The sequence below is a fragment of the Accipiter gentilis genome, chromosome 1, assembly GCF_929443795.1.
Source record: "Accipiter gentilis chromosome 1, bAccGen1.1, whole genome shotgun sequence".
Lineage (NCBI taxonomy): Eukaryota > Metazoa > Chordata > Aves > Accipitriformes > Accipitridae > Astur > Astur gentilis.
The window spans coordinates 3072373-3133320 of NC_064880.1; the positions used below are offsets into that span (position 1 = coordinate 3072373).

The window sequence follows — 60948 nt, forward strand, 5'->3', positions numbered from 1 at the left end:
GATCCGCATTGCCTGTTGCTCCCGAGCCCTTTTGTCACCTGGAGCAGCGAGGAGTCCCTGTAAACAAGGGCTGTGGTCTCTGCTCAGCTGGCATTTTGCCATGCTGCAGCTCTTTGTGGCCACTGAGAGTGGTGACCCTGTAAGGAGGGTTGAAGTCACCACGCTGCCGTCTGTCTTCTTGGGGAGAGGGAGCTCCTGAGAGGCCCGAGCCTTAGGACCACCCAGTAAATGGGGTCCCGGTCTCTGCACTGGTGGCACTATGCCACGCAATGCCAGCCTGCGTAGCGTGGGTCCCCTCTCACCAGGGTCGAAGCCGCGAGCTGCCTATTTGTAGGCCCTCAGTACCCTGAAGGCAAGAGCCTGCTCAGTAATTGGGGTCGAGGCATCTGTCTGCGGGACTTAAGGCCCTTGTGGCAGTTAAATTTCAGCAGGGTTCCCCTGTAAGTCCGGTGCGTGGCCCGTGGCCCGGCTGCCTGTAGCTCTGTGGCCTCAGTGGTACCTTGGGCCAAGTGCCCACTCCATAATCGGCGTCGAGGTGCCAGCCCGTGGGGCCTCATGCCTGGGTGGGAGTTATTTCCACAGGGCCTGCCTGTACCTCAGGTATGTGGCCTGAGGCTTCACAGCCTCAGTGTATGCCATGTGCTGCACCTGGAGAGGAGCTGTGAAGACCTCTAGGGTCAAAGTATCGACCACCTCGCGGTAGGCTGGATGTAGTTTTCTGCCTCTCTCCCTTTGGGAGGCATTAGTGTTTGAGATTGGCTGGAGCTGGTGCTGCAATGAGGTCTTCTTTCTCTTCTGGACCACACACGTCTTATGTGTGTGTTAGTATGTATGGGAGTGACCCAAGTGTGGTGGATTGCATTTTTGCATGTTTTTGTTTCAAATTGTTGCAGTATTAGCTTTTGATGCTTCACAGAAGCAGAGAACAAGAAATGTTGTGCACATGAACCAAAGGATTCTCCTGTGTTCCCCCCAAAGGGCATTTCTGTGGGTACAGACCACATCCCCTTGCTGCTGGGGAGAAGGCAGGCTCTTTATGAACCCCCTTGGCAGATACTGAGGTGTGACCCGCCAGTAACCCAGGAGCAGGTCAGCCCGCTTTGCGTACTGCAGCCAATTGACATTACACTTGGTGTGCCACCGCTGTAAGGAGCATGCGTGGCACGAGCCTTACCTTTAAGGGTTGTATGCGCATGCAAGACTTATGTTTTTGAGCTGACTGACCTCCCCGTAATCGGGGCTGAGGTCTCTGCCCACTAGGCTTCATGCCCAGGTGGCTATTTGCCAGTCAGTGAGACGGATAAGAAACAAGATCAGGACATCAAAGAAAAAGCTCCATTCCGCTGCCCAGCTGAACTTCACCTACAGAAGCAGGGCTTTCCTCACCCAGCCAGTGTATGGCCCAGAGCTCGAGCTCTAAGGCCCCCCCAACACTCTCCCCTTTCTGCTTCTCGGTGGGTCTTTGGGCTCCCCTTAAGGCCCCCCGCTGGATGACAGACCCACCGAGGAACTGGCCTGGCAGAAGCTCAGCTCCACACGCAGCCTGGGCACCTGCTCCACGGTGCCCTTCAGAAAGTGTCCGGGGCTAAAAAGGAGGCCGCTGGTGGGCAGGCAACATTCACCCAGGCCTGCTCCATAGACCGTGGGCTGGAGGAGATCCCGCCAGGGCCTTCCCTCCGGCCTGCCAGATGATGCCCTTATCAGCCTGTACTGCGGAAGCAGCATCGTCCTCCAACAGCATGAGAGGCTTGACGCTGGCCAGGAGACACGCAGGTGGGTCGGAGGCCAGTGTGTGAGGGCTGGACCTCTGGGCACTGAAGGCTGGGGAGGGGCCGGGCAACGCATGCGGGAGAGCCTCAACCCTCTCTTACACAGGGGGCTTACTTTGCAAGAGGGCTTGGAAAAGTAGCCTCTCCGCAAGAGAGGCTTCTGGGAAGACGTTTTTTATTCTCGTGTTTAATATCTCTTTTTGCATCTTTATTTCCTACCTCCTTCTATAGATTTTATGTATGCTTTGTAGACATCAAAAATGATAAAACACTTTTTCACCAAGAATAAAATTTTTTTCTTGGTCTCTGCACCAGTTTTGTTCTTTTAAGATGGTATTCTCCTTTTGTCTCCTTCGTGTTCCTTTTTTGGTGTGATTTTATCTGTCATTAGTCTTTGTCTTATTTTCTGTATTTCCCATATTTCCTTTTATTCTATGACGTAGCTGCAAGATCTGTGTGAAAATGTGCGTGTAGACGGTTTATCTTTCGTAGCTGTCTCTAGTTATCTATGAGAAAAGTTCCTGAGATATATTCAGCTAGTTATTTTTTCTTATGGCCTGTTATATTCTCCTTCCTTTAACCACTGTATTCATGCTGTCTCTGAATTTTCAGGTTATGAATTTTGTCATTTTTTCATTTCCCCACGTATCCTTTGTTGGACCTTGTTTCTCTAGGGGTACTTTTTAAGAGCAAGCAAAGGCATGTGAGTACTGGGACCAATGTGTAATTATCTTAGGTCTTTGTGTCCCAGATTCTGCTCTATTGCAATAAAAAATTTCCTGGGATAAACGCAGCAGGAGATGGTTATTTTGGTTCTTGCTTTTGGCATATATATGTCCTAAATTCTTCTGCCCTCGGTAATCTCACGTTTGCAAGCTTTGTGTTTCGAGTTGTTAATTCCAGCATACAATAATATTAGAGGTATATCTGGAGCTCTTGTCTTTGGAGCAAGGTTTCTGGAAATTATTTTGTAAAATAATTGTGGGCATCTTAAGGAAAAGCTCATTTGTCAATGTCCTATCAGATATTCTTTTGTTATAAAGATTTTTCATTTTTGTAGAAAAAGCAGGGATTTTTCCAATTTAATTTTTGCTCTTTAATCTTAATCACTTGGATAGTATTGTTTAGGAATTTGATTTTTATTTGCAGGCAGTATTGATCTGTATTATCCTCTCTATCTCATAAAAATTCTTTATTGCTATTCTCTTTAGAGGCCTAAGTCCTGCATAGTTACTTCAGCTCTCATTCTTCTATTGCCTTCCTGAAATGGAGCTGGAGTCATATTCAGTTAAGCTTCCCAAGTACTTTCAGAGTTTCGTCTCTCTGCTGACCAGTTTCTAGTGATCTATTTTACTTAATAAAGCTTACAAGGGTAGGACTCTCATTTCTGTCTGAGACCAAATAAATGGCAAACAAACAAATACTGAAAATTAATGAAAATTAAATAACAGTTAACTGTACTATCTTCTTTAACAGTCCTTGTATATAACGCATTATATTACAAGTTTCCTATCATCACAGGAATACATGGCAAATAGCTTGACCTGCTGTGTGCAGTCTTGATGGCAATTTGTCTGGCCTGCTAGAATCATGACACTAATTTGGTAGAGTGTAACCAAACGTGTTTCGCTTGTCAGCAACTCCATTGTAATTGCTCCAGACAGGACTGAGATGGCACTTTTAAACTCAAAGGGTATGGTTGACACAGGAGTGGAAGAAGAGGGCTAGTGCATATGGTGCTCTGCCCATAGGCAGCCGTAGCGGTAGACACATCATCTGTCTTAGGCTGCTTTTGGAATCTAATTTGGATGATGATTCAGAAGATCGCAGTTAGGTGCAAAAGTTTCGTATGAAATGGCGGTCAGAGGAAATTTTTTGTGAGAGAGGAGAATTCAGAATACCTGAAGTTAAACACTTAAAATGAGTATTCCCCTGAAGTTTAAACTTACATTTACAGAATAATAAAAACTTTCCCTTTCTGATATTGTGCAGTGCCACAAAAAGGGTAACCCCAGAGGCCACACCACCTGCAACCTGATATTGATGAATCTAAATCTTCATTGCCTTCCCCACCCTATGAAATGTGCATTCCTGATATGAATCATATCAGAGCTAAAGGGAAACTGATCCAACTTCATGGGCAGAGCTCTTGGAGTTTCTGAGGTCTGTGTGGAGTGATGACATAAACAACTATCTTAGGAACAGACTGGGGATGTAGGCAGCTGTTCCCACATGGTAATCAAAAATTTTTTATTTACACCACTAGTTGTTTCATCTTGTATTCAGTGCGAGGTAGAAAGAAGATGAGGCCCCAGCTGCCATTTTAATATAGTTCCAAATTTCGTAAGTAGTTTTTAAGACCCCGTCCTGTAAAATACTCATTGTCCAATGGCTATATTGAATTCAACAAGAACGTAAGATGCTTGTTCCCTTGGCAGGAAGCACTTATCATCTTGATGGATCCATTTAACTTGCACCCATTTTAATATCAAATTGATTTTGTCACAGAGTTGCTCTCAGATCACAGTTCATAGTAGGCAGTTGATAAGAAATTCATTCTAGCTGTCTGAGACCAGATAAATAGAGCTAGAGGGCTATGAGAAAAAGTAATTTCCAAGCACTTATCCTGGCTGTGATGCAGCTCGGGGCCTATGCAGCCACATCTGGCACAAAGTAGCATCAATGGGAGATTTTTAGTAATGAGCATTCTTTCACTTTCAACATTTTAGAATTGTCAGGAGCTGGGGAGCAAGTGTCTGCTTAATACAATCTCTCTTGTTACGACTATTCACTTCCCTTCAATTATGTTAATCATAGTGGCACCAAACAGCTTCTCAGCTCCACTCTCAGCAGTGGAACCACTAGGGTAGGACCTGTGACAAGATGGACGAGACTTGTGCTTAGAGCATGTGGCCATTGTCTTGGTGTCCAATTTTAACAGACAACTTTTGTACTGGGAGTCTATGCACATTCAAATTGGAGTTGGTTTCCTTTGTATTCCGCACTGACAGCAAAAATGTCCTTGTATACTCCAAGAGATAAGCTTCCACCTCACCAATCTGCTAACGTCCTCTCAGTGTTCTAAAAGGACCTTTTTTTTTGGAATGAAGAAAACATCCTGCTGAGGTCTTGGTTTCTCATCTCTCCTAGCTGTCCCATTGCTCAAGCACTGAAGAGTACTGGAGTCAGCTGAAATAGTGCAGGTAAACCCAGGCAGGAAAGCACAATGACATGGAAGAGGGAAAAGATGATGAAAGTCTCAGAGGAAAATGGAATTGGTCTGGGCTGAGCAAGGAGCGCCATGATCATTTTGACCTGTATGGGAGCAAAACAATCCTGAAATCAGTGCATTTTACCAGTCAGTGGGTACATAAATAACTCCTAGTTTTGGCCATTCTTATTTGAACAGTTTTCAGTAAAAGCCTGAGATTTTACTCCTAAAATGCAGAATCCCACGATTAAGCATAACAGAAAGTATATGTCTCCTTATCTTCACTACAGAGTCCTCAGCACAGTGTTCTGCGCACAGACATGGAGATGGGATTGATCCAGGGTGCCAGACCCAATTTACTTCTTAGGGGTGATTCAGCTCTCCAAACGCTTCTCCGGATCTTTCGTCCGTTGTCCAGCTCAGTGGACTCACTGCAACATTTGGCTGCCACCTAGTGCTGAGAAAGAAAACTAGCCAGAAAACTCTGCTTTTCAGGAAAAAAAGCGATTGCTTGAATCCCATTCTTCTGAAAACAAAGTAACGGAGTATGTAGCTTACATTGCCAGGCAAATGGGAATTATATGGGTGTGAAGTATGGAAATAGGGCATATTTGGGAAGACCCAAGACCTTACATTGCAAATTTGGAGTAATTTCTTTCTGGATGTTGGAAAATTGCCTGTATATTAAATAAGACAGGGTTGTGTAGCAGCTGTCAGGGGACTTGGAGCTGGGGGTGATGAGAACGTCTCACCTGTTGTGGTCACAGCGAAGTGTTACTCTCTGTTTGGCATGCGTAGATGAAAACTAACGGCACGCGCGTATGTGTACGCGTGCCTGAGACTCTTCAGAACTATAGCTGTACTAAATAGGGAAGCTGCTGTTGTCTCTGCTGGGATCTTTTAGCTGTTGTATTCTACTCCGAAAGAGCCACTTGCTCATACAGTAACAGTACGAGGCCACGGTTAGTTGTGAAAGCGCTAACCCAGATGGGTATGTCATCGGGCATTTTCTACATCCCTACGTTTATGTTTAATTCACACGAGGGGTGTGGATGTTTAGCCAGGAAAATATTGTATACGCGTCCTTGTTTACAGTAAAGGAGAGCAGCACAAATCCACAGCATGTGATGGTGATTAACAGCGAAGCTGGACGTTTTCTCACAGCTACTCCCTGTTTTGCATTAGCCTTCCCTCCGGCAGTTTCATTCGAGCGCCTTTCCCTGACTCACGGTTGCCCCTAACGTTGGAACTGCACCAGTGGAAAACATCTGGTAGCTGAATAGTCCATCAGCACAAAAGTTTTATCATTTAGGAATAAGAGGCTGTGTGCTGATAGCGGGCCGTCCTGTGGGAAACCAGAAATGGGGTCAGAAACAAACCGTTCGCGCAGCGCCGTTTCCAGCCACTCGCTCCTCTTGGAAAACTGGGAAAGGCAGTTGGACGGGAGGAAATAAAATCGTGCCGGGCTTGGCTCCGAGTCCCCAGGGGAGCATCCATGACTCTTCGGTGGCTTTTCTCTCTCAGTAAGCGGCTGACAAGTTAGGTGGCATTTGTAGTTTGACAGCCCGAGCAATCAGCAAGATTCACGAATTCATGCTAAACGACCTGTTTCTTGTGTAAACGCTCGAGCCCTGCCTTGCGGGCTGGGCCCGCCGGTGCTGCCCGGGAAGCCCCGGGAGAAGCGGTTGTTGATTGAGAACAACCCGGGCCGGCGTATGCAGAGGCCCGACACACAGAGGAGCCGCCAGAGGCGCGGCAGAGAGCACCAGGGGCGCTCCGCTCCGGGGGACCGGCCTCTCGCCGGGCGAGAGCCGCCGGGGCCCAGGACCGGCACCGGCGAGCTGCGCGCCTCAGCCCCCGGCGCGCCCGCCCTCCGGCTCTATGGCTGGCGACGCGCTATCGCCGCCGCCGCCGCCCCGCCTCTCTCTCTCGATGGTAGGCGGCGGCCTCCGCCTCCTGACGCCCGCTCCGCGGTTGGCCGCGGCGGGGCGGCGCGGCCCTGGTGACACGTCCCGGCACCGCCCGCCGCCGGGCTCCCGCCGCCATTTTGTGCGAGCCGCGGCCGGGGCCGAGAGGGTTTCGGAGCCGCGGGGAGGGAGCTGGGCTCTTCCCTGCGCCGCCATGCCTTCCTCGCCGCTCCGCGTGGCCGTGGTGTGCTCCAGCAACCAGAACCGCAGCATGGAGGCGCACAACATCCTCAGGTAACCAGGGCCTGCCCGACCCCCCTCTTCCTTCCTTCCTCCGCCCGGCGGCGGCGGCGGCGCGGCCTGGCCCAAGGCTGCCGGGCCCCGCGAGTGCGTCCTAGGCCCTGGCGGCCGCCTTCCTTACCGCATCGGGGCCCCCTTCCTTGGCCGCTGTGAGTGCGGACGCTGGCTGCCTTGCCTGCCCCGGAGCTGAGCTCGAGTGGGCTGTCGGCGCAGCGGGGCGCCGCGCCGGCTGCGGTCGGAGGCCGTGCTGGGGGCCCGCACCTGACCCAGCTAGGCCCGGAGGCTTGGGGACCTCATCCTGTTGGCATCCTGTCTCCTCCGGAGCCTGGCCCAGGCTGGGTGCGCCGGAGCGGCCGGGGCGGTGGGGTCTGCTCCACCATCGTTGGCGGACCTCCGGATCCAGTGCTGCAAAACACGAGCTGGCGAATTCGACAGGCGCAGAACAGCTCCCGTGTCTCGGCATCTGAAAACCTAAATGCTCCTTTTCTCTTTTTGTTTGTTTTTTGTTTTTTTCTCCCTCCTCTTTTTTTGTTTCGTTTTGTTTCTTTAATGCATCCGAAGACTGGAGCCGCTCTGTGCACTGAAAGGGAGCCTTTTCCTGTTGCAGGAAAACTGGACAAAGTGTTTGGCTCAGAATGTTAAATGTCTTTGAGACTGTGAGGGTTTATCTATTTAGCACTGCGAGTATTTTCAGCTTGGCTGAATTCAAAAGGGGAGGTGGGAGACTGGGGATGGACTGATGAACGGGGGAGACCTGATCTGCCTAAAGTCATGTTCCTAAATGTTCCCTATGCACTGCAGTGACACGACGAAGGTTTTGGGGGTTTTTGTTAAAAGTTATGCAAAGTAACATTCACGCTAAAATACACATATTGCTAGCATAATAAACCAAACAACTACGTGTAAATTGTATGCTACATTTAAATAATAAACAACCACCTTCAAATGAATAAATAATCGAAGCATCTGGTCTGGCAGCCATCTTACTGTGAGCAGCATATGATGCTGTTAATGCTTAAACCTGGCATCAGATGTTACCTGTGGCAGTTCTATGAAGACATGATGTTACCAATAGCTGCTTTGGGGGGATGCTATTCTGTTGTTTTTTCTGCTAATAATACTGGAACTAAGGAACTAAGGACAAAGTTAGATTTACTTCTAATGTCTAGCCTTCCTCTCTGTTTTTGCAGAAGAAATAAATCACTTCTGGTGTGACTGATGTTCTTGTGGCAAATGTGGCAGGGAAATGTTATTTGGAAGTCTCTTCTCCCTTAAGATTTTAATTAAAAATTAACAAAATACGTGTATTCAGAAAATGTTCAGCAACAGCCTACATAATTATAGCAACAATAGCATAAATGGCAAAATAGAGATGAACTGCTGATGCTGTTCTGAAGAAGTAACTAGCCCATGCAATGAGAACGGTCATTTGCCAGTAAACTTCACGAAAATGTCTGCTTTGGCTCAAAGCCAGTCTGATTTACCAATGCAGGGTAATGTCTTCCTCTATGTTGCACTGCAGTTTGAAAGAACACATGATTAAGAGAGGAAGAAGAGTTAGGGAGAAATTTAGGTATTATGAAACTTAAAGGTATTTTGTTAAGGGATTAGAAGGCTTTAAAGGATACAAATTCTATAGAACTGCAGGTGACTATTTGAAAACAAAGCCTGGAGTCCAGTCTTCAATGTTGAACACCTTAATGAACATACATAAACAGTGCTTTGTAACGTGTAGCCTGAAATCTTGCTCTAAGTGTTTTATACAGGCTTTTTTGAAAATATTTATGCTAGGAAATACATAGAAATTAATTTTTTTGTTGAAGTGTTTGTCTTGTATTTGAGTCTTTTAGATTTTTGTAATGCTGTAAGTCAGGGTTCAGAATTAACTTTTCTAGTCTATTCAGTGTTTTAATGAATTACAGGGTTTAGTTAATTCAAATTTTTTGTGTAGAATTTTTATCAGTAAGTGTGCTTTTTCCATTCTTCAGTTTGCAGAGAAAAATATCTATCAGTAAGGCAAGCTTATTTTACTTTCCAAATGTTAGGCCTACATAGTGCCTACTGAAAATTGAACTTAATAGTATACTACTTCCTTGTAAAGCAAATTTTAACTTCTGATGCATTTGCAAAACATAAAATTTAGCCCTCTACTTATAACATCTAGGTGAAATGTTCCATTTACCTGGTATGCTTTTCTTGGAAGCACCTGCAGTCCATCACTTTTTGCTTTTATGTTTCTTCTTGGTGGTTTATCCTTTAACGCATGAAATTTTGAAGTGGTTTAAACAGGCTTGATTTAACATCTTAATGTACTTACTTTTTGTAACATTCTGGCATTCTCTCTCTTTTGGACTCAGAAAAGCAAGATTGTAATACATACTTTCTTTGCACACTTCAACAGTTTGGGGGGGGGGTGGTGGTGGTGGTGTTTGTTTGGGTTTATTTTTCGTACCAGATAATAAGAGTTACCTTTTTTGGACACTTAAAAACTTTTTTCCTTTTAAATTGCAGTGGTTCATTCCAAAAGTGTTTGCAATGAGTCTCACTTGCCAACCTGAATTTCTCATTCATCCTTACTGTAATTTCTCTGTGCAGCCACTTGTGCTTCTGGGAAGCAAATGCATGCATTAGATCTTTTTTATATCTGAATAATCAATCTATCAGTTTCTACTGTTATTTTGGTTCAGTATCCGTTTGCTTTGTAGTGTGCATGCATATTTTCTAATTAACCAGGTTTGAAACATTTTGTTCTAATCTTCCAACAGAAGTCAGACTGAAGGTCTTTTGAAGTTTGTTGATAGAATAGTTACCATCACCATAGGGGTATGCTGAGACACTAAAGCAAAGGGGAAGGAGGAAAAGCAATAAAGACTATGCAGAAAGACATAATCTTTCCTTAAAAGCTGTCAAACTGGATATCTGTCTGTAACCAGTCCCTAGGTCAAATCTTACTCATCTTAAATTTCTTACTTTTACAAATATAATTTGTATGTAGGTCATGGTTTGGGTTTTTAGTTTTTTATTTTTTTAGCCATAGAGTGTGCAGACTTAGGCCATGGTTCTCCTTCAAACATAGAAGAGGAAGGTGGAAGGGTAACACTTCTCTTGCTACCAGACTTTATTATACAGCAACTTCAACATTTCTGTTTGGGTATATTTATTTGGCAGTACCCTGATGGCCTTTAAAAGGAAGTTATAGTTTCAAACTCTGCCAGTGTGTAGGAGGTGCTTCAGTGACTTTGTATTTTCAGGCTCTTATGGTAGAGACACCTTATCTCAGTCTCCTGAATTCAAGGTCTCAGTGTTACTCCTGATAATGAAAACTTGTAGAATACCGATATGTGCTTAAGGTACATATATGTTCCTTTGTTTTAGGAAACTAAATGTGTTAAGAAATTAGGATTGTGATTATGAGATAGTCTTAGTGGCAGTGAACAGATTTAAATATTGAAACCTTAGTAGCTGAAACTTAAATTTCATATTGATATTATGATTTGTAGTTCAACGTTGACCATGTAAGAGAACTGAAGTTGCACCCTTGCAGTTTACATAAGTCACCAGTCATAGCTTCTGTCAGCAGCTAAATGCAGTGAGGTATTGAAATTTGTAGTGCTTAATTTAAGAAATCTTAAATTGTATTGATAAACCATCAAGAAGAAGGAAATGTTTAACATTTTTATATTAAAACACTTTCATTTGACAGCTTATCAGTGATTACAAAAAGTTGTTAATGTTTTAATCAAAGTTAGTTAACAGTGCTTGTGTTCCTGCTGCTCCACCTGTGGGGTGGGATTTTGGAGGGTTTGGGTTGTGTTTTTTTTTTTTTAAATATTGGATAGCATAAGATGTTTTTGAAGTGGTCTAGGAGGAGAGCACTGTTGCTAGTTATTTTCCTGCTACGTGTTGTGGAAGGGGATGTATTAAAAGTAGTGATTTGTCCCCTGAAAATATTTACCACTGTGAGTGGTAATGCAGGATTTATTGCGTTTGCTGTAATGTTTAGCGAAACTTATTACTGGCCATTGGAAGAAGAGAAGCTGTACTGTTACGACATTACAGTAAGCTGAAAAATACCTTAATGTAATAAGCACGTGTGAGATCCCAAAATAACAATGAAATGGAAGAAAGGTGTGGATGAAAGTTCATGTCAATCTGCATGGATTAATGTTACTTCTCCTCTCGGTGCCTGAAACTGAGTGTTAACAACTCTGTCATGTGTTAGTGCTTTGTTAGTCTAGTCCAATGTTGATCTCTGCTTTCAGCAGCAGTTGTATCCCAGATGAGGAGTATTTGCAGTGAGCTCTGAGATTCTTCAGAGGCAAATGGAATGACTGTTTTCAGGTTCTTCAGTTAAAAGTCTATAAACTCATGGGCACGAGTGGTGCATGTGATCTCATTGTAATGAGCTTTGGACTTAAACTGAGGTGAGCATACTTGCCAAAACTGAGATCTGTACACTGGCTTATATTTGTACTTAGTATATTGATAGTTTAGATACCCTGGTCTTAATAGTATTAATAGAAACAGCTTCCTGAAATTTCGTAACATTCACAGGCCTGCTAATGTTTAAGCTTCACGTTTTCAGAAATCAGTGCTAGGATAGTATATTAGTATATCTTACCCTTCACTGTTTATGGTAAACTTGAAGCTCATTATTTTCCATCTTCTGGGTAGTTTTATTAGGCCAAGTACCAATACTAGATATATTTCTTGTAGAAAATGTTCATTGTTAAAAGGCTGTGCTACATTACAACAGATACTTGATGACTCGCTAAACTAGATCTGTCCAGCTGCTTAATAAAAGCAGGCTCTGTTAAATAATGGTTCTGTTCTGTGCAGGCGTTCTTCCCTCTCCCCCGCCCTTCAATTGTTGCAAGAAATGTGTTGAAACATTTTCAGAATATTTCATAATAGTACACCTGGTGCATTGTTGTGGTTTAACCCCAGCCAGCAACCAAGCATTATGCAGCTGCTTGCTTACTCCCCCTTGGTGGGTTGGGGGAGAGAATCGGAATGGTAAAAGTGAGAAAACTTGTGGGTTGAGGTAAAGACAGTTTAATAGGTAAAGCTAAAGCCGAGCATGCAAGCAAAGCAAAACGAGGAATTCATTCACTATTTCCCATGGGCAGGCAGGTGTTCCGCCATCTCCAGGAAAGCAGGGCTCCTTCATGCCTAACGGTTACTTGGAAAGACAAATACCATAAGTCTGAACATCCCCACCCTTCCTCCTTCTTCCCCCAGCTTTATATACTGAGCATGACATCATATGGTCTGGAATATCCCTTGGGTCAGTTTGGGTCAGCTGTCCCGGCTGTGTCCCCTCCAAACTCCTTGTGCTCCCCCAGCCTACTTGCTGGTGGGGTGGTGAGAGGAGCAGAAAAGGCCTTGACTGTGGGCTCAGCAATAACTAAAACATCCCTGTGTTATCAACACTGTTTTTCACACAAATCCAAAACACAGCGCCATACTAGCTACTAGGAAGAAAATTAACCCTAGCCCAGCCAAAACCAGTACATGCATAAGTAGTGTAAAAACTGTACCCTCTAGTCTCAAAGTATGAAATTCCATGTGAGAAATGCATATTCTGGCTGTTCAAGGAGGTAATTTTCAATGGGTTCTGTGTATTAAAAGCACAAATTTTTGATGTGTGGAACTTCAAATGAAGATTTCTGTTTTGCTTTATATGAGATCATGTGAACTTGAAGGACATTTCTTACAGTTGGAGATGGGCTTCTTTAATGTATGTGACCAAGTAGACCTATTTCAAAGAATAACATTAAAGGAAAAATTAAAAGTTAGAAGGAAAGCATAGAAGAAAATACTTATCCATCATAATGTTACTGCTTTGCAGTAATGTGGGAGAGAAGGAAAGAAGGCAGAAAGTGCAAGGTGCCAAAGCACTATTTCTCACTTAGTTGATACTAAAATTCTTAGCAAAATAGCTTCAAGTGGTAGATATAGAAAGGAAAGAAGAAGGGTGAGACACCTGGAAAACCATCAATTTGAAACACTAACATTTTGGGACTGCAGTTTGTTCTGTACATGTTATGGCTCTCTTCATGTCCAGCAGAAGAATAAAAACTTGGGTCTGGAAGTGTTGCAGGGAAAATAAACTAAATGTAACTGGTGCAGTTATGAGTCACCGTTAATGTGATGGAGGGCTGGGAGGGGGAAAGAATTGCACTTTTTTCTACTCGTATCCGTTTTCAGTCATTAGTCCTTCAGAAAGAAGCAAAAAATCATCATGTATCCTGTCTGTTTACAGAAATAGGAACCTATAAATAGTTGCTGGAAGAAAAAGTGTAGTGAAGCAAGAAGAGAGAAAGGAGGGGCTGTGTTCCAATAGGACAGATTAAGGGAAATAACACTTGATAGTTGCACAGCAGTGTTTGAGCTTGGGGCAAAGCTTGATCACAGTATCTCCATAGAAGCTTTTTGGATCACTTCAAAGACACCGTTTGAAGGCAAGCATGCACTTTGAATTGGTGTCTTCTGTTGAATTTCCTTGCAATCTTGTATGTGAAGACCAAGGAGTCAAGGTGTGACTCTTGCACTGGTTCCCAGTCTCCTGTTTGCTCTTCTCAGAAAAAGGCTCTACAATTATTATTTTTTTTATTTTCAGGGGAGGAGAGGGCAGGTGTTGGGTTGTTTGCTTGCTCTTTGTTTCTGTTTTAACGTTCACTCAGTCTCTGCTAAATCATTGCAGCTGAAACTGTGAGTCCTTAAAAAAAAATGAGATTAAGTCATGGTCTTGACGTGTTTCAGAAGTTAGATTGTCATTATAAATTCAAATGTGTCAGCATTCTAGACAAGTGACAGTATTTTACCATGTAACTTTGTCCATTAGACCACCAGAAAACAATCTCTTTTTGGTCCTGTTACTCAACAAATACATTGCGATGTTTCTTAACATTACTGAAGGATTTGTTGAGGTTCAAGTAGGTGTATTTAGGTTAATCAGAAGTAACATTTTGGCATTACCCCTAAAGACAAGCAGGTTCCTGCCTCTTTTTTTTAATTATAATTATTAAACAAGTTCTTCATAAGAATGGAATGAAGCTATCCCTTACTTACCCAAGAGTTTTAGGTACCAGCCAGCAGAATAATTACACAGTATGTTTTTTCAGTCCACTTGAGAAAAGTGCCAGGCACGCAATTGTTTGTACTAGGCTAATTAAATTACACTAGAGGTAGTTTTGGCAGCATAGTGAGGGGGATAACGTAGTTAGCCCAGCAACTTTAGCAGAATGCATAAGTGTTGATTTGTTGGTATTGTTACTTACTTTCTTATATCAAGACAAAACCATCTTTGCCTATACTGTATTGTCCAAGAGTGAATGCAGAATGCACGCTTGTTGCAAATCCAAGATGCCTGAAAGCACAAAAGAAATATCCGAACACTATGTACCGTAATTCTAAGAAAATTTCATATAAAATGTAAGTGCTCCTTTAGAAATGGTGTGTGAGTTTCAATTGTAACTGCAGTTGTCACTGCAAGGAAATAAACACATTGGGTACGCTAGGCAATTTAGTTGATAAGAGTTGCCCAGCTGTTTGGTTGTGATTTGTCTGATCACCAAGAGGTGTTTTTAAAATTCAGTATGTGTTCTTCAGCACTTTGGTGTTTAATGTCCATCCAGTCTAATCACCTTTCCCCCCCCCTTCCCCTCTGTCTTTCAGCAAACGAGGATTCAGTGTCCGATCCTTTGGAACAGGGACTCATGTGAAACTGCCAGGACCAGCACCGGACAAGCCGAATGTTTATGATTTCAAAACAACATATGATCAGATGTACAATGATCTGCTTAGGAAAGACAAAGAACTGTATCCCTGTGGCATGGCCTTTTTAAAAAATCCAATATGGTTCATCCTTGAAAGGTGTAATTCATTATTTGGCATTATGCAGTAGGAATATATAGTTGCTTGACTGGCAAACTTAATGTTTTAAGTTTATAGGAGGTTTTTTTTACAATGGGCCTCTAATGCTCCCTTGTAAATTGCTATTGAGTTACAATGCACACATTCAGAATGCTCTTTTGTAGTGTGTTAACATGTTTAGCTCTTGAATGAAAGCACATTAATACTATCACAGATTGTCCATTACCTCCACTGCACTGTGGATCATATTTTCTCAGTGCAAAGACTGTCCTGATATTGGATATGAGAAGAGCGACCACCTCGACATTAATGTTGTATTTAGCTCAGACAAACTGACAGGTAAGGTTTACAGTATACTTTCTCTGGGAGAGAGGATACCTTTCATTAAAGAGTTCACCCTTCTCAATGAGAATTTCTTGATACATGATTTGATCTGTGCACCGAAAAAAAAAATAAAAATCCTATAGTATATTATGAAGAATGGACGTAGGAGAGCCCAATAACGTATTTAGTCCTGAAGAGCAGAGGTGATCAAGGTTATGCACACTACTTAAAACCATGACTAATGTCAAACTGCATGATTTTAAAACATCTATATTTAAAGTTGATTTTTCTTTTTTTTTTAAGAAAATCCAGAAACCTACAAAAATTGGGGTACTCATTCTAGATATTCTTTTCTCAACAAGGGATGTGATTTTTTTAAATTATTATTACTTTATTTTAATGTTAAATATGAAAGAGAAAACTTACCCTAAATAAGAGATTCAGTATATGCTGAATTTCTACTTGAAAGATAGAGGACCCTTTAGAGTCCCTTTAGAGTATCCCCAAAATTAATCTTGGGAATTTAATAGAGCAGTCTCCGCACATTTTAGCAGTATAAGTTTTTTTCCTAAAATCTTGGGTATGGCCATCTGAAGATTCACCAGGAGTATTAACATGGTTTAAATGTCTTAGTTGTACTCAAACAGCCCAGTTTTCTTGCATTTTTTGGAAAAAATTGGAATAAGACTAAACAGGTTGTCAGAGACTAGAAAACTTGGAACGTCGTAGAAACCAGTTCAGGCTGTTACCAAGGAGTCAGCAAGCTCAACAACTTTTTGAAAGATAGCTCTGCAGTTGTTTGGTACCACAGATTATACTATGGCTTACTACTACTACTCAGCAAATTCTTTCTTGTATTTGCTGACCAGAAATAGTAAATTTGAACTCCCCAAGACCCAAGAGTGGCAGCTTCTTTTGCATTGGGCATTGAAAGACTTCTGTTAAGGGCTGGGCTGTTTGATTAAAGCTATACAGCACAGTGAGAACTGATTAAACATTGGAATACCTTTCTGCCTGGTGTTACACACAAGTGGTATGCCTTGCAGAGTTACTGGTTTCCTAATATCTAATTAGAGGTGCTTTTTTAAAAAAATTCAAAATGTAGGGTATAGTTGTAATGAATCACATGTGTTATGTGCTGGGTTTGGTTTTTTTTAATCCCTCTGCCTATAGAGAATAGGAAAATCTTGCAAACCCATCTTAACGAGGTATGCCATATCTTGATTAAAAAACAATTGCTTCAAAAGAAAATTATTTGGATTGAGAAGTAATTTTAACAAGCACTAATGACTTGTAATTTCCTTGTTGCCTTCCTCATTGCTGCTGAACTGAATAGAGCAATGCTTTAAGATTAAAACCAACAGAAAGCCTACCTAGGTTCCCCCCCCGCCCTTCAGTTTATTTTGGAGTTACCATTTTGGTTCTGCTCTATGCTGGAGGTGGTTGCTGTGTTCCCCAAATGTCACTTAAACCTTTTCTCAAGATAAAAGAAAGCAAGTTTAAACAATAGCCATTGCAAGGAAAATAGAGCAAGAACATTTGCCTCTACATCTTTGCATTTTTGGTTCTTGGATAATGTAAATTAAGGTTTTTGGAGTGAAGACTGTTAGTGCATAAAGCAACTCCATTTCCAGAAATGGGTTTTGAGGGTAAAGACTTTTACAGTAACCAAAACCAGACCTCTCATCAGAGCTGTGGAGTAGTTTTTTGTGAAGCAGGGTCATGTGTACTCTTAGGTTTTTTGGGTGAGCATTGCTTCCTAGAGGTGTTGGGCATGCAGACATTACCTGCTGAAGGGTGGGAGGGCCTGCTCTTCTCATGGGCTTTGAGTGTAATTGGTATGGGGAAACAAAAGAAGGTGTGGTTCTTCATATGATTTAGCTTCTTGTTCTGTTCCCCAGCCTTGCTTTCATCAGCTAAGTAGAGATGATCATCATCTGTAGCCTTTCCATGTGGTTTGAAATAGTGTATCTTGGTGACAACTGTCTGCTTGTTCCCATATTCCATTGATGGGATGCATGAAGTGTCAGTGCTCAGCATTCAGTACTGCCTCACTTAGGAGTGATGTCCTTCCTCCAGTTCTGCTTGCCAGTGGGGTCCAAAGCATTATGGATGCTAGATACTTAGGGAAATTGTGGCTGTAAGGGACTTAGAATGGTCTCTGACCAGCCAAATAAATTACCCATTTCAGAAACCAGTAGTCTCAAGCGGAAACAAGCTTCTGCAGTGTTGGACATCAGTCAGAGCAAGGTTGAAAGTGTGTTAGAGTGAAAAGATCCATTGAAACTCTGTTATTCATTTGTGGAAAGGGGGGAGAACTATCAAAAACTCACTCTGCAGAGACTAAAAGCACCTTCATTGCGGCTAATTAGTGAAATACAGAGCATAAGCTTACATACCTTGAAGGCATATTTTGAATTTCAGAAGCACAGAAATAAGGGATTAATGGGAGTCAGGCATACAGATTCAGTTGAGTAGGTGGTTACAGTATAACTAAAATGGAAGTACTTCAAAGCTTTTTAAGATGTGGTAGTTAAACCTTACAGTTAAAGTAAGTACCCACATCTCCCATTACATTTTTAGAATATAGCGTTTAAATTCCCTGAGTCCTAATAGAGGGCTGCGACAAAATCATTTAAGGATGTTCTGAATGTGGCTTTTGGTTGCTTTTTAAAATATTACTCTATTATTTCTAGGAGAACAATAGAGAGTTCTACTACTAATTTGTAGGAGACATGACCATGGTCTGTGGTACCTCTGTGGGGCTGTGCAGCGTAGTATAGATACACTACCTTGCTGTATTTGCATGTGTAAGCAGACATCTCAAAGATGAGCCACTATGATTACTTGCCCCTTACAGCTGTGTGAAGGGGTTTAAGGACTCAGTTCTAATTATATGGTAGTGACTTTAAAGATGAAACAAAAATAAAGGAAAACTGGTGAGCCTTGCCTTCAAGTGAACGCAAAAACTAGTCAAGGATGAAACTTTCTAAATGCCGATTTCAGTCTGCAGCAGCAATTGATTTTATGCCCAGGGATAGGAACTGTTCAAGTGGGAATTTGACCAAAATTCTGCAGCTGTAGCTCCTGGGTTTTTTATCAATATTAACTGACTCCATGATTGATTGTTTCTTTCCCTTTCTCAACACTGATGTATCTGTTTCCCTCAGATGAAAGATACCTAATGATTTCCATAGATCAGTTTTTTTATTAGGATTTCTAGGCAGCCTACCTCTACTCTGCAAGCTTGGCCTCCTGCTCTGTTTCTTACTTTTTTGACCTCTTTTAATTTGACCTGCTCTCTAACTGTAGATAGTATTCCAGTTTTAGATCTGTAGATGATATAAATTATGGGGGTCAGAACATGTCCTCAAGAAACTACTAAAGGTGTACTTCAGTTAGCAAGGAAAATGTTTCGAAAATGAAGAAGGAAAAACTGGCTTGGTACATCTCGCTCAAAGACATAAGGATTCTCTTCTGTAAAAAAAAAAAAAAAAAAAAAAAAAAAAGTAGTGATAACCTAGGTGACTGGGATCTAGTTTATTCTCTGTGAACTCCATATTTAAGCTGGATAGCTATATGGTACTTTGTGTGCTATTGCTGATGTGCAGTGGTTGGTGGTTGTTTTTTAATAGTACCCTTCACATTCAGAACAAGTGGAACCAGTTTCTTCTGCTATATACAGACCACTTTGCCAGTAAATATTCGTAGCGTTATGGTCTCCCCATAGCTGACGCTTATCTGCCAGTCTTCCATCTGCCTAAGAAGATGTGCTCTATTAACTGGTAAGACGCATTGTGGTAAAACATCAGTAGAGGAAAATGTGGTGGCTTTGGAGCAAGCATAGGCTTGAGTGACTATGTATAGCGGTTCCAGAATTGAAGGGGGGGGAAATCTGAAGCAGGTTCTGTCATGCACAAGATCTTCACAGGGTCTAGATGAACAAAACTGAAATCTTTATTTCCCTACAGAAGACGGGGAAGGACAGTGGAAGTATATGAGCTAAATTGGCTTCACTAGAACTGTGCAGGAGAAAGATTTTTTTTTTTTTTTTGTGTGTGTGTGTGTGTGTGCCTTTCCCAGAACTTTTCAGTCCCACATGAGACACCATCTCCTGTGCTCGTGAAGAGGAATAAACACAAAGAGGACTGGGACTAGCTGAGAAGAGGGGGCATCCAGAAGCAGTGAGGCTATATTGAGGAATAATTTTTCTGTCTTTGTAGGGTGGTAATGGAGGATCCTTTAGTGCTGAAATCTTAGTTAGACATCACTGCAGTTAGGCTTTCCTTGCAGAAAAACTGCATTTCCTGTCTTGGAGTCAAGCTTAGCTTCATGGGACAGTACAATCTGAGTATTAATAGTCATCTCTTTCAGAAGGTTTCCTCTGCTCTCCCTTAACTGGAAGAAAGGAACCAGTTTCTTGTGCTGCGTCTCTCAACTGTAGTAGAAAGTTACTTGGCATCAGCCACAGAATTGATAAGCTGACTGCTGAAATACTGCATTGTGTGTTGTACAACATACTGCGTTGTAGTGTGTGTTGCTGGGTTCTGCTCAAGGCAAGAAACAGAATTTCTTGTTGGACCATGGTCAGACTATCTTACAGGTCACTAGAAAGTCATTCTGTATTCAGTCTGAAGGGTGGAGGTAATAAGAGGTTAATATTTTTAAATCGGGGACTAAAACTGAAAAGAAATTGTCATAACACACCTAATAAACTAAAATTCTGTAAGTATGCAGCTAGTCCAGGATTACATCTACCACATTTTCCCAGTTAGGTGTCGCGTGTATTGTGAGGATAGTAGCATCTGTTTGTTACAGCCTTGGTCTTAGTTGTTTAGAATTCCAGGGTTCATATAGTCAGATTCTTGAGAATTCTTGTTCTTGGATCAGTTTGCTCTAATGTATCTTCTTAACATTGGAGTAAACTCATGTGAAGAAGCTGGTTAGTAAGTAGTGGCTTTAGTCCATTTTCTTAGCCTGGTAAATAAAGGAATAGATGTAAGGATTTTGATTTCTGATATAGTTAGTCTAGAGCGTAAGCCAGAATTTTTTGTCTGCGCTTCACATCTCTCAAATTGTTTGGTTATGTAAGGCCTTCCTTCCATTGGGCTTACACTTTCATTTTCTTGAGAGATGTGTAGTATCGAATAATATCTTGGATCTTGCTGCTGAGTTGTGTTTTCCCACTTTCAAAAAAATGGCATGTGATACTGATGCCCAGATGATTCATGGCTGGAGCTGATGACTGCAGGCATTGATAAGGAAAAGCTGTTGGAACCAAAGTTGGCAGTGACAGGAATATCTTGCTCTAAACTGCTTCCCCAGTTTCTTTTGAATACCATTTGTTTGTTGCAAAACTTCTGCCACCTGTAACAAAGCTCTAAGATCCATAGTACTTGAGTAGTAATTCCTGACACTTCTGGATCAATGAACTACTCTAATACATGGAGCGTTTATATTGGACCACTTTACTGGAGGCTGTACAAAGCAACCTTGAGTTGTTAATGGGAAAAGTTAGCACTGCATGGGTGCACAGGAGGACTAGTGAGATCTGCAGAGCATCTGCACCCTGCTTGTTGGGGCCTTATAGCTCAATCTTGAGGAGTAACTTAATTAAATTTCAGTTCAGGTAAGCTCTTTGTGCATGTATTTATCTTACATTTTCATTTGGTTTTCTTCATGGATTTTGAACCGATAGAAACAGTCGTCAGCTTCTGTTCTGAGCTCTCATTCCAGCGGTCAGTGGGACAGTTTCTGCATCTCTGTAAACCACTTCAGAATGTTTTAGTTTAGGTGTGTTTGGGGGTTTGTTTTTTTGTTGGGGTTTTTTCCATTTTTTTGAAGCCTGACCTTGCAAAAGCTAAAAATGGTTGAAATCATGGCCCGGTGCATGTCAGTGGCAAAACTTCTTTAGAATGCAGTGCAGTGCAAGTCTCATTTTCTTTCTTAATGTGTCTTTCAAACTACTTTAATACTCCTAGAAATAGAGGGAAGGGGTGAGGATGGAGAGTAGTGTTTAAACTGGATTTGAACAATCTTTTAAGAGGCACATTTCTGCAAATCTGTACGCTTCCAGCCATAAGCTAAGTTCCAATCCCTTTTTCTCCATGAAGAATCATAAGACCAAAACACTTCACAAAATCTCAGGCCTTTTAAAGGCAGCAGTTTTCAGGACTTTTTAGTTTGGCTTCTGATCAGACTGCCGTTAATCTTGGTTTCATTCACATTAAAAAGGAAATATTTAAAATTGTTATATATTTGTATGTTTTATATTTTTTTTATTATTATTTAAATATTATTTCCTCTGTATTTGAACTTCTGGGACATGGTAGGAACTAGAGACTCCAGTTTAATATTAAATGTTTTTCAGCATATAAAACATCCTCTGCCATTCTGTCTGTCTTCTAGGTAGTCTTTGGAACGTTTATTTCCTTAAGCAAGGTGAGTTCTGAACAGATCCTCTAAAGAATTCTGACTAAAGGATCCTGTCCAAGGCTGATAACTTGTAAAAATCCATTTAGAATTTGAGTGATTCCATTGACTGTTTCAGTCATAATGTATGAACTCTGTGAATGAACACATATGTTTGAATCTTTAAGGGTCTTTAAAAGGGCATTCTTGGAAGTAAAGGTGACACTTGGATCTGACACTTCACATATTTGAATGGATGTTAAAAATAAGACTGCTTTAATGTCTAGCCAAAATATGTCCTTGCCGTTTGCTGGCCTCCTGAATATACTATGCACAATTAGCATTGCTTAAATATGTTCTGCTGCATAAGAAGATCATAATGCATTGGCTCTGTTGCTTGTGATGCAGCACGGGAAGCTTTCATAAGTAGTGTTAGTAAATGTAGCAAGACGTTTGCTCTTTGCATAGCTAACTTCCTGGCATGAGTTTTCTTTGTTTATAGACTATCATCTTTGTAAGGGGCTTTATATAAGGGTAAGTAAAAAATTTTGCTGTTTCCATTCTTGGGCATTGGCTTAAATCTTACTTGATCCTGTTGTAATCTGTAGTTGAAAAAACTTAAAAGCAGTCTGCAGCATAAAAATGAGCATAGCTATGCTTGGTCCTAGTTTGGCAATTTCATCCCAGACTTGAATGAGGGGAGAGAAGTGACAGTGGACTACTGTTTCTTGCCTTGAAGAGGTTACCTCAGATTAACACAACTTCTGTGCCAATGTAAGGGATGCTTATACATACTTTTTTCTTATATTGACTCCAAACTAATTTCCGTCTTCAGGACAGTGACTAATTTCTTCAGCTAGCATTAGTTGCAAGAGAGTAAAACCTCTTTGCCTGACTTCTGGGATGTTTATGCCATTTTTCTTGGATATGCACAAAGATCATGAAAACGTTTAACGGATGGACTGAAGGTATATTTCCACACGAAGCTTGCAAAGATATGTTACCCCTTCTTGTTCTTTGCTTTTGTATTTGTAACTAAAGATAAGGAATTTTTTGCCAGAGCATTTCATCTTGCAGCATTTTCTACTTAAAATTCCTTTATGAAGTATTAGTGTCATGTATGCCACCTTTTAAAATGGTAGAGCTTTTAGGTATAAAGCACATTTATTTCCATTTAGGCAAAGTTAGCATACTCTTGCTGCCAGCATTGCTTCTTACTAAAGCTCCCAAGTTAAGCAGCTCCGTCTGATTGAGTCTTGTGGAATCATAACTTCTACCTTTACTAAAGCATCTAGAAACTTGCAGCAAAACCAACGGTTTTAGAAGATAGTTCTGAAAAATGCAATTTTGGAGAAAGAAATTTCATTTAATTTACTGGAAAGAAATAAATCTTCATAGTTTTAGCAATTAATTTTAATGCTTTTGACTCTAGAGTGATCAAGTTATGTTCGTGTAAGACAAACCTTAACTCTTTTTGGTATGGAAGAGCAAGTGAAAGTTTGATGCTTCATCATTTTTGTTTAATGACGCTGATCTTAAAAATTTCTCAGTACTGCCAGAGATACAAATTGTAGAAATTGAGTGAACTATGCCAAATTTTTCTGACCATCTACATCTGAGATGGCTTATATGTCACCCGTTTCCATGAAGCGTTTTGAAAACTCGCTTCTGTGTGGCTTCCCCCACGGCCACATACTATGGCATAAAACATCTTTCAGTGACTTAGAGGAGCGTTTTGAAAACTTCTGACAGATAGAAATGAAAGATTGTTTGGAAACTTTGGATGCATTTGGAAACGTGAACAATAACCCACATCTTGATGGAAGGAAGATCAGAAAAATGTGAAAGGTAAGAGAAATCTGAGTAAGATGGCCATTGTTGCCATTTTACCCTGGTCATATTCATTGTACTCTTAAGCGTATACAAGACTGTGCAGGCATGTGCTTCAACCATTGGCAGAATTATTTGGATCACATTGTTTTGTGAAGGATAGCATATATCCTTCTATGTGTTTCAAATATAATTGTTCTGGCACTTGGGGGTCCAGGTGGCAGATTTACTCAACTAGAGTAAATATAGTAAGGTTTCAGCAATGGACCAACATACAAAGAAGTATTTAGCAGCGCAATTTAGAAGTCTAGCATGGGAATGGCAGAAGAGGTGTGTGCCAGTTTCTTACTTTCCATCTCGGTAGAAACAAGTTGGCTGACGCAACTGTATTTATGAAATCCCACTCAATATAGAGAATAGTTGCTGGCATGGAATTCTTGTTGGAAGATCTTGTTCATGTATTCTGCTAGCGTACATGCAAGAAGTGTCTGAAGGGCTTCATATCCCAGATAGAGCTCAGTCAGCCACAAGAAATTCATATACCTGAAAGCTCTTTTCAAAAAAATTCCACAGTAATCTTCTGAGAGAAAGGCAGCAAAAGAGGGAATCTAATATAAATAGAAATACGCCTTTAGATGCCTACCTTTCCCAAATGTGATGCTGCTACTTTATGGTATGCTTATTTTTGACTGATTTCATACAAGGTAGTGAAAGCAGCGTTAAAATCTGAAGTAGTGTAATCACTGAAGTCTGTCTTCAGGAAGAAAGAAATACAGACTATCTTGCTGCCATATACCTCTGATTGGCATAGCAGAGATACATTTCAGGAAAAAACCCAAAGTGATTAAAGTACTATATTTTCAGAAGATAGTGAGTTCGGGTGGGGGTGAGGGGGAGAAGGTGTTCTAGCTTTGTTGCTGCCTGGTGTCAGAAATGGCAGTCTTCAGGATCTTTAGAATTTAATGCAAGAATAGAGACATTTTCATGACCAGTGTGAGAAGGGCTTACTGTGAGAAGTGTTTACCCAAGGCACACAAGTTGTGTGTATGTAAACTTTGTAAAATTGGTTGTTAATCAGACTGTGGGCTAACCACATCCTTCTGTTCTTCAGTATCCTGTTTGTAGTATTGCACTAAGGAATGTTTGCCGCAGACCTCATCCAGCATGATTCTTGCTCTGCATGATTCTTGCTCTGCATGCTGCTGTTTAAAAGTGGTCCTGCTGACTTTATGAATGTGTTCTCAGGTTTCCCAAATGTGTTAAATGAAATGGCTTAATTGATTTAAGTTTTGTAATACTTGCGTTTTGCTTTATCTGAGTTACTTTATCCATCTATAACTATTTAGTTGAAAATTGCCTTTGAGTTTTACAGTACAAAGCAATGACAAAAACGGAAACCAATTTGAAAATAGTTGTTGCTGACCCTGTTTCTCTGAGACATTAAATGGAATGACTAATGCTTTTCTCACAGACCTCTCCTCACAGCTGCCTGAAAGTACTTCCCCCCCCGCCCAATCCTACGACATTTGCTGCTCATCTTCTGAAATCTGGCACTTGTTTCTAAACCTGAGAAGAGCATCCAAAAGTAATGTGTGATACTTACGAATCCTCTTACGATTTCCTCTTGCTTGCCTACTGGTCCTGGTGATGATTTCTGTATTCCTTTGTTACATGTCCATGTCATGTACTGGACTTAGGAGTAGTTTGAGCTGTCTTGCCAAGTGCCCAAGACACTGTAGATTCCAGCAATCAAAATCAAACTCCTCTTGAAGTATACATGTGGATGAAGTGCATAGTCAGCTGTTTGATGGCATGGTCAAACATGCCACATCTCTGAAGTTATCTTGTATTCCATCTCTGGTATCCTTGTCTTTCTGGTAGTCCCTTCAGTATGTCTGTGAGATCCCTTCTCTGGCTCTTTGGCAGTGGACTTTGCCATTGTGCCTGTTCTTTTCCCCTTCTACAGCTTGTATCTGTCCAGTTTCATCTTCAAATATAGTTTCACCTGTTCAGCACTGACAAGTCATTGTCTGGCACTTGAGTTCTAGGCTAAACTAAAGATTTTTTTTCCTCCTTTCAGTGATGTGTGGGTATATAGCCCTCAGCTCAGCCAGACTTGAGGAAATGTGCATGGCTAGCTTGTTATATTTGTACCAACTACTGTGTGTGTGCTCAGTTGGATTTTATCTGTGCAGCTTGTAGCTTAGAAATGCTATGCAGTTGTCCTTAGCGATAAAAAATAAGTGACACTTCAGTTCTTTGCAAGTCATCAATGCTGGCACAAATGTTATCAGAAATGTTATTTAACCCAAACTGGTATTTTTGTGATATTTTTGGGATGGCATATTCTCAGTGTTAAGACTGTAAGTTACACAGTGCCACAAAAGACTTGTGAACAAACTCTGGTTTGTACTAAAACCACACAATTTCAATTCCAAATGAAAGGCAATTTGCGCTCTGGATGTGGAATGTAGGCAGTTCCTGAAGTTGTAATCACAGTTGCTTGGAAAGTAGAATTTGTAGTGCTGATGCCCCTTTTTAGTCTTTTATTCCCTGTAAAAGGAACTGATTCTGAAGGTGCAAGAAAGTTGGGCAGTCTCACCCCCCCCACACACTTCCTTTAAGGAAATGTCTAGTTCCTAGGCATTTTGCCAAGCAGCATTTAACACAATGTATCTATCTTCTTTTTATAATGCAGATACTAATAAATAAATTAAGATGATATGGAAGAGAGACCTGCAAAATGCCATTCATACTAGTGTGAGAAGTACTCTGCTGCTGTTTTTTCACAAAGAAGAATTGCAGTATTTGATTATGATGACAGCTGCACTAAAGTGAATAATCAGCACGTCAGATTTGTTTGAAGATGTAGAAGCTTTGGGTGCCAGCCATTACTTCAAAGATGGTTTTTTCCCTAAAAAGTGTGTATACATTTTAGCAAATGTAGTTTGCCCAATTATGTTTAATAAATTGGTCTCTAGTATCTTTTAGATGACTATGTAATTAATTTAAGTACCCCAAAACTTTCAGCTCAAATCACTTGTAAGTTTCATTTTCAGTTTCACCTGGGAGTTAAACTTACTGAATACTTTGATCAGTAAGAGATCATTTTTCTTTCATAATACAGGATTTTAACTTTAAATAGGTCAATATATTGGTATATAAATTGTATAAGGCAACACTTAATCTGAGTTTAGTCATCTACAGGCTAGTTGTCTTGATGGGACCTGGCTGGATGCCTTTATGCCAAGAGGAGAGGAAGGGGTATTTTTGAGGTCTTTTTTTGTGGAGGGTGGAAGAATTAAAACAGAGTAGCTAGGCTACCAATATGCCGGATTCTTTTTCACCGACTATCAAGGAAGACTTTCTACATTGATGACCTTAGATGTAGATGTTCACATACAACCTTCTAAACCTGCATGGTTGAATTCATCTAAATTTCTTCTTAAGGTATGAAAAATACTTCTGAACGTAAATTGCCTAGGTGCAATGATTACCACCACCAAAATGCAGCTCTGTTAGCAACAGTGGTAAGAAATGAAAACAAAGAAGCCTTTGTCTTAAAAATGCAGCATCATGTGCTGAAACATGAAGAAGTAGGCATGAAATTTAGTTTTCTTGCTTGTATTTCTTACATGGTGCTTGGTATCCAGATGGCGTTTTAGAAGTTCTGAAATACACATTCCTTTATAAACATGCAACTTAGATGGCCTGAGTCGGTGGTCATTCCTGTCTATCCATTCCTGAATATCAAGCTCGGAGGTTGAACTACTGTTGAAATCTCCTTGCTTAATTAATAGGGCATTCTGATTGCGGTTGGATGCTGAGCTCTGCAAAGCAATAATTTAGTGGGAAACAGAACTCATCTGGCTGTGTCTGACTCTGATTTTAGTCCCATTTTCCTGAATTTCTCATTCAGAATTTTGCGGTCTTGTTGTATCTCTGAGATGGTAGGTGGATGCCCCATCATCCTAGTTACTGGCAAAAAACCCTTACTATTACTAGATTTATTCCCAGTGAAGTTAATGGCTATTCTTGATTCCTGCTGCTCTGGGAAAAGCAGCAGTGATCTTGTACGCTGACAGATTCAAATGTGTCTACTGTTGTACAGTGTACCTCTCAACCTTTAACTGTCTGATCTTGGGATTTATCAAAGCCTTCTGTTTTTTCTTTGCTAATATGTTGCTTTTTGTCAACCTCAAGTACAGATTCTCTAAACATAATCCATAATAATTTCTCTGCAGACTAGTTGTTTTCTGTACCCTGTATCTTGCCATATGCTTTGTGCCCTAACAAGAGTATCTGTTTTTATTTAATGCAAATAAAACTTGGTTTTCTTACGTAATTTTCTATAAGCTTGTTTGGTGATAAAAATGCTCAAGTTACAGCCAGTACGTTATTGTAATCTTGTCTTCTGTTTCTGAGCTTGCTTGCTTCTTCCTGTCCTCTTGTGCTTCTACTTGAGAAGTGTATTCAACATAAAACCTTGAGGTCTGGAAGTGATGGAATGTCTACGGCTGGGTTGGGTGTGACACATAGATAGCACTTCATATTGGGAGGTGAAAGGGGGGCAGAATTCTTGTTAATGGGAAGTCAAATCTGATGCATTTGGCTATTTTAATGCAGATTATTTAGTACTCTTTCAGGTGCTGGCAGTCTCCTTTAATATTGATGTATTGGGGGAATTGGTCTCAATATGTAGTTCTTGAGGGAATATGACATATTTTATCCAGGAGCTATTTAAAAAAAATATAAAAAATAGTCTATCCCTGCAGAGAAACTCCATCTCACTTTCCTACTAGATTCTGCTGTTTGATGTGAAGAAGAGAATGCCTAGACTCCCTTTAATTCTTCATAGACAGATTTACAAATTGTTCTAAAGACCATCTTTAGCTTCCTAAAAAGTGGGCTTCAGAAATAGAACTTGGAATAACTGCTGTTCACGAGTATGGCTAAACAGAGGAATAAGTATATTGTTAACAGGCGTAGATGGGGAGATAGTGCTATCATTTTGAGTCAATAAAAAAAATTAATTACACCATGAGTGATTTTTTTTATAGAAGTGTATGAGCATATTCAGTACAACTTTAACAGTTACAAAAATACAGACCAGACCCTGGAAGACCTCATTAGGAGAGAGGGTAAATATGCAAGAGCATGTACTTAAGTGTTTTGTTTTGTTTTTCTGTTAATTTTCATAATACCTGAATGGAGTAATGTGTAGCATCTGTAGGAGAAATTTTTATTGTCATCATTGTTCGAAGTCTGCCTGTCACTTCTTTTTAACATGTTTTACCCAGCTGACCTCTGACAGAGGTAATCATCATACAGTATTAAGGGGCTGACTGATGTTGAAAAAGCTACATGCATTTTCTTTTTCCCCTAGATTTTTTTTTTTTCCTTAATGGATTTCCAACAATAGTTCTCACAAAATTATAGCCAGAAATATCTTTCAGGTTTGTAAGGATCCAATTTCCTAACAAAACCAGCAATCTACATTTTACTGAATTTCATAGTCAGGTAACCACCAAGTTTTTGTCACACTCTATTCAACTACACAAGAAACACTATCAGCAAAACGGGACATTAGACACTTGTGAAGGCAATGCAATTGTTATGGTTACCTTTCAACATGGGAGTGGTGTATCTGGACATTGAAAAACAGTATTCTGGGATAGGGAAAATTTTTATTTTTTTTATTTTAGCCTCATTGTAGGTTTTATGACATACAATGCCGGTTTGGGGAGGTGAGAGCAAGGAGTTAGTAACTAATCATAAGCAAGTGTGAAGATAATTATGAGAATACATTGAACAAGAAAACAATTCTGCTTCTCAGGATTATCTGCGTTATTCTGTGGATCTTCTCCCATATGCCACTTTCACTTTAACAAGAGTGCCTGTTCACAGTTTCTACCAAGACTTACTCATATTTTGCAAAGTGGACCTATTAAACAGTTACTTCAGTGCAGCAGTGGAAGACTGGTAAAACCAGCAGATAGACTTTCAGTTCTGCAAAACCTCTTCTGGGTATTACTAGTGTTCAGGGAGAATAGTTTATACAGTATCTTTAATTGAAGTTGCTTTCAGTAGAGACTTTTGGAGAGGACTCGGCAAACTCAAAACATTTTGGTATTTTAGAACTTGTAAACAACCGGGGGGGGGGGAAGGCATTTAGAGAGGATATTGTGGATCATTGGTATTTTCTTTGGTGGTGTTGCACTGAACAATTTCTTGTGTCCATGCTTTTGCCACATAATATTGGCAAGAGGGTTTGAAGTTTGAAGTGCCCAGTTCAAAGCAAACGCTTGCGTGAAAGGTCATCTGCAAAAACAAACACCGAATATGAGAGAGAAGAGAGAGAATGCATCAGTATTTCTTGCTGATGCTCAGGCAGTTGGTAGAATCCGCTTGTTCTTGCTTTGTCAATGATCTAGGTTTCCGAACAAAACCAGACTGACCCCTGTGTGGTCTGTTAAGTACAACCACTGCTGGCTATGCCGTGCTGAAGAAGGGGGAAGAGACTGTACTGTCTTGGCTATATGCATCTTTCAGTTACTGCTCATAGCTATAAGTATTCTCCGGGTCCTGTCAGCGAACAAGTTACTGATAAACTGATTAGAGGCGTAAAGGATGGTTAGCTATGTGTATTGGGCAAAGACCTATCAAATGGATTGTAAAAGGCATTTCCGGCATCTCTGATGGGAATTTTAAATTTAGGTAGCAGAAGCTGTGAAAGCTTTAGGGGTTTAATCTAAACACACACACGTAACTATTTTTTTAAAATACATGTGTATCTTCAGTTCATTGTTATGGAATGTCCTTAAGTAAATGGAGAGAATGCACAGTCAGTAACAATAGAAACAGCTGGGTATAGCTGTCTCCATAAGAATGAGCAACAATGCTGTGTCTATTGGAAAAACTCAACTTGTATTGCAACATCTCTTTTTTTATATCAAGTTTTAGCATTACTGAGTTGTCATGCATAAATTTCATTATATTGTGGATCTGTTTAGCATAGTTACTCCAATAAAAGTGATATCTGAATTGGACTCGCTGTAAAAATGTGATGGATTTCCTATACCGAGAGTTTGCAGTAGGTGAAGGCCTCTTAGATAAATGTATGCATGTTTTCTTGACTTTCTGAGCATGGTAGTGTTCAGAAGGCTGCTACGGCCAAACAACATAACAGCACTGAAAGTCAGGTGAAAATTCTGTGAGTACCTTCTGAAGAAGTGACTGCTGGAAGGAAAGAGCAGAGATGCATAGGATAGGGAGCGTGGAGTTGAAATCTGTTGGAAGGGGAGCAAAGTCTGACTTAAATGATTCAACATCTGGCAGTATAGAGGAAACCATTAATAAGTTGTAATATCTTGGTGTTCACCTAAGCTCATGAAGAGAGAGAAGCTGGGTTATGCTTATGCGTTGAAAACAATCATGCAGATCACATCCCCTGCTTGCTGAAAGGATGGTATGCTGGTTTTTTCCAGGTGAAAAAGACTTCAGACGACCAAATATGAAAGCATCATGAATCTTAACTGCTTGTTTCAGCCTCCTTTTATAGGCAGATGGGCCCTTGGAAAAAAAATAGTTGTAAGTTGGCAGCAGAAAGCTCGACTCCATAAAGCAGAAAGCTTGACTGTGTGGGTTTTTTGCATATGCATAATTCTGTCTCCAAGCTCAGTCAGGAAAGCTAGGGGACAGATGCCAGCAACATTTTATCCTAGAAAGGGGGGAGGAAAAGAACCCAAAAAAGTGTGTGGGATGTTGTGGATTTTTTTTTTTTTCCTTGAACTGCACGATGTAGAAATGAGGACTATAGAGCCCAGAAAGGGCTCACCTTCAAACTGAAAAAAGCAATGCAACCAGGTGTTTACAAGTATTTTGAAAATGGCTGTTGCAGTCATTTTTGTGCTCTGCAAATAACCAGAGGTCTGAAATGGCTACATTGAAGTGGATTTTTTTCCAAGCATGACAAACCCAAGGAGACTTTACAGGGATGCTGTGAGGAAGCAGTGGGTGCTGGTGTACAAGAGCTGCTTGTGAGATAGCTTTTGGCTATAAAGGACAATTCTTTTAATTACATAGGGAGAAATCTTTTGGGAAAGAAGAGTGGTAAAAGGCTTGGGGGTGACCTGAAGAAATGCAGTAGAAGTCAGTTGGCTGAGAGACAATTGACAACATATATTTGCGATAAACAACATATTATTCAGTTTGTGATTCAAAATTGAAATTTTCTTTAGTCAGGTAGTTAAAGGGCAATGATGCAGACGTGCAAGAGAACTGAACATTTTTTCCATATAAAGTAGACTCTTACAGGTAGAAAGATGGGTTTAATTTTTAATACAGCTTAAACTTGAAAGACTTAAAAGCTTGGGAGGCCATTTGCTTGAAAACTGTGTTCAAGAACACTTTGAAGCATGTAGATTAGCAGGTGCAGATCTGGCTACCTAGGGCGGTAGAACTTGAGATACCAGAGGGCAGCTGCAAAAAGGTAGACAGAAAGTTCTCGGTCTTTTGTGGAACTGTTCTCTGAAAAGAATTAAGGTACCTGCTAGGTATGTGTATGACCTTTTCAACAAGGAAATAGGCCAAAATGACCTCTTACAGACTTGCTACTAATGATGGAAAATTTTTTTCTCAGAATCCTTCTGTTATCTCAAGAAATTATAGACTGTTATCCTTACTGCTATTTTGATTTGAAAATATATACTTAGATGGCTAAAAGTACTGCTGCTTCAAAGCAAGGAAGAGATGCTTCAGTTTCCAGGCTTTCTTATTTCAAACCTTTCCTCGTATTCCTAATTTACCCATAAAACTTTACCTTCAGAGGGAGTTTGGTTTTAGTCAAGTGAGCAGATTTATGGAACAGTCAATCCTGGTGCGTTCCTAATGAAACTGCATGTCCCAGAAGGCTGAGAAGACGGTGGGATTAGTGAATCCTGTCTGAAAGGGGGATACAGGATGTAAATTTGAGCCTCAAGGTTATGCTACCAGCATAAATATAGCTACCAAGCAGCATGACAGATTCCTTTCACACAGTGACTGAAGTTCTGACAGGCATAAAGTCAGTGGTGTTCTTCATTCCCATTTATGTATCTTGGGATATTTTTAAGGGATTATGCTTCCGTGATTTATTTCACTTTCTTTAGAAGTTCAGTTGCATAAACCTGAGGCCTGCGTAGGACTTCATGCAGATGTGCAGTTGACACTAGAAACGCCACATAATTGACTTTCAAGATAGAGGCCCCTGGAGTGAGGGGCAGTGACTTAAGTGAATGTAGGACATTCTGCTCACGCAAACAGCTAAGTCCGTGTGTTCCAAGCATTATAGATATAAAAATAGTTGCCCAAGAAAAGTTGTCCTTCTGAGGAACTCTGCTTTTATGAGGGCCTTTTAAAGCTGTCTCTGCCGTTGTACTAATGACAGTGGCAGGTCTCTGAAAAACAGAAGCTGCATGAATTACCCTGATGGGGATCATGCTGCCACCTTAGGAATCTATTTAGTGGTCACCGATCTTTATATTTGCAAACAGAAAGAATCTAATTTTAAAGATACAGTTATTTAACGTGTACTGGTCATTTTCTCAAAAACATGACTTTTCTTAAAGTAAAGGTACTTAACTCAAGCAACTTCAGATACACACAGAATGGGATTTTACACATGTTGGACAGAAATAAGAGAATCAAGCCAAGACCAGAAAGATTCCAGAACTGCAAAGATGTTTTTGATTTGATCCTAACGTGTGAAGAAAGAGTCTATGATCAAGTAGTAGAAGGTAAGGAACTCGAACTGATAAACCAAGTTAACTTTGAGTGCTTTTTTCCCCTGCTCCCTGAAGTCTTTCACAAATCTGGAAACACATCTGTCTCCTCTGACTACTGCTGCTGGAACACCAGCACGGACAAGAGCTTGCAGTCCATAGATGTAGCCTTTATGTATCAGAGAAGTGATGGCTGAATACTTATTTCTAAAAGATGCTGGTGTTGGCAGCTACACAGAATGTGTGTATATATAGCAATTTTAAGGGCTGACATAAAGAAATAGCAAGCATGGATCTAGAAAACTAGCAAGTTGTACACGATGAGCATTTTTTCACCCTGGGTTGGTGGAGACGCAAAATCTAAGCTGCCTTCCTGATGCAACTTTCCTTCCCTTCGCTGCGGAAGACTCCCTGTGACCTACCAAGCAGTTTATCCACAATAAATACCTTCTGTACAGGTGGAGAAACTGTTCTTGAGTGTGGTTAACACTCTGCAAACATGCTATGGCTTTGCCCTTAAATAAAGTGAGATATGCCAGAAGAGTCTCAGTTGGGGATTGGGTTCTGCATGAACACAATGCAGCAAGCTTGATGTGAACTCACTGAAAGTTAAAGGCTTTCAGCAGTGACTCAGCTCCTGGGCTGAGAACCCTCTCTCTGGAAATGCCGGATACAGGCTTATGTGAGGTTTAAGGTGTTTCCTTCACATTGAAAGACCAGCCAACTGAATTAGTATCGTACACATAATTTAAGAGGCTGTTGCCTTGCCTTTTCGGTCCTCGGTGGTCATGCACAAGCAATACAGAGCACAACATATTTGGGCTTTTGCAAGCTGAGCAATTAGTGTTCTGAGTGTTTAAGCGAAGTGTTTGAAATGTATTGGTAAGTTCTGAGAGCATCTGCCCTGGTACTTGAATGGATCTTCAGCAAGTTCAGCATGTCTCACATAGAAAGTAGCTTTCACCTGAATGTTTTAGGTGAGTATCCTGAGGAAGGGAGGTGAAGAGCAGCCACTTGTTAATTTTCTAGTTGTGCATCTCTCTTAACTTCATGGTAATGTCCTTCATAATTGACCAATGAAAGGAAGAAGACTTGAGTGTTACCAAATGGCTCTAGATGTGAAAGCTGAAATTTTTAAAATGGAGGCCTCAACGGGTTTGCCAAAATAAAGTTGCCGAATGGGGTTAGGAGAGAACAACTTGTAGCTTAAAAACTGTGTGTGTGATAGGAAGGTTACGGGAGAGAGGCATAACAATAATACATGGGTGGATTAGTAGGAAAAGGATGTTTTGTTTTTTCCCCCTTCACCCCTTGTTAACAAGTGGAACACATTAAAGCTAGGGTTTTCTAATGTGACTATCAGTGCTTAACTTGTAGGAGTTCACCTTGCAGTTTAATTTTCAGAGTGTCGGATGTACAGTGGTTGTTTTGTGGTTTTTTTTTTAAAAAAAAAAAAAAAAAACCCAGGCAGTTAAAACTCTGCAGGTGAGGAAGCCCAAAATCATTCTTGACTTTTGAGAATCTTGATCTTGGTCTTTAAAGACTGTCAGAGTGAGGTGAGCAGTAACTTTTCTTGACCAGGGCAAGTAAACTGTCACGACCCTTCCACAAAACAGAATTCTTCTGTTTCCAAAATCCATCTCTTATTTTAAAAACAAGAGGGACTATTGTTTAAGACAATATTAAATAAACAATTTTCTAAAAACAAGTTTGGGGAAGGCGGAGGTGGACAATGTCTATGTATATTTAAAAATCTTACGAATACTCTGTGTAAAATACGATACCATTCCACCCAAAGTTTTGCTGTTTCGTGTGTTTTGTTTTCAAATAGATTTAAATTCCAGAGAGCAGGAGACATGTCAGCCAGTACATGTGATCAATGTGGACATTCAGGATAACCATGAGGAGGCAACCCTGGGTGCTTTCCTTATCTGTGAGCTCTGCCAGTGTGTAAGTAGAGAGGACTCGTTGCCTGTGGGTACCTTGGACCCAGCTGACTGCACAGGGGTTGGGGTTTGCTTAGTACTCCTTAAAGGTGCTGCATATTGCACGCCTTAACTACAATCTGTGTCAAGAGATGTAAGTTTCCAAATTCTTCTGGTTGGTTTTGGAGCTGTTGTGCAAACGTGGTTTCTGAAGTGGACTCCGTGCATTCAAACCCAATGCATTCATAGCTTACGTGGAAAGCAGTATTGCAAAGCGCTGTGCATAACCATTACACATGTTGAGCCCATACTCAAAACGCTGCTTATGGCAAAAAAACGTCCATTTTGAAAGCAGTTGTAATACGTGGGATTTAGACATCAGAGTTGCATTCTGAATCACGATATACTTGGAAAACATCCTATGTAGGTGTATTTCATAGTACCACCCTGTTGTGTGTATGATGTGGAAGAAAAAAATGGTGCTTTCTGTCATCCATATTCAGGGGCCCTAGCTCTTGAAGTAAGACTGAAATAAGCTGCACTCAAAACAGTCGATGTAACTGTGAAGAGAACAGGGAAAGGATCTGTGTCCTTTTACAGCGTGCAAGTTGATGAGTTCACCTATTCCAGTGTGGCAACAGGCTTTTTTTTTTTTTTTTTTCACTCCAGCCTGTGTGATCTATTCTGGTCTTAAACCTTTCCAGATTCAAAAAGCCTAAGAGAGTTCAAGGACTTGAAATTTTAGCCATCTGTTCAGTGTGCTTGTAGCTATTCTGAAGCTTCCATTTGTTACCTAGTGAGGAGGAATGTTGCCTACTCAACAAAGTATTAGTTAAGTGCCAGTTCAGTGGGTTGGAGAAGGAAGGATATGCAGATAAACATGATGCAGAATATATGTACATTTGGGAATGCTGGGAATCTCAGTAAAGCACCCAGTGCTGCACTATTTGGTACAGCCTGCTGGTTTAGATTTCGCAGGAAGCCAAAAGCATTGAATTATTACAGTTTTCTAAACTATATCATATCCTTGGAGTCCGGTTGCTTAGTATTTTTTCTCTTCTAGATACAGCACACAGAAGACATGGAAAATGAAATAGATGAGCTGTTACAGGAATTTGAAGAGAAAAGTGGAAGGACTTTTCTTCATACTGTCTGCTTTTATTAAAGCACATCTGTCTCTTAGGCCTTAATACAGATGAGGGAAGCATGTGTTTAAAGTTCTGATTATACTGTATTTTCCTGGAAAATGAATATTGAAATTTTTTTGTTTCAGAACTCCTTTTCAGTGTCTTTTTGTTTTGTTTCAGGTATTCTGTCACAGGTAGGCAGAGATACTGGCTGGGGTTGTACATATGAGATGATTAAAAGTATACACAAAGGCCACCTATTTAAAAAAGAAAATCAAGTTTTTCTTTAAATCCTACTTTAATTATTACAAGTAGGTTTTTAATTATAAAGAGAATGTTTCTTGAATATAAGTTTATAATGTATTTTTCCAGCTTACAAATTTATTTTATTTCAGTTGTGCTTTTTTTTTTTATTTTAATGTGACAGAATGGCTGAACTATGTGAGGATATGAATGGAACAAAGAAAAACGAGTATCTGTATATTATTAGATATAAAGTTGGAAGCATCCAATAAAAATGAAAAACCTGTAAGTGTTTCTGTTTTCAAAATGGAAGCTAAGTAAGCGTGACTGTTCTCTGTGAGGTAAACCACAAAGTATCTGAAGCAGCACGAGAATGCTTATTCATCCAAAGTGTCTTGGAGAGGGTAGTGACAGCAAGAAGATCTTGGTAGGAATCAAAAGACCCGAACTGTGTCCCTTATTCGGAGAGGCTGTGTATTTGGGCAGCTTATAAGGATTGCTGATCCTGTGTTGAGCTAAAGTGAACTGCTTTCCCTGCGTGAATTAGGGCACTACCATGAAATCTTTTGGGATCTTAATTGCTTTTGAATTATCGTGTTTGAGATTAATAAGACTGTGAGGCTGTAACTGTAGCAGTGAGGGCCAACTATATATATGTCTTCTATAAGAAAGATGGGGAGAAATGGCAAACTCTGCTGTCAACAAAAATAGTTTAAAGCATTCTTTTTAACTGAAGTATCTCTTGAATAGCATTTTCCTCCCATACAGCAATAATAAACGTGTTTGTCATGGCTCAAAATCCAGAAACAGAGTACGTGTATACAAAGAGAGCAAAAGCTCAGACTTCTGTTTGATGAAACTGATAAAAGTGAAACCAAACCAAATTATTAGAAGTTCAAAATCTGAATGGTAAAGTGTTGCTGCTTACAGGCAAGAGAAGATGTTGAAAGTTGTTCTATTAAAGGAACCTGTAAACGTGTTCGAGCAGATGAGGTCTGTGTGCTCTTTAATACTTGGGTATGCGAGGACAACTTTATAATCATCATGTTAAAAAGTGCAGTAGCATGAAATGGGGTTTGAGCTCCTGGCTTCTTTCTCATTCTGTCACTGCCGTCTGACAGCTCCCATGGACTGCCTAATTTTCCTTAACTTCACTCGTTTTGCACATGCAGGAAGTTAGTGCCAAGTACTTTCTCTCAATTTAGGGCAATGTTACCCATCAACGCAGACAACTTCAGCTGTGTATGTGGTAGGTCATATGGCAGTGCTACTTAACCTCTTTCAGTGAACACACTCACGTAATATTAAAAAGTATCTGCTGCACACCTGAAGACTCCAAGTCTGTATCTGAAAATACTTCTTTGCAGTTGCAAGTCTTGAAGGCTGTCGAGTCAGGTCCCCAAAGAAATCTTATACCTCTCTCTACTCCTGGGATCTGGGGGTTGATTGTGGTTTCAACTGCCTTGTGGGAAAATGGAGACCTCTGCCAGCTCAATCTGTGTCCTGGACAGTGTCCAAATGGGTCATCGCATCATACTCGGGTCCCAGGAATCTTTAATATTTCTGAATTACCTGTGCTGTTTTTCTTGTCTGTTAAAAATACTTAAAGCGAAAATTTTGTGGAGAATGAATGAACAGATCAGAACAATTAGGGGATGGGGAGTTCAAGCAGCAGTTGTGATAAGGTTTGCAGAGTGTATGTTTTCTGATTAGCTTGTCCTGTCCCATTTTGATTCTGGAGATTCTGTATTTGAAGGATTTCATTCAGCCTCCTCTGCTTCTGCTCATTTGTCTGTCTGATACTGTCGCTTGTTACCATGGGGATATTTACAGCCAAAGGAAGATGATGATTCTTAGTTGATCTCTTTAAAAAGACATTTCAAGCAAGCACGGTAGTGAGTATTTTGAGCCAGAGTTTTCCTTCCCTATACAGTATCAGTACTGAAGTCCACTCTGTGGTAAGGTGAAACCTGGAGAGCATTTGAAAGTGTTTTCTACTTTTAACTTAATTCATCCTAAACAGAGCTCTGTGTTGTTATTTTAATGAAAGGCAGTAAAAACACAAACAGGATGTTTTAACCCGTGTTTTGTGTGTATGTGGAGATCTGCTTTTTATTGCATAAGGATTCTACTTCTCACGTGTGTAACTGGCAGAGAATTCTGGTTGCTGTAGTGGTAAGTATGGATTAATTGGTAGAACTTCAGTTCACTGCATCCCTTCAGCTGAACTGAGAAGCCTTGGTCTAAAAACGTGATGTAATATACAGGACGTTACAGAATTGTTCTTTCCATCCTGAATGGTCTGTTCGTAAGCAAAAGCAACGCTGGGAGCTGGCCATTTGTGATTTGTTTATTTACCAATGTGCAGATGGATGGATGGATGGATGACTGACCTGGATGGACAGGCAAGTATTCCGAATGATCCACAGTCCAGTTCAAAGTATTTCAGATTTCTGTGAGTAAAACTTGTTCTTCAGCTAAAGCTGTTCTTACTCTGACATATTACTTCTCATTTAACTTACAGGTTAGTGAAAAATGTATGCATTTATATAGTTACTTTGTCTCCATATGCTTCATTTGCATTGCAATCTACCGTGAAGCTCAGTTTATACAGGGATTCTGTGGGGTCCTAGTCTTGTTTGAGAGATACATATGTTTATACACACACAAGTATGTATGAAGGTATAAAATAAACTCTGGCTAAATACAAGGTCAAAGTTACTTTCTGTGTCCAAACGAAATTTCATGAGAAACTTTCAGTTTAAAGGAAATGGGGAAAAATAACGTATTTTTCCTTTAAGAGCGGGGTGGCGATATATATGATGGTGGTGTGCTCTTCCCTGCCTTGTAGATACATTGATACTCCCGTTGATGAGCACCAGTGCTGAAAGATGGTCCATTTCTTCTTAGGTCCTGTAGTTGGCCTTCTTCCTGTTTAACGAAGGAAAGCAGTGAAGGGTTAACGCCTTGTGAACACAGACTGTGAGTATTCAGCATGTGGCTGTGATGGGAGATTTCTGCTGTAAATGAGTTTTCAGCTATCTAGGCTGTTCTCCCAGTTTCCGTAAGGCCAGCAGGGGTGGCTTTAAAATGCAGATTCCCCCAGAGGTTTCCCCCCACCTTTCTAAATGTAGCGATCATGTTTTGTCAGCATTTCTCTCACTTTTTTGAGTTTCTATGAAAGGCCATATTGATTAAAGAACAGTTGAAGTGCGTTTATAAGATTTTGCTCTCTTGCTGCCGTGAAGTTGATGCTACTTCCTGCGTGGGCAGATCTTTGCCAAGAACTTCTTGAGGTTTCCACCGCTCACATATCAGCCCTCTGCAGATCCTATCCATAAGGCACAGAGCAGGAGAGCCCTGTTCAGTTCTAGTTTGCAGCCTGTTTTTCTTTCACACAAGTCACTCTCGATTTTGTGTCCGTTTTCTGTGTTTCTTGTCTTGCTGAAGACCTTCGTAACATCCACGAACATTCTTCTTTCTGTCAGAGATGTCAGCACGTCTTTTAAATAGGTTTATATAAATAAAAGTTTGTGATTAAAGAGCAAGGCCTTCTCTCCCCTCTGTACTGCTGGTGTCTCACCCCTGAAGTTCTCTGCTCGTTGCCTGCCTATAAGGCTCACCGCACAAAGTTAAGGCAGATAACGCAATGGGACCGAATGTGGTGGAAAAGAGCATTCTTCCCTCGGTTTCCATATTGCTGGATCCGACTGTGCAAAGATCAATGATCCTAGCTCGATTTCCCCAATGCAGCAGCCTAATGAATTTGTTGCTAGGCAGATTATTCAGCTTCAACTTCTCTCTCTCATACATTTAGAAGCTTAGGAGAAAGTATCGATAAAGACAAACGCAAAATGCTTGTTACCAGCACAGGAACTGTGAAAAGAATGGGGGAATAAAAAACAGTCAGTGGAGTATAGGGAGGGTATAGGAGAGCTGAGTGGGTTCTTATGGTAGAGAAAAAAAATTAAAAAGGAAAAAGGAGAGAAATGCTAGCCCTAGTTCTTGTTAGACTCTTCTATAGATTCTGACTTGTGTGTGCACCACAGAACGCCGGCTGAGGTCTGTGCTTCCTTCAAGAGGAAAGTAGAGGGAGTCAGTTCCTGTGAACGTGACTTGTGATAATATTCCTACCTGGGGCTGCATAGTCACAGGGAAAAAAAAAAAAAAAAAAAATCTGAGGTGGCTCCGATACAGGTATCTCTGGCCTTTTTTATCATCTTAGCCAGTATTGCTGGCATTTTAAAAGGTATTTTATACGGAGGGAAGGGTATGTTCGCTGTATGCCCTCGGGTGCTGAGAACTAAAGCAGGCTGGGTGGCAGTGCCAGGTCACGCAGCAGGTTGGGTCAAAACAAAGGAAAAGGCAGTGGTCACTTGTCAGGGACTGGCCAAATGCTGCTGAGCTCTTGTAACGCAGACCGTGGAGTTGTCTGCGTGAGGATGGTGGTGACAGTACGACACGGGACTTGGAAGCTGAACAGGAGTCACAGGTAGCGTGGATGCTTGTTTTCAGAAAGGAGCAGCTTACTTCTAGCAACATGAAAGCGATTAGGGACAAGTTGAACAAAACCATTGCGGTGGCAACCCGAAACTGTCTAATCATCTGTCGGCACCTACATTAAAAAGACAAGTCTTCGCTCATACAAGTAGAATGTCGCTTTGCTCAAATAGAGTCGGTCCCTGCTGCCTCTTTTCATTAGATGGAAGTCACTAGAGAAACTTCTTGGCCTTGTTTCCCCTAGACACGCAGACGAAGGGCCGGAGCGGCTGAACACCATGCGTGGCCTCGGGTTGTTCTTGGGGCTCTAGCTAACGGGGCTGTGAGCAGCCAAGAGTTCAACGTGTGCTAGCACTGAACGGCACAGAAACGTTGCTGTTGGTTTGTTCCTGCAAGAGCAGGCGGTCTGTTCAGGTTTGCCCCAGTTTGTCTCCGGTCTGATCCCTGCCTTGGCTGTGCAGAACTCCTCGCTTCCACCACGGATTGCTGGGAAGAGCTGCTGCTTGAGAAACTCTTGAGTCTGTACCGAGGCTTGGGAGCAAATCTAGAAGTAGCGGGGTCAGGAGGATGGGACAAATCAAGCTTTACAGGGTCCAGCCAAGTCTGGACATGCTGAAAATGGGCCAGCAAGAACAATGAGGAAACCTGTTTGACTGACACGCTGCAGTAAAGCGAGTGTGAGATGATCCTGGCTGCAGAATGGCAGATGTCACTTGGTACTCCTGCCGGCTGAAGGAGGCTGAAGTGGAGAGAGGAGAAGGAATTTCTGGTATAATTCCGTGTCACAGAAGATCATTGACTCAAACGTTCTGTGAGGCGACTGCATTTAATAAAGTCTGTGATAATTTCATGGCCGCTATCCACATTCGCAGCCCTGTGAGCCTGTCACATTTAGTATAAATCCTGTACTCTGCGTAGCGCCAGTGGGTGCAAGAAAGGACCCTTGCGCTACCCTGTGTGTTAGCACCATTTTGCGCAGGACTAGGCTGAAAGCGATCGGAACGGTGATGTTTAGAATCCCCGTCAGCCAGGACTTTTGGTCCAAAAGGACGACAAGGGAAGACGGCTCCTCCGGAGCTGGGCTGTGAAATTCGCCTTATACCCGAGTCAAGGACAAACCCTTTCCTCGGTTCCTGACCCAGCCTAGTTTGTGGGGATGGCTGGGAGATCAGAAACATCGGCTGATGGCCAGGCAAAGCTTCAGTTGCAAAAACCGAGACTTGTTTTCCGATTGTCTGTTCTCTCCTGTGATTTTATTTGGCCGTTACTTGAAAAACGCCAATGTTTTCTACAACTAGCAGAGTAACTAGCTGCATTAGCGCTGCATTACTTTCACTGAGGTCTGCATATAGATGGTAGAAACCATCTCGTAGCTCAGTAAGAAGGGAAAGCAGCTCAAGAGGGCTGTTGAGGATGGAACGCTGATGGGTTGGGCAGGATTGCAGCGAGAAGCGCCTTCCCAGCCTTGCTGCTCTTTTGCATGAAGTGCCTGGCTTATCAAATGTTTCATGTGTGTGGTTTAATTTAAAAAAAAAAAAAAAAAAAAAAAAAAAATCTGCAATGCAATCTGTGCTCTAATTTGAGGACACCATTTAGTGATTTTAATTGTGTGACAGTATTTTAGTATTTTCAATACCCAGTAGTAGGTTAATGACTGTTCCTTGAAGAATGGAGTTTATATAACACAAGTCATTACATAAGAAGGCTGATTGTGGCCTGAGGAAGAGAAGGAAAACAAATATGCAAGAATGCAAAACCCAGAACGAGCAAAGTCTACTTTGATGTCCCTGCGAAGCCTAAAAAATAAATGATACTTGGGTTCCAGCAAGGTGAAACTAACCCCGAGGAAGGCTGAGGACTTGGAGGTGAAGGCGCTGCACGACATCACCGCCGTCAAGCTATGTGCTGCCACGCATTTCCCACGTGGTGGCTGTAATCTCTTCTGCTCATCCAGATTGCACGGTTTACATTAACAAGAACAACAAACAAGCGAGAAGGCAGAAAGTTATTGGCTGGCCACTTCTTTTATTTTTCCCAGAAGCTCCTAAACGTGGCCTGAGTCGGACTGCCCAAATAGCACGGTGAAATAAAACCGGGGGAGAACCCGAAGCGCGCACGACCTTTTGCTCCGACCTTAGATCTCCGGTTTGGTAGACCGGACAAAGTTGTAATTTTATTTCAGTCCCCAAAATGAGTGGGTCTCCTGTGTCTGCATCACCCCAGCTTTTCTTAGGGGGATCAAGTCCAGGAGAGATACTGGTCAGAGGTGGGAATTGCTCCCGGTTCTGTTGCCACAGCACGCAGAGCAGGGGACCCAGGCTGACCTGGGGCAAAGGGCTGGGGGGACACCCCCCCCCCCCCCCCGGGTCCCCAAGAGGGGCTGTCGCTCTCCCAGTGGGAAGCGTGGGGGATTTCGGGGCTCCCATCCATCCATCCATCCATTCCATCCCACCAAGGGCTGTGCCCGGACCCCCTCCCCACATCCCTGGGCTTTCACACCGCCGGAGACTGGGGAGGTGCTGGTGGTGGTACTTGGGGGGGGGGGGGGATCCCGTCTGTTCCCTCCAGGATACGAAAGAAGACAGGACCGACCCCCGGGGGATGGGGAAGGATAAAAGGGCGGGATGAGGATGGCGTGTGGGATTCAAAAATGCGGCCAAAGCGCTTCTGCCGGGGTTCTCCGCTTGGAAAAAACGTGTGGCTGCCGGCGAAGGGGGGGGGAAAGAAGAGAAGCCCCGCAAGGGCAGATCCGCAGAGCTGTCGCTGCTGCTGTCGCTCGCAATGAGCCGCTCTCGGAGCAGAGCCTCCCCACGTAGGTAAATGCCCGGGCTGGGGAGGGGGAGGCCGGCTTTGCCTGGGAGCATCTCCCCGCTGCATCCCGCATCCCTTCCCGTTCCCACCACCACCACCCCCCCCCCCCCCGGTGGCAGAACCGGGGTCGGGGCGGGGGGGGCTTCCAGCAAAGAGCCGAGCAGCGGGGACACGCAGCCCTGAGCCGGGAGGGTTTGGGGTTGGTTTGGTGTGGTTTTGGTTTTTTTTTTTTTTGGGGGGGGGGGGGGGGGGTGGTTTGGGGATTTATTTTTTTTCTCACCCATCGAGGGGGGGGGGGGGGTGTGGGGATTTTGGGGAGGGTCGGGGAAGAGGATGCAATGAGGCTCCCCCGGACTGGGTGATTTTTTTTTACAGCCTGCCTCCTCCTCCCCCAGCCTCCCCCCCCCCCCCCCCGGTTTTGGCTGGCTCGCTTTCCAGTTGCTGCATGAAGGGCTGTGCTTGTGGCGGTGTGTGCCCGCTCCCGGAGACGTGGCGCACCTCCCTCGGCTAAGGCCGGGGAGAGGCCGGGGGGAAAAAGAGATTTATTTATTTTTTTGGGTATATTTTCCTTTTTTTAAAAATTTTTTTATATATATATATATATTTATTTTTTTTATTTTTTTTTTTTTTTTACCTGTCACATTTATCCTAGAAAAATAAAAAAATAAAACGGGCCAGGGCGAGGGAGCCCGAGGCATCCCCGGCACGGGGGGAGTGCGGGTGTGTGTGCGGGGGGCTCCCCGCCGCCCCCCGCCGCACCGCAGCGTGCGGGCACCCAGCGCGATGCGCCCCGGGCTGAGCTCTGCGGAATAACGCGGCCGCCGCCGGGCTGGGGGCGGACGGACCCGACCGCTGGCAATTCCCTCTTGATGTCCATGAATGCAAACACCATGATTTTCATGATCCTGGGCGCCTCTATCGTTATGGTAAGAGATTTTTGCTTATTTCCCTCCCCCCCCCAATCCCTCCCCGCACCGTCCCTTAGCCCGTGCACCTCTGTGTGTATGCGTGCGTGTGCATGTGTGTGTGTGCCCCATTAAACACCGAAAAAAAATTATTTTCTTGACGACTGCTTCAGTCTTTGGCAATCAAACTAGAGTCAATGTTTTATTCCATCATCCAGAGTTGACCAGATGCCTTGGTTATGGGCTCTTACAGGCAATAGCTTGCTTGATGGACATGAATGCGTTGTTGGACAGATTTCACAATTACATCTTACCGCATCTGAGAGGGGAAGACCGAGTTTGTCACTGCAACTGTGGAAGGTAAGTTACCCGCATAAGGGCTCTCTCGCCTGTCGTGTCCCCCACCCCCCCCAGCCCCTTCCCACCTCATCTCATGGGAAAGGCACAGCGAGGTGGTGGCCGGCGGCAGGGTGCCGCCGGCTGGGCTACCATTTTTGCATTCTGGCTGTGTCTCACCTTCCTCAGCAGCTCCTGCATGAACGCAGGGGGGTTTTGGGTTTTTTTTTTTCCCGGAAGAAGAGTTTTCCGTGGGCCTGGAAGTCCATTTTCCTTTGTGTGCATGCTCGTGTATATGCATCTGCAAGCCCTGGGAAAGTGAGTAACTTTCGTTTAAACGCTTGTCATTTTGTCTTTGTTGTCACCCGGCTGCGTTGTTTCTCGGCGTGTTCGCGGTCTGGGTGTTGCGGTTGGTGGTTGTGTGCCGTAAACGGAACGGGGTTTGGAGAACCGAGAGGATCTGTGCCCAGGAAGGAGTGGTGCTGTCTAGGACAGTGTCACTTTGAGGCTTTGTAATCTTTGATCGGCTTTTAATTCTCTGTGGCTTTTCTCCCGAGAGTTGTAATGATGCCGGACAGAGCACACCGAGGTAGCCGGTCTGTGCTTTTGTGGAGCGTTTAGTAAGCCGAGGGCGTCGGGGTGGCTTCTATGCCAGGAGTATCGCCTTTGCTGTGTATAAGTTTATGACTGGACAAATACCTACCTCTCTCCAGGCAATGCGTAATTCTCCTAAACAACGTAGCGCTTCTCGTCCTGCGTGTAATCGCTGAGCTGCTCAGCTCGTAACCGGGCTTTGCCCGGGATCTCCGTTAGAGCCTGGGGACCGAGTTCCGGGGAGGTGAAATTCTCTTTTCCCTATGGGACTGCTGTCAGTGATCCTTATCCTGCCTTCCTAGAGGCCTCGTTCCCCTCCTGTGCCTGGTTACTCACTGCCTGCTGGAGAGTTTCTTGTCTGTGGGGGAGTAAAGCAGCATGAGGCTGTGCCAGCTAAAGGACATGCTGGGGGAGCCTTCCCCTGCCACATCCAACGTTTAGATTGAGCTTTCCTCCTCTTCGAGCTGCCCCTGGAACCGGCTGCATCCCATCTCCTAGGCGTCACGGTCCTCCGGTGTCCCTGGTGTGGAAGCTAAGCTGAAACCGGGATGCGCGTAGCTTAACGAAGGGAAACGGCTTTGCCCTTCCACTCTGCTTCGTTCACCGACGGTGATCGTTACCTTTCTCCCCGCGGTTCCTCCTCGGATTCCCGTGGCAAAACAGCAAAGCGGCTACAAGCAGCACATCCAGGGCCAAATGCAGCCGGGTCCTGAGCGGTCTAGTAAGCAGAGCCTAAATACCCAGCTCCTTGGGCACCTCTGTGTTAAGGTCAATTGGGAAGACTGTGGACAAGAAACGTCCACGGTGTCTTTGTCTTGCTTTGGCAGGGATCGGCTTTTTCTTAGGTAATGTTTTGGAGCCTTCTTGATGTTTTTCACTAGTTTGAGAGTTTTCCTCTGCCTCTTCACCCAATTTTTCTTTTTTTTACTTGTCACAGCTGTGTTCAGCGGTGGTGAAAATCGGCTGCTGGTAATAGACTTTAACATCGTCCGGAGTGTCTGAAGAGTGTCAGGTCTCACTGGTGGTGTTGGCGGAGTGTCCCTTCTGCCCAAGTCTGAGAAGGTGGCAGGGGGACTCCTCTCTCCTCTAACTGTGTGGCTGCAGAGATGCCGTTGAGGCAGATAAATTAGCCATGGCACTCTCCCCAGACATAGTTAGGTCATTTCTTAGAAAGTGCATGAAACAGCTTCCAAATTGTCAAGCGTGGATCTGAGAGGAGGTAAAGAGCATAAGTTTACCAGTTGCCTTAGGTATGTACAAGCAATGGCTCTTGCCAACAGAAATAGCATACCGGGCACGGGCTCTTATCGTGCGCGAGCATTGGTTTCAACGTGTTCGTGCCCTGACGTAGGAGACGCTTGCACAAAGCATCCCTATGCTATGGGACCGTGTGGCCTCATGCTCTAGTCTGTAATCCTAATGTGAGCTCTGACCTGCTGCCTGAATGCCAGTGGCTCCAGTTCTCCCATTTAAAAGGCAGGTGATGCCGAATGCGCCTTGTCCTTTTTGTCAGCTGGCCAAGCGCTCTGAGTGCAGGCCTTCCGTGCACAGAGCGTGAGCCACAAGCAATTCTGCCTTGCGCTAGGCAAGGATGCGTCCTGAAGCATGTTGTGAACGACGGTAGCGGGGATTGATAAAGGGCTCTTAATTTGCCAATAACCAAAGGGAGTCCTCGGAGGAGCGAACTGGCTGCAGTTCAGTGTGTTGCAGGGAGGAACGGGGAAAATGAGTAAATGTTGCAGAAGTGGATGGGAAGGAGGAATTGGAATAAACGAGGATTGACGTGCCATAGGCTGAGCTGCTGCCATTACCGGTCTTGCCTCCTGCCCTGGTCAGTCACACCGACTAATTCATTCAGAAATGTTTTCCTTCGGCTCTCCTATCCTGGTTTTATCCTTCCTCAGGGTATTAGAGTGAAGCCCTTCCCCAGGAATGGCCTCCCACGTCTAAGCACCCCAGGCTGGACCGTGAGTACCTGGCCTTGGGCACCCAGCGTACAGCTCTCCAGAAGGAACCAGAATCCGCGCTGAGCTTGTGTCGGCGTGAGGGGCTGGCAACTCTTGCCTTGCTGGCGGTGGCTGTGGACGGCGAGGACTGACTCTGTGCGTGCCGCAGGTGCCGGCTGAAGCCGGGCACGCCAGGGGATTTGGGGGTCCCCCGTCTCTTGCGTCCCACCTCATCCCTGCAAGGCTGCAGGGAAAAAGCCCAGACTTCAGCCTTTGGCCGCTCTTTGATGTTAGATGAAGTCCCTGCCGCTCTTTGATGCTAGAGTGCCCTTCCCGGCCAGAAGACGGGGAAAATTGCGGGCAGCCCTGGGCGTTTGGCTCCTGGCTGGGACCACGGCAGGCGGGAGGGCCAAAGGTAGATGTGTGTCATTAGAGCATCCGCGACCCGGCTCTCCGCTCCCTTGGCAATGGGATGGGGGCCTGGCTGCGTTTCCAAGCTCTCCTCACTCGTTTCTATCCACGCTTTCTGCTCCCCGCGGAGGGGCGGCTGGGACGCGGTGAGTCTCCCTCCAGTGGGTTTGTCTCTGGTGGGAGGCTGACAGGCAGCAGCGTGAGCCGTTCCCAGGGCTGTCCCAGGCTCTGCCCCACATTTTGGTGGCTCCAGGCTCTTTGGAGTTGCCTGGGTGCACGGCCAGCAGGGCAGACTGTTCTGGCTGTCTCCTCAAAGAGCCCGTCAGGTTGCGTGGAGGCTTGGTGGCTGGGGTCTCGCCCCGTGGGCAGCGATGTGTCTTTCCCCGGACTCTGCCTGTTCTCCTCGCCGTGGGGGACTGGGCCCAGCAAGAAGGTCCCAGGACAAGCGAAAGGGAGTGCTAGCTTACGGCACCCTGCCCACATCTTCCCGAAATGCCTTCTGCCAAACCTAGCCTCATTTCCTGCAGCGGCGGACTGTACTTTGGGGTTTTTTTCCCCCCATGTTCCTAAGCACCCGGTGTGTCGGCAGTGACTGGGGTGAGTCACTGGGGTCAAGATATTTGGGGCAGAAAACCAGCCCCGTCTTCGGGCGCTGCTGAACGGCTAGGGCTGATCTCCACCCTCGCCGTGCACATCCCCGTGGGGTCAGGGTCACTGGGGCTATTTGAGGCTGAAGCTGTTGCTTGTCACTTTACGCTAGGAGCAAGGTAGTGATTTGTTGAAGTGACCTCGCTATGCCGGGCCCTGGCAGGTGCTTTTCAGCTCTGTGATGGCAGAAGGGAGTTGTGGCCTCTTGCTGGACACAGCAGAAGAGAGAAGGTGCTTGCGAAGGCTGTGCCGTGCAAAGTTTTCAGTGACTGCCCGTGCCCGCGGGGACTGGACCCCATGGCTGTGCGGCACCGGGAGGTAATGCTGTTTGGAGTTACACGTGCAAGCTGCCCTTTTCTCCCACCCGGTAGAAGCAGGCGGTCAAGGCCGATGCATATTTGCGGTCTGTTAAGTGGCAACATCCACCCAGCCACGCTTTTCAGTCTGAGCCAACCTGGGCTGGACAGTGCCTTTGCCATAGGAGCGGTCCTGCTCCGAGAGCCGGGACGGATGCTCCTCTGGGATGCGAGTGGGAGCAGATGTACTCCTGTGTGCAAGTGGGGTGTCACTCTTAGGCTGGACCGGTGCTTTCCCACTCAGCTGCCCTTGCTGGCAGCACTAGAGCCAGGGAAGGCAAAGCTGCCAGAACCCCTGAGGCCAGTCGAAGTGCATCTACAGCTGTTCGGTGGGAAAACGGTCCTGCCAGTTCCCTGGGAAGGGAAGCTGGTGTAGTGATGGCGCGTGGAGTGAGAACGTCAGCAGAGAGACAAGGCTGGCCCTGGTACCTGCTGCTGATACGGAGCCCGCGCAGACTCGCCTGCTATGACGGGGACTGTTCTTCTCTTAACATCTGCCTTCTTGCCGGGGGAAGAAGGGGTGACAGCCACATTTACACTCCTGCTGGCTCCTGTTGATGCCATGCGGGAATGTGCCTGCTGGAGCAGATCCGTGGGGGAGCTTGGCACTCTCTGTCCTCAGCATGTGGAGATATTCAGGCTGTCCAAATCATTATGCTGGGGCCTGCTTGCATGCAGGCAGCCCGGCCCCTCTGGTCCTACCTCCTCGGGAGGCACCGATTCCCAGGAGAGAGCAGGGCTCTGGAGGACTGCGGACGTGTAGTGCTGCCCCAGTCCGAATGTCTCCATCCCAGCCAGTAAAGGGTCCTCTCTGGAAGCAGAGAGCTGGCAGCAGATCAGGAGCCGGGTGATGTCATGCAAAGGAAAAACACCAAAGGGCGTCCGTGGAGGCAGGGTGAGTTGGAGAGAACAGATGACACCTGCGTGGAGCAAGGACCCGTCAAAACAGCCTGGGGGCCTTGGAAGTTCCCCGTCTGCGAAAAGACAGGGACCTCAGGAGCTCTGGCCTGTATTCCCTTTGCCACTGACCTTCTGAGTGACCTTGGGTGAGTCTGTCCTTCCCGGGCAAAGTCTCTCCCCGTGAGCGGGGTTGGAAAAGGACCGAGAGGAGTGTCAGCCTTACCTGAATGCCAGTACCCTGCAGCAGAGCTGGGGGCCTGGCCAACCCTCAAGTCAGCTTTTCCTGGCTGAGGGATACTTCAGCCCTGCTCTCAGGAGGCTCTGATCCAGGAGGGAAAGACTCAGGGCAAGGCTATGCTGGAGCTCTCCCGAAAGGCTGGCGTGCACGGAGACGCTGCGGTGCAATGGGCTGCTTTCCCAGGAGAGTGGCTGGGCACGGGATGGAAACGCGTGAGGTGGCTGCTGGCTGGGGCTCTGCCCCGGTGCTGGGCTCCCTGGCAGCACCAGTGACCCCGGAGGATGGCCGGTGGTGCCGGAGCAGCGTTGTCTTGCGGCAGCGTGCGTTCCAGTAATGCTGCTCGCTGGGCTCTGTCGGTGAGGGGCCAAATGCTTCCAGCCACACTCAGGGGAGGGACAGGCTAGCAGCACTGCTGTCGGGAGGTACACAGAGAGTACCTTTTTTTCCTCCGTTTCCTCCTTTCCCAGCCCCTCTGGAAAAGCCATTAAACCTCTCTGTCCCCAGATCCTCTGTGGATGCGCTGGGAGCGCTCATTGCCTAGCGCTGGAGACCGCCGGGGCTTCTTGGGCTCCTGGTAGCCGCTACAGTGCAAAGAGTCCCGGGGAGACGTTTTCACCCGTGCAATGGTGCCATCCACGCTGGTCTGCAGACTGGCTCTGCTGGCAATCTGAGAGGTGCCGGGCTGTTTGGCACGCTTGGGGAGAGGCTGCAAGGTCAGACAGGGATGCAGAACAGGGATGCTCTTTGCATCCCTCTAGCTCTGCTTGCAGCCCCTGTGTAGGGCATGCCTTGGGGGGGGCTGGCCGGTAAGGCGGGATAAGCCGTGTTCCCCCCAATCCTGCTGCAGCTGGAGATGGGGAATGGGTCAGGTTGTGATAACTGCAGCGTGAGCCTGGGAGATGTGACATGTCTGCTACCGACTGAGACTGACACCTGCCCAGGAGGGAGCCAAGGCGAGCCAGAGCATCAGTGTGCCGACAGCCCCAGCGGAAGGGTGAAGTGGAAAGCGTAGAAGCAGCGATGGGCTCTTCGCATTTAAAATGACAGACCGGCGGCTCTTTTTTAAAGGCTCCCGTGCTGTGCTTTGGCTGCAGCAGCCAGCAACACACGCAAGGTCACTGGAAGGGACAATAGCGCTTTGGGCAGCTCTGTAGTGAAACTTCCCAGCCACGCTGGCCAAGGCTCCGCTCCAGCCCGCTGCACTGCTTGCCCTGGGAGGGAAGACGTCTTCCCCCTTTGTCACAAACACTAGGAAAGGGGACAGGGATGCTACAGCTCACGCGCACGTGCACGGACACAAAGCGTGCTCCCTTAGCGCAGCAGCTTCAGCTTCTCACCTGAAGCGGGGTTACGGTTCTTTTCCTACAATTACATCCGCTTCCCGTGGAAGCTCCACCGCATCCAGGGTGGGCATGGCTGTTAGAGGTAGTGTGTGATTAACCTAGCAGGAATAATTTGGCCCGGATCTGTTGTGACAATTGATACCAGCTTGAACTGCCCAGGAATTGGCCCTCGGGTTATTTGGTACCTCTTTTTCTTGTAAAGAAACACGGTCAGGACGTGGGTTTACCTTATGAGGACCACAGGTACTTGGTGACAGCTCTCTCACGGCCGAGGGTGCTGCGAACCCCAGAGTCCTCACATCCACATCAGTTGTCTGACTGCTGGCTAAGGTAACGCGAGGCTGAAGGAGACTTTCGTCTCTTCTCAAAGGTCTTTGGTTGGTGAAACCGGCACTGACGGGAGGGTTGCGTCAGCCCCTGGACGGCCACGTTTCTGAAAACAAGGTCTGGCCAAAAGCATTTGCTCTGAGGAGCTGCCCTGCCAGAACCTGGGCTCCAGCACTGTCTGCCCTCCCTGGAAGCGCGCTGGCGTGGAGCTGGTGGTGCCTTGCTGCACCCACGTTATGCTCGTCTTGGAGGTGATACGTTCCCTCGCTGGATCCAGCCCCCAGAGCCATCCAGGCCACGTTCCAGTTTCCAATTCCCTTGATGTGTGGTGGGGACCCTGGACCTTTGCGCACTATTAATAACGCGCTGTGCTGATGTGCCAGTGTCTCTGAATCACTCCTGTCACATCCCCAAGGACTTGAGCCGCAACAGAACACTTCTGGGGGTCCGTCCCCGTTCTTCTCCCCATCTCCAGTGGCACCGCTCAATCCCATCAAGCCAAAACAAAGCGTAAAAGATCCCCGCAGCCCAGATCTCTCAACTGTTGCACTAGCAGGAAAAATTCTTCTTTCCTGAGCTTTACTAAAACCTTTCCAGAAAACTCTGCAGAGTGGAAACCTAACACTGGCATCTCCACTGCATAGAACTACTTTGGTAACTCAGGGTTCCCAAAAGCTACCTGGAAGGTAGCAGTGCAGGGTCTCGTGCTTTCCTGGTGTGCTTTAGTGACAGGAGGCTTTTCTTTTAAGGCAACTTGCACCTGGGATCCAACTTTGATTTCTGATACTTGGAAAGTTACGTTGCCAAATCCAGATAGATCAAAGTTTTTGCTCTCTGTTGAATTTTGCCTCTCATGAATTGTCTTTGGACTTCTTAGTGGGTCACCATACAACAGGATCGACTCCTTTCTCCCCTGGGCATGACTGTTCCACAGCATTTCAGGCTGTACAGGCAAAGGGCTGGCACAGGGGTACTGGGAGGACTGAATCCCTCCTTACGGAATGCTGGAAGCCAACGGTCGCTTTGTGTGTCCGGCCCCAGCCCACACATGAACAGTGAGAAAGGTTTAAACCAGCCATCATTTTCTGGAGTTCCCTCCCTCCGTTGTCTGTCTGAGATGCGCCTTATGGCTCATGGGTATGGAGAGATGTTGGTGCAGTCACGTTAAGAGAAGTTGCGTTGAAAACAGTTGTTATCAACTTCACTTGCACCCCAGAGCTGGTTATGTTGTCTTTCTGTCTGCCCCACGCCATCCGCAGCCTCTAGATCTAAGTGACCCTACAGACCTAGACTCATTGAGCTGTGGAGCCTGGAGAAGAGAAGGCTCAGGGAGAATCTTATCAATGTATATAAATACATGAAGGGAGGGTGTAAAGAAGGCAGAGCCGGGCTCTTTGCAGTGGTGCCCAGCGACAGGACCAGAGGCCACGGGCACAAACTGAAGCACAGGAGGTTCTGCTTGAACATCAGCAAACACTCGTTTACTGGAGGGTGACCGAGCTCTGGGACAGATTGCTGAGAGAGGTTGTGGTCTCCCTCCTTGGCGATATTTAAATGCCATCTGAACGTGGTCTTGGGCAACCGGCTCAGGGTGGCCCTGCTTGAGCAGGAGGTTGGACCAGATGACCTCCAGAGGTCCTTTCCAACCTCAGCCATTCTGTGATAGTGTGGGTTTATGGAAGCCGCTGGGCTTTGGGGACCGTCCCCTGCCCATAGTGTGGGTTTATGGAAGCCGCTGGGCTTTGGGGACCGTCCCCTGCCCATGGAAAGGCAGCTGCAAACAGAAAAGGAGTGTCAGGCCCTGATTGCTGCCCCCAAGGTGCCATTCAGTCCGGTGGTGACCAAAGAAAGTTAGGAGAGCTGGAGGAGATCCCACTGCAGTGTGCAGAGTCAGCCTGCACCGAGGAGAGGGACAAGGCAGGGAAGAGGTGACAGTGTCCCTTCCCTCAACGACCTGCAAGCAGAGAACAAGAGCTATGAAGAAAGCGGAGTGCGTGGTAGGAAAAAAACCCCTCTTGTGAAGCACGTGAGGAGGGTGCCGTGTCCCTGGAGCGCTGGCCGTGCTGCACGTGTGTGTGTGTACACGCGCAAGTGCTACGGGCACATCCCTGCTCCTGAGTACTGCGGGAATTTTGGCAGTGGGAGGCGGGTACTCCAGGACTTTTTTCTGGTAGAGGGCTGAGCCCCTCTGTGAAAACCACCTCACGTCTGGAGAGGTGTCTGCACTCACTTGTAGGAATGGGTCTGTCCTTGAGGCATCTGGGAAGTTTTGCTTCTCTCAACTCCAGAGATGGCTGCGTGTTAGCGATGCTCCGCGTGGGGAGGCTTTAGGTAGCCCTGTGGGTTGTGACACAGCGATGCAGAGGAGATATATATACCAGCTCCGGCCGAGGCACTCAAGTCCTTCATCACTTCAAGGAGTCTAGGTTTCTGGAGGTGTTCGTGGACTCAGCCCTTAGGCTGTTTCTGTACTGCAGGAAGGAAAAGGGAGTAAGTTAAGGACCTGCCAGGCATCCTTGGAAGTGGCTGGGGAAGCATGGGAGGTGTGCGTGAGGCTTGCCGCTTCCCCTTCTGCAAAGCTGCTTGGCCATGTTCATGAAATTAACGGGAGCCCTCCCATTCACGAGTAAGAGCTCCCTTTTTGGGAGCCCTCTCTCACACTCCCTTTGCCCCCTGGATTTTCCCTAGCCAAATGAGGGGGAAAAAAAAAAAAATAAATAAATCTCTGGTTACAAACCAACCAGCAAGATGAGGCACGAGCAGGGCCTGCCTTTAGCCTCGGAGGTCACTTTGAGCCGCCGTCAGATGCTATCTCCTTTCTGCTACTGCCCCGGTCTGGTCCCTGGTACTGGGGGGGTTTGCCAAATGCAAATGGGGAGCAGTACCAGAGAGCAGGAGCGTGGCTAGATGGGTTTCCCACCCGCACGCCGTGGCACCGGGTCGTACGCCGGCCCTACGTGCCTTGATCTGCCGGGAGCTGGTGCCTCTGGTGCAGGTGGCCTCCATTAAGTCGTTGCTGAGATTAGGGCTGTTTTCAGCAGGTTCCTTTGAGTGGAGGTTTGTTTGTGTAAATATTTGGACGTTTCTCAGGCGTGATTATTGAGCAACCTGCACCTCATGCATATTCAGAGGCCTCCAACGATATTGCCTCCTCTCCGGCACGTGGCAGCAGGGCTGGGTCCGTGGATGCGGGAGGGATGCGAGGGTAGGTGATGCCGATGGACAATGCTGGGAAGACCCCGTGCCACCGTGCCCTGGCCTTGAGCTGGGAGCACTGGTGACGCATCCGTGCTGCGGTACCAGGGCTGTTGCGGTGGTTTGACGCGTGCAACCCTAGCAGCGCTGGCAGGCACGTGGGGCTGCTGAACGCACCTCTCCGTGGCTGGCCGGCCGTTCCCGGGCTCCGTGGCGGCAGTGACAGCACCAAAATCGGACATTGGGAGGTAGCAGGATGGCTAAGCACAGAGCCCGGGCAGCCTCGTGGCTCCTGGCTGCTCTCGGGGAAGGTTAAGGGCCATTTAAAGCAGATGCGGAGGCTCCAGAGCAGCTTGCTCCCAGTTTTGCTTTGCATCCTGGATTCTGGATCACCCGGGATCCTCTTATCCCACACGCTCGGGTTACCTGTCACAGCTGGTCCCCTCCCATTCAGCCCCCACAGACCTGCCTTATTTTTTTTCTACTCCACAACTCCCTCACTCCAGCCCTGCCATTTCCCTGCTTTTCCCAAGTTAACCAGGGTCTTTCAAGCAGTTCAGCATCAGCCCGAGCTTGGTCTCCGCCGCCTCATTGCACAAATGAACCCAGTTGCCCTTCTGGCGTAAGGCATAGGGCCAGCCTCTCCAGAACCCCCGAGAGAGACGTACGTCTCTGAAAGCTCCAGAGTCCACGCGTTCCCTCTGCCGCTACGGGCAGTTATCGCTGCCTCTTCCCTGAGGAGGATGAGGGAGACCCTGCATCCCAAACCAGCCCAGTCATGCAGTAAGAGAACCTGAGACGGTCTTAGAGCTCGCATGACTTTTCCAGGAGTGATACGCTGCAGGGTCTCTGCCATCTGCTGTCTGAGGATGAATTCGAGGCACGCTTTCAAGTCCTTCCTCCATGGCTGTAAACATGCTCTGCTCCAATATGTGAAAGATATGATTCTCATTTTACTCCGAGAGACGGGACATTAAGCAAAACAGCACACGTCTGGAGACATGCCACGAGGCTGCTAGCACTGGCAGTCCTGCTTAGCGGAGGATTTTGCTAACAACTCCCGTGGAGCGGTATGTTACGATTGCACTTGCAGGGCTACACCGCCGCGCTCTCAGACTGCGTGTACTCACAGGAGCAAAGTGTTATTGACCTCTGCCTGTGAACACGGACGCAGTAATGCCCTTTACGTCTCGGGGGGGGGGGCGACCGCTCCAACCTCCCGCTGTCCTTAATATTATCTTCCGTTTTACAGATGACGAACTTTTAGGGACAAAGAGCCTGGGTCAGGAATGCGACGTGAGTTCCAGGCGTGGGTTCAGGTTTCTATACTTTTCTGCCTCGCGCTCTGCCAATTTCTATGCTGACTTAAGCACAAAAAAGCCGAGACAGCGCTTCTACTCCCGGGGACCTTGGTAGAAACTCGAAGGAATGGTGTTAAACCAGCCCCTGGCCGCAACAGCAGGCGCTGGACGGAAAAAAAACCCCGTGCTCTGCTCTTCTCCACTGATGCTTTTCCCTGTTTCTGTTCCCTGCAACAGGCATCATGTCCATTATGTTATTCCATATGATGGGGATCAGTCAGTGGTGGACTCCTCGGAGAATTACTTTGTGACTGACAATGTAACCAAGCAAGAGATTGATCTGATGCTGGGACTTTTGCTGGGCTTTTGTATAAGCTGGTTTCTGGTGTGGATGGATGGGGTTCTCCATTATGCAGTGCGAGCCTGGAGAACTAGCCGACGGTATGGTAAGTGCAGCCTCATGGGCTCCCTTCTCTTTCCTCAATCCCTTGCCCTGTCCTCTGAGGCTGGTGGAGAGGGTCGAGGTCGACAGCCTCGCAGCGTTTATTCCACGCGGATTTGGCCCAGGCCTGACCAGCCTCTTTATACAAGCAGGAATGTTTACGTGGAAATAGCCAGCCGAGGATCCTAGCCTTGAGGGCTCTGCTTTGGAAAGCGTAAAGTACGTGTTGGTGCAAAGGGGTGGTTGATGGAAAGCAACGTGTTTACCCGTAGGCAGGCTGGCAGATGGTGGTTGTATGGCTGCACATGTGGGCAGAATATTTTCAGGCCAGACAAAACTTCCCTGGAATCTGGATTTTTCTGCGCATATAATTTGCAGCCAGGCACGTGCTTATGGAGTGCAGCCTCTTGTGGTTTGTATAAACGTACGACGATGTGCTGACAACGGCAGACATTTCTGTGCTGTGTCACGGGATGCATCAGCTGAGGTTTCCCCATCCTCACTGCTGTTCCAGATGTGTTAATTTTTTTTCCCCGTAGTGACATCAGCCCCACGGGGAAAAGCGTTAGCCATGCTAGTTAGTCTTTGGACCACTTAGCTTAGCATCCTGAACTAACATCCCGAGAATGACCAACAGACGCTCCTTCAGAGGCCCTCTCTGCCCCTCTTTGCTCTCTCAGCATGGACATCCCGCGGACTTTAATTTTTGGAGGGGAAAAAAAGACAGAAAAACTATTAAAAGAGTGAATGACTCGAAATTCCGTAACAGTATACCTACAGATCTCAGTCTAACTCTGACTGATGGTGCCTGTTAAATTACAACTCAGAGGAAAAGGAGAGTGAGCAAGAGAAAGATTCATCTGTAAACCTGTAAGAAATTTTAATTAGGGAAGTGGACTATCTCTTTCTAAAAACTCAGATCAAAGTGATATTAATTTCTCATTAGTCTTCCCAAATCCCCAGCAGCCTGCTTGAGCAGTTTCTGAATCAGGACTCTCTTGAGGCTATGTTGCTGTCATTTCCCAAGCAGAAGGCTAATTGTCAGCGTTTCCAGCGAGATCTAAGGTACCGAGCCAATCTTGAGGCCGTGACACCTGTTTTTGATCAGACCACCTGTGGCTGTGATCTCATCAGCGCTCATAGAGTCAGCAGGGCTGGCAAGAGCTATCCTTGGGTGAGATGCTGTAGTGAGTACAGCAATATCCTTCTTCAGAGCTGTTGCCTTTCGTCACAGAGCGGTGAGCTACAGGCACGGTATTGCCATCTAAACTACCTTCTTGTGAATTGATGCTGCCTAGATTTTTATTTTTAGTAATTCAGGGCAATGCTAGGAATTGATTTAGTATTTAATCCGAACAATCTTTTTTCTTTCTTTTTTTTTTTTCTTTTTTTTCTTTTTTCTTTCTGTGTATGCATATTCTAAGTTTTTAAGAAGGGGCTGGCCAATGGCGCAATATACTGCGCAGATACATCTTTTCAGAAAATGAATGCAGTATTACTTCGCGCCCGGCTTTTCCTTCCCTTAGCAACCCCGCCGGCAGTGCTCCTTTCATGGTGCAGAAGGCTGACACCCGCTCTGGCCTGAGACGTTTTCTCTTAGTGCCGTCTTTGTGGTGCTGCACCAGCCGCGTGAGACCAGTCTGCTCTTAAACCAGGTTGGTTGTTCCACAGTTGTGTGCCTGCGCTGTTCCCACCTCTGTTAACAACCAACCCTGTGTCCTCATAATCAGAAGTGCGGTAGAAGAGACCCTGGAAACCCTCCTCATCTAATCTGTAGGTCAGGTTTTTAGTGTATACTGTGCAACGGGACGTGACGTCTCTTTCCAGTAAAGGTTTTTACATGCCTTGAGCTGTTCTGTCCAAAACAGTGCGCTTGTGTGCGATGCTGAGTGCCTTTTGCTAAAGACAGGCTGGAAGATCACTGGGGAATTTGGAGCAAAATAATGAGTGTTGAGCTTTTAGCTATTTCCTATTCATTCAAATGAACTATGCAAATCTAGTCATTTTAAAGGCAATAAGCAGAAAGTATACCTATGTCTTTGTTGAATGAGTACCTAAGCTAAAACTTCCTTCTAAAGAAAGAAATGGTGCCTGTGACTATGAGAGATAGGGGTAATATAAAATACTGTACTGGTACAGAACGTAGAGCCCTCCCTGAAATACATGAGTACCACTTAGCAATGACTCAATGTCACACTGTGGCCTGATCAGCTTAAATTTTGGTCTATTAGAATAACCTATAGCTCCTTCCTGATGGAAGAGATTTCGCAAAATAGGAAATATTCTATAGAAATTCAGACATCCCATTGCGCTTCATAGTAGCTGCAGTGCTGGTCAGAGCAGTCACATACCACCTCATGGTAGTTGCAATAGTTTGACTTTATACAATCTATTGTTCTCTGGGACTTTCAAATTCTCCTTTGTGGGGTTGGGCTATGTGTATTTCTGGGTGGAATGACCCAAAGCTCTCATGAAACTGAATGGCAGCTGAAACACTGGTACGGGAAATGTTCGTGGGCTGAGAGCTGAAACACTGGATTAAAAAAAAAAAAATGATGCTGTCCAGCCTGCACTGCCTGTGGGGCAGAAAGTGGCTTGTGCTGATGTTGCATGAAATCGGCCAATGCTTCAGAAGACAGAAGAAAAAAACAGGGATGATCCGTATGCGGCAGCAGCGTGCTGCTGTTTCCCCGGCAGCTTGGTCCCCGGAGCAGTTCCCTGCTAGCTACGGCGATTAGCAGAGATCAGTATGAGGTTACTACCTGTGTTGAATCTTGCCCCTACTGTTAGCCCGACACTCAGAGTGTGAGTAAGGCACAAAGAGGGCTGGAGGATGGGGCTCATCACAAGGAGTTGGTTCCTACCAAGAGGAGAAAGCTGGAGTTTTCCTCTTCTAACTAACTCCCACCTTCACTGTCACGATAGGGCAGCGCAGCCCGTTTGTGCCGCTCTTGAAACGAGCCGTTCCTATAGCAGGCACAACCCAGGTGTGTTTAGCTCGGGGTCGTGTCTGAGGGGTGGGCATCTGTTGAATGCGTCCAGGGCGCAGGCTGTTGCAAGCCCCGGAGAGGAGCGGGCAGTGCTGTGGATACAGCCAAGGCACGAAGTCTGGCTGGGAAATAAGCGTGGTCTGAAGGGAAGCCTCGAGGGTGGCCTTGCCGAGGCCGTAACGCGTGCCCGATTTCTGTGGGGCACTCCAGGAACAGGACTAGGCAAGGCAGGAGAACGTGGGTCTCGCCAATTCCTGTAATATCTCATCTTCCTTCTCCTTTCTGCCTTCCAGACAATTCCTGGTCTTGGATTCCAAAGTTTTGTAACTTAAAGGAGTTCAGAAAACGTCATCACAGGCAGTACGAGGAGGCGACTGGGAACATGGTGCACATCAAACAGAAGCTGTACCATAATGGGCACCCTAGCCCACGGCACCTCTGAGGAATGCCTTCCCCTCCAGAGACTGCAGTGAGGTTTTAAAAAGGACTTTGCTCTTCTTCCAGGGGAACAGCTACTAGTTTGCTCCTCTATGGAAGCCAACCGAGGACACAATTTTACTTATCCATCCTGTGTGTTCCTGTGGCACACCACGATGCACAACTAAGCCAGTCCTGGATGCTACGCAGCCAAGACATTGCACTGTGTTCCACATTTTATTGTCAGACTTGTGTATATATGTAAAAAGCAGACAAACAAAAACAAACAAAAAAAGAGAAAAGAGATTTGCATTATACTTTCAACCCCCCTTTCCCTGGCATTCACGGCTGTCCTGCACATCCAGCTACCCTATGGGGAATGTTGGCCAAGGGTACAGAGGTGGGACAACATGAAGAAGATGCCGAGTTTCTCATCCAAGAGCTCAAGTCCCCCGTTTCTTTGGTCCTTTGGCTTGGTTTTGCTGTGCTCTGTTCCTTCTGTTGCTAGAATGGCTTGGCTGGTCACAGGTTTGGATGGGGACTGCTGCCAGCTGGTCGTGAAGGCACAGTGTCTCTTTTGCTTTGGTTCATGTTTTGGGGAG

At 44.9% G+C, this 60948-nt stretch overlaps 2 protein-coding genes across 4 annotated transcripts; both read left to right on the forward strand.

Annotated features, from left to right (window-relative positions):
• Positions 1-6993: 6993 nt before the first annotated feature.
• Positions 6994-36518, forward strand: SSU72 (SSU72 homolog, RNA polymerase II CTD phosphatase). Its single transcript, XM_049816146.1, has 5 exons — positions 6994-7181; positions 14868-15011; positions 33267-33406; positions 35223-35341; positions 36380-36518. Exons 1-5 carry the CDS (start codon positions 7102-7104, stop codon positions 36479-36481), a joined length of 585 nt encoding a protein of 194 aa, XP_049672103.1. The 5' UTR covers positions 6994-7101; the 3' UTR covers positions 36482-36518.
• A 7394-nt stretch (positions 36519-43912) lies between these two features.
• TMEM240 (transmembrane protein 240) lies at positions 43913-60371 on the forward strand. Of its 3 annotated transcripts, XM_049816214.1 has the most exons (5): positions 43940-44002; positions 44650-44923; positions 45156-45262; positions 56735-56943; positions 60223-60371. In XM_049816214.1, exons 2-5 carry the CDS (start codon positions 44867-44869, stop codon positions 60369-60371), a joined length of 522 nt encoding a protein of 173 aa, XP_049672171.1. In that variant the 5' UTR covers positions 43940-44002; positions 44650-44866. The 3 variants fall into 3 exon arrangements, with proteins under 3 accessions (XP_049672192.1, XP_049672171.1, XP_049672182.1); XM_049816235.1 differs by lacking the exon at positions 44650-44923 and having other exon boundaries at positions 43913-44002; XM_049816225.1 differs by lacking the exon at positions 43940-44002 and having other exon boundaries at positions 44635-44923; positions 45121-45262.
• Positions 60372-60948: the final 577 nt, after the last annotated feature.

What these genes read in the sequence shown, in the direction of transcription:
- SSU72 (XM_049816146.1), top strand. Translation starts at nt 7,102, where the DNA reads ATGCCTTCCTCGCCGCTCCGCGTGGCCGTGGTGTGCTCCAGCAACCAG. An exon ending in GAGGCGCACAACATCCTCAG is followed by an intron (nt 7,182 to 14,867) that starts GTAACCAGGGCC and finishes TCTGTCTTTCAG; the next exon opens with CAAACGAGGATTCAGTGTCC. An exon ending in CTATGATCAAGTAGTAGAAG is followed by an intron (nt 33,407 to 35,222) that starts GTAAGGAACTCG and finishes GTTTTCAAATAG; the next exon opens with ATTTAAATTCCAGAGAGCAG.
- TMEM240 (XM_049816214.1), top strand. Translation starts at nt 44,867, where the DNA reads ATGTCCATGAATGCAAACACCATGATTTTCATGATCCTGGGCGCCTCT. An exon ending in TGGGCGCCTCTATCGTTATG is followed by an intron (nt 44,924 to 45,155) that starts GTAAGAGATTTT and finishes GGGCTCTTACAG; the next exon opens with GCAATAGCTTGCTTGATGGA. An exon ending in TGTCACTGCAACTGTGGAAG is followed by an intron (nt 45,263 to 56,734) that starts GTAAGTTACCCG and finishes TCCCTGCAACAG; the next exon opens with GCATCATGTCCATTATGTTA.